Source organism: Triticum aestivum, chromosome 5A (assembly GCF_018294505.1).
Source record: "Triticum aestivum cultivar Chinese Spring chromosome 5A, IWGSC CS RefSeq v2.1, whole genome shotgun sequence".
NCBI classification, from domain to species: domain Eukaryota; kingdom Viridiplantae; phylum Streptophyta; class Magnoliopsida; order Poales; family Poaceae; genus Triticum; species Triticum aestivum.
This window is the reverse complement of record NC_057806.1, coordinates 320630574-320702662: the sequence shown is the minus strand read 5'-3', so window position 1 is coordinate 320702662 and position 72089 is coordinate 320630574.

Here is a 72089-nt window from a genome sequence, read left to right as displayed (position 1 = left end):
TTCAGGTGGAGGCGGCTTTCACGGTCAGGGTCATACGGGTAACCAGGGAGGTTATAATCCACAACCCGGCCAAGGTAATCAGCAGCAACAGTCCGGATATTAGAGCAATCCAAAAGAATTGAATAGTGGGCAATATCATGTATTTACCACTAGCTTGTGCAAGAGGGACCAGAAGCTTCACAAGAGGGATGTCAATACCGTTGAGCCGGCGATTCCACGTTACTTGCGGTGGTCAGAACAGCCTATTGTGTGGAGCAGAGAGGATCATCCTCCCCGGGTTGATAATCCGGGTCACTTGGCCTTGGTAGTAGCGCCTCAGGTTGGTGGATATAAATTCACTAAAATGCTCATGGATGGAGGTAGTAGCATCAACATCCTCTACTATGAGACGTTTCATCAGATGGGGTTGGTTGATAAGAGTCTTAATCAATCTAATACTGTTTTTCACGGTGTGGTACCTGGCAAGTCGGCATACCCAGTTGGTAAGGTTGAACTGAAAGTAGCCTTTGGGGATGAATATGATTCCAAAGCGGAGAAATTAACCTTTGAGGTGGTTAAGATCAAAAGCCCATATTATGCTCTGTTCGGACGGCCGGCTTATGCCAAGTTCATGGCTCGGCCGTGTTATGTGTACTTGCAGCTCAAGATGCCGGGTTATAAGGGCACCATTACAGTACATGGAAGCTGGAAAATAGCCCTGGAGTGTGAAGAAGGAGATGCTGCATATTTTGAGTCGGTTTGTGCAACATAGGAGTTAAAGTTTTATAAGGATAATGTTGACCCAGCAGACATGATGTCTTTAACAACAGGGCATGAACCGGTGTTGAAGTTCAAGTCAGCTGATGACACCAAGATGGTTGATTTTGTGCCCGGCGACTCATCCAAGCAATTCATCATCAGTGCCAACTTGGATCCAAAATAGGAAAGCGCGCTCATCGAGTTCATCCGTGAGAACCGAGACATCTTTGCATGGAAACCTTCTGACATGCTGGGTGTCCCGAGAGAACTCGCTGAGCACACTCTCAATATTGATCCAAAGTTTAAGCCGGTCAGGCAATTTCTCTGACGGTTCAACAAGGAAAGGCGCAAGGCCATTGGAGAAGAGGTGGCCCAGCTCTTGGCGGCCGGGTTCATTGTGGAAGTCTTTCACCCAGAGTGGTTGGCCAACCCGGTGCTTGTACTCAAAAAGAACGACACCTGGCGTATGTGTGTGGATTACACCGATTTAAACAAAGCTTGTCCAGCTGACCCTTTTTCTCTCCCCCATATTGATCAGATCATTGATGCTACGGCGGGTTGCGCGCGTTTGAGTTTTCTGGATGCTTATTCAGGTTATCATCAGATCAAGATGGTAGTCAAGGACCAGGAGAAGACATCTTTCATCACTCCGTTTGGAGCCTTCTGCTATGTGTCTATGCCCTTCGGGCTCAAGAGTGCCCAGGCAACTTATCAACGGTGTATGCAGAATTGCCTTCATAATCAGATTGGGCATAATGTTCATGCATATGTGGATGATATAGTGGTAAAGTCCAAGAAAGAGGAAACATTGGTCACAGATCTGAAAGAGACCTTTGATAATCTCCGGGTCTACAAAATGATGCTTAACCCGGCCAAGTGTGTTTTTGGAGTTCCAGCTGGCAAGCTCTTGGGTTTTTTGGTGTCCAACGAAGGTATTGAAGCTAACCCGGAGAAAATTAAGGCAATCACATCCCTGGCCAAACCAACATGCATCAATGACGTTCAATGCCTGGCGGGTCATGTTGCAGCTTTGAGCCGGTTCATAAGCCGGTTAGGGGAGAAGGTGATGCCTTTGTATCAGATGATGAAGAAAACGGATGATTTCGTTTGGAGCGATGCTGCAAACTTTGATTTTGAGGATCTGAAGAAACAGCTTGCTGAGACGCTGGTCCTTGCTGCTCCAGTTGAGAAAGAGCCGCTATTGTTATATGTAGCCGCCAACTCACGGGCTGTTAGTGTGGCAATTGTGGTGGAGCGCAAGGAGGTTGGCAAGGAACATCCGGTTCAACGACCAGTTTACTACGTCAGTGAGGTGTTGATTGAATCTAAACAAAGATATCCACATTGGCAGAAGCTCGTGTATGGGGTGTTCATGGCAAGCCGGAAGCTTAAACATTACTTTTAGGGTCACCCAATCACCGTGGTTTGCTCTGCTCCTTTGGGAGACATCATTCAAAATAGAGAAGCCACTGGACGAGTCGCCAAGTGGGCCATTGAACTTGGGTCTCAAGGATTGAAGTATGTACCACACACTGCGATCAAATCTCAAGCGCTGGTTGACTTTACTAATGACTGGACAGAGATGCAGATGCCGGAGGAGAAACCAGACAACACATATTGGACGATTCATTTTGATGGGTCTAGACAGTTGGAGGGCTCAGGGGCTGGAGTTGTGTTAACTTCCCCTCGAGGTGATAATTTTTGTTATGTGTTGCGACTGATGTTTCCTTATACTAACAGCGCAGCAGAATATGAAGCCTTGCTCCATGGTCTTCGAATGGCTAAAGAGATGAGCCTGAGCCGGGTCCGGTGTCTTGGCGATTTAGATTTGGTGGCCCAACAGGTATCAGGCAAGTGGGATTCCAAGGACCCTCTTATGGCGACTTATCGCCGTGAAGTTGATACTGTTGCAGGACATTTTAAGGGTTATCAGGTGGAACACATTGACCATAGGAAGAACGAAGCGGCGGATGCTTTAAGCCGGTTGGGATCTCAGCGTAAGCCGGTGCCACCTAAAACCTTTTTGGATGTTTTGCATAACCCGTCTGTTAAGTTACCTACAGAAGAAGATCTAGTCGTTCCTGACCCGGAGGCACAGTTGGTGGCGGCTCTTCACGTCATCCCAGATTGGACAGTGCCGTTCTTGGCTTACATGACCCGGGGCGAGTTGCCAGCGGATGAGACCCTGATCCGATAGATAACCCGGCGGTCTAAGTCAATGACGATTTCAGACGGATAATTGTACCATCGCATCGTCTCCGGAGCGTTTCAGCGGTGCGTTTCTCCTGAAGAAGGCCAAGAAATACTTCGTGAAATCCATGAAGGCGATTGTGGTCATCACGCCAGGTCAAAATCCCTTGTGGCCAAGGCTTTTCGTCATGGTTTTTACTGGTTAACGGCTCATGCCGATGCAGAAGATCTGGTCAGTAGGTGTGATAGATGTCAAAAATTCGCACGACGAGCACATGTGCCGGCTCAAGAGTTGCAGATGATTCCAATCACCTGGCCGTTTGTGGTCTGGGGGCTTGACATGGTTGGACCTTTCAAAAGGTCTAAGGATAAAAAGACACATCTTTTAGTGGCCGTTGATAAATTCACAAAGTGGGTTGAGGCAGAGCCAGTGAGTAAGTGTGATGCAGCCACGACGGTCCAGTTCATGAAAAAGGTGATTTTTTGTTTTGTTTTTTCACACAACATTATCACTGATAATGGCACTAATCTATCCCAAGGGGCTATGGAGGAGTTTTGTCAATGTGAGCATATCAGGCTTGATGTTTCTTATGTAGCCAATCCTCAATCCAATGGTCAAGCTGAGAGAGCAAATCAGGAAATCTTAAAAGGTCTCAAACCCCGGCTTATGGTTCCTTTGCAGCGAACGCCGGGTTGTTGGGTAGAGGAGTTACCCTCAGTGCTGTGGAGTATCAACACCACTCCTAACAGGTCTACAGGTTATACACCTTTCTTCATGGTTTATGGAGCGGAAGCAGTGTTGCCTAGTGACATCCGTCATGACTCGTCCCGTGTGGCGGCTTATGTTGAAGCTAATAATGAGCAAGCTAGACAGGATGCACTTGATTTGTTGGATGAGGAAAGAGACTTAGCAGCGGCTCGATCAGCAATTTATCAACAGGACCTGCGCCATTATCACAGCCGCCGGGTTAAGTCCAGGACTTTTCAAGAAGGTGACCTGGTGCTCCGGCTCATCCAGGATCTGTCAGATGCACATAAACTATCCCCGCCTTGGGAAGTACCCTTTGTGGTTAGCAAGAACTTAAACAACGGGTCATATTACCTCATTGACGTTCGAGAGCACAAGGACTCACGTAAGTCGGAGGAGGAGACCCGCCGGCCGTGGAACATTGCTCAACTTCGGCCATACTACACCTGAGCTACCGGCTCTCATCATGTACATACTTTGACGTTGTATATACTATGATAAGTAATAAAGCAGGACCTCGGTCTTTTTCCTTTTCAAAGATTACATATCTTTACTATCTTTATTTAATATGACTATTAAGGAGCTGATCATATCTGAATCAAGTCTAACCTTTTTTGGCCCGGCTTATGATCATATTCGAATCTAGCTGTAAACTATCATGGTCACTTGGGGGCTTTCTGTTCAAACATAGGTCGTATTCGAACCAACGAGAACATAACTGTCGTAACCCTCTTGATCGGCTCAAAAGCCAAACTCACTAGGGGGCTTCTTGATCATATTCAAATCATAGCTTAACCCCTTTTGGGCCCGACTTGGGTCGTATTCGAATCAGGGTCGTTAAAAACCTCTCAAGGTCATTTGGGGGCTTCCTGTTCAAACATAGGTCGTATTCAAACCAAAGAGAACATAGCTGTCGGTACCCTTTTGATCGGCGCAACGCCAAAGCCACTGGGGGCTATATGGTCGTATTCGAATCTTAGCTTAACCCCTTTGCTTCGGTTTACCGATCGTATTCGAATCAGAGACCCCCAGCCTTTAACTGCAAGGTTAATTTATATTGGTTACCAACTGTTATTTGTTTTATTTGTCTTACTGGTCTTTTATTATCTCAATGTTAAACAAGTCAGCATGGTCTTTTCGCCGGCTTGACTATTTGACAATAAGCCGGCAAGGCATTCAGAAGCATTGACTTCTCAAAAAAGGACTGGATCGTCAGCCTCATCACCCGGGTCATATAAACCAGTGGTCCAGAGGTCAAAGATACACGTATGACTATTGTTTATGAACAATTTCTTTATGTGTTACTCCAAGGTTATTTCAAACATGTTTTGTTTTTACGTTTAGTTCTGTTTATCTACTATGATAAAACTTTTGGTCATGAATCGGGTTCTTCTGACCCGTTTGGTGTTAAACCGCCAAGCAAGTATTTCCTTTTGTTACAGGAACAGAGCGGAAACATTACAAGGATAACCATGACTGTGATGCATATATTGAAATAAGGAAGCAAAGAGTCACACACGGCGTTTTATGCACGATGGCATAGGCAAAATATGTAGTGTTTCAAAGCTAATTCTATTACAAGGCTTCTTAAAGCCCATAAAGATGGTTCTCACTCTTCCCTCGCCGGTTCACCTCCTTCTATCAATTGAAAGCTGGGATTAGACCAATCAAAGCCGTTCACAGCAATGAACTCTGATTCATTGTCAATCAATCCAGCCGGATCAACCTCTGGAGCGAACGTGTGTTGACGAACTGGGGGGATCAGGTCTGTCACTTTGTAGGAAGGAGTCGCCATCTTCTTATTTTCCAAATCAAAACCCAGCTGGTATTTGTCAATATTAGTTTCATCTCCGAGGATGGTAGCTTGAGGTCGAACTCCTCGTACGCAAGCCATGAAGTCATCTTGCTCAAAGAGAGACCCGTCTTCCTTTACAGTCGGGTACCCCCTAGCTACATCCACCGGGTCTAGATCTGGCACCCAAGCCTTGGAACGGCTCAGGGCAGTCAAAGCTGCGGCTCTAGCGCAGGATCGTTTGACCTCTTGGAACTTGGCGGGTAAGATTGACAATTTCTTCAAGACGTCACTGAGCCGGTTGGGTCCTTGATTGGCAGGAGAGATAGCAGTGAGTGCTCGTTGGGCACCAATGTACAACTGCTCCACTAAAGTATAGACGGCCTTCAGTTTCGTCACGTTATCCTGGCTCAGGTTTTTGCTTCGCGGGCCTACACATAATTTTTCAATTGAAGGGTCAACAGATGGTTTATCTTCCGAGTCACAAGAAGGTGAAACAGATCAGTATAGGCGGCTTACCAAAGATAGCGAAAACCATTTGAGACACCCGGTTCTTTAAACCGGTCAGCTCTGTAGTAACCTCCTCAAGAGCTGTTTCCGCTTTTTCGGTGCGTTGTGTCAGTAGTGTTTTCTCTTCAGCCCAGGTTTTCTTCTTGGCAGTCAAGCTGTTTTTCAGTTTTTCCGTCTCAGCAAGACTTAATTGAAGCTTGGAGTCAGCAGCCTTGATTTCTTCCTCCTAATCCGCCAGCCGGGTCTTGGTGTCAGTCAATTGCGAACCCAATTCAGATAGGGCGTTCTGCAAAACATATACAGGTGTGTCAAAACTCAAGATTCAAGTCTCAAGTGCCTTTGCACTGCAAAACCACTTGACACTTGGGGGCTAATGTATGCCAAAACAAATTCTCATGACTCTACTATACTTCAAGTCCCAAGTACTTTACAAAGTAACAACACTTGGCACTTGGGGGGCTAATGTATGATATTCATCAAGTATTTCAAGGTTAAGCCGGAGTACGATATTTGTTGAGTTCGGCACAAGATAGTTATGAAATTCAAAGTACCGGCTCATTTATGGTCAAGTGAACCGGCCCTTGGGGACTACCAGTGAAGTTTATTCTATGTTATTGGACTCCAGAAATATCTAAAGGTAAAGCTTTTAGCCTATATCATAAGTCTACAGATCATTCAAGTTTTATTATAATCTATAGACTTGGGGGCTGGCAGAATATAAGTAAGCTGGAAAAACATACCTCATACTTCAGCTGCAACTACTTGACCATTTCAATTTCCGACTAACGGCTGGAGTGCACATGGCTGAGATAGCCGGACAATATGTCATTGGCGTTCAGATGGCTGTAATGAGAAATATCAAAACACACTTTCTGTCTCTCCAGTGCCTCTTGTTTAGCAGTATGACGGGCCAACACGGTGGGATTCCCTGGCTCAACAAAGCAGCTTCCAATGATCAGAACGTCCTGGACACATGATGATGGCAGGTTGGCCGAGCTGGATGGTCCGATAGCAGAAGGGTTAACTATGGTCTCGTCAGCTGACGGCTCAGGAGGATCTGATTGAGTATTGGCCGGTTCTTCTGGTGCTTCAGTATGAGGGGGAGAAGATGGCATGGCCGGTTCAGATGCAAGGACTGACGGGTCTTCCACCGGCCTAGTCACCTTGGCCTTCTTGGACTTGGCTTGGCCACTAAGAAAGATGTTATGGAAAAGTTAGTACAAAAAAGCAGTTTGAAAGACACGGAGGAAAGATGATTTCTTCCTTACCCAGGGGCAGTCTTAAAAGCCGGGAATTGAGTTTGAGACGAGTCGCCAGAAGAGCGAGACACCTCCTGCGAAGACAAAAATAAAGTTAGTAATGCAAGGGAGAAGATCCATTAAGGAAGAGTAAAAGATGAAGAAATAAACCTCATTCAGGTGTTTTGAGGAGTTTGTTGAAGAACGGGAGGCGGTTCATCATCGTTCCGGGCTTGACGGCGGCTCTCATGCTGCTGCTTTTTCAAAAGAAAATGAGGGTCCAGATAAGCCAAAGGGTGTGAAAACCTTACTTTTCGGGTTACGACTCGAAGTTTCTGTCTTGGCAAATGGGCTGAGTCGGAGGAAATAGGTACCTCTTCTTCCACGGCCTGACTGGCCCCTGTGTCGTCCTGGCAATGATCAGTGTTAATAAGATTATTAAAAGTTGGCCAAGGGAGTCAAGGGCTACCTCCGACTCAGAAGTATCATCAAGCTTCAACAGATCCTCGACGGTGCTTTTCTTCTTCTTCTTAGATCTCCGGGTTGTCTTCTTGGCGGTTATGGCGGCGGCTCTAGCTTTCTTGGCGGCTTCGTGGTTGTACTTGGCTTTCCAGAAATAAGATTTAGCCTATAAACAAATAAGCAATATGAAAGGTCATGCAGGTATTCAAAGCGATTGAGAAAAATACAAAGAGGAAGAGATCAGAGTTTCTTTAACTCTGGCATCGGGTTAAGCTTGCAGAAGGGGTTTAACCTGACTTTACTGCAGTCTTCGTATTTTCCGTTCACCAGAAGGGTTGACATTGAAACAATATCTTCTTCAGTTAATTGAACGAAGCTGTGATGAAGAGAGTCATCTGGGCCTCCACCATATTCATACATCAACTTTGATCGGCGGCTTAGAGGGATGACCCGCCACGCAATCGAGCAACGGGTCAAGTCAACTCCAGTTAAGCCGTTCCCCAATAAAGCAGTAGTCCTTTTAATGGATGGTATCAGCTTCTTGTGTTCAGCGGCAGTGAGTTTGTCAGGGAGTGCAAATTTGGAGTCAAGACGCTCTGAGCGATAACCCAACAGTGGATGCTCATTTGCTGGTGAAGTGTCTTGACAATAGAACCAAGTCTGATTCCAGTCCTTGGGATGACTTGGCAAGACTATTAGGGGGAAGATGGCGCCTTGTCGACGCTGAATTGAGATACCTCCAAGTTCCAAACTAGGGCCATTGGTGCACTCATTCTGTCGGTTCAGATAAAAATACTCTCTAAAGAGTTCTACAGTCGGTTCTTCTTGAAGGTACACCTCACAGAGAACTTGGAAGTTGCAGATATTGGATATGGAATTAGGCCCGAGGTCTTGAGGGTGGAGTTTGAAAAAAATGGAGGACATCTCTGAAGAACTTTGAGCCGGGTGGGGAAAAGCCACGGTTCATGTGATCAGAAAAGACGATAACTTCACCATGTTTTGGATTGGGCCATTCCTCCTTCGGTCCAGGCGCACGGTAGGACATAACATTCTTCCCTGGCAAAAAACCTATGGTAAAGAATTCCTTCAGATTGTCCTCAGTGACTGTTGAGGGAACCCAGTTGCAGACAGTCGGCGCTTTGGACGGCATGATGTTCAAAAACGAACTGAAAGGAAAGCAGCATGCCGGTTCAATTCAATGATAATGGTTAAATTAAGTGATAATGGTACACGGGAGTAATGGCAGCTTAAGTAAGGGCTAATGTCATATAAGGAAAAGTAAGCCGGCGCCGCAAGCCGCCATGACTACAGACATTTGAGAAATACCAGCAACAGAATTGATTAAGTGTTGAGACAAACATGTTTCTTAACTTCTGGATATTATTATGGATCAAATGGCCATTCAAAATGAAAAAAAAATCTAGACCTAAAAATATAGCACGGATGAATGCATCAGTCCTAATGCGGCCTTTGTACCAGAAAAAGGGATCTACTAATGTCAAGAGTAGGCACCAAATAGCTACCGCACAAGCGTGTATCTCTTTTTGGATCAAGAAGAGGTGGCAGTGGAAGAACTGCGAAGAACCGCGAAGAACTACGAAGAACATGCGGAAAACCTAGAAGCCCTAAATGCGGACCTGAGGAATAGGAGGGCGAATACTTACGGCCACGAATCCTCCAAGGAAGGTCGCCGCCGTTCTCTCAACCGATTCTGGTTGATGCAGTGGCCAAGGTCGACGACGACGAGATGCTCTGCGACGGCAGTGGGGCTCGAGCAGCAGGGGTTGCGAGAGGAAGAAGATGAAGAAGAGAGAAGAATGAGAAGACCGGGGCGTGCTTATTTATAAGGAGAGAAGTGAACAGGCGGGCGCGAAAAACGAGGAAGACCCATATAATGATTATCCAACCAAACGGGTGCGTCGATTCTCGGAAAGCATTTAAGATGAAGATCCATTGAAAATATGACATCATGATAGTTTTTTGTGTTTTCAAGAGATGACGTCATGGCGGGTTACAAAATTTCTGCGAATTGAAGAAGACGGATTTTTTTTCTAAGTATTGAAGATTGACAAAGAACAAAGTTCAAAGTCAACCTGGGGCCTAATGTTGGGAATATAACTATCAATTATGACCCGCCCAGGAGGGGCCGGGTCAGTCCCAATGACGGGTTACAAAGGAAGCCCAGAAAATAGTCAAGACGATAGTTTATTAAAGCTAATAGAAGGCCTAATCCCAGAGGTGGCTTACGGCCCAATATTGTAAATTGCTGTATGTAAGGAAAGACTTGTAAGAAAAGACATGTAAAAGAAGTCACCGAGCCGGACACGCTTTATGAGCCGGCCGGGACTCTGTAGGTCGCGAGGCGTCAACCCGTGTATATAAGGGGACGACCCGGTGGCGGCTTAGGGCAAGAAACAGAGATCGTTAACCAAGCCGGTGAACTATCCTCTTGGTGATCGAAACCCCAGCAATATCAACACAACTAGACGTAGGCTTTTACCTTCATCGTAAGGGGCCGAACTAGTATAAAACCTCTCATGTCCTTTGTCCCGATTAACCCCCTTAAGCTTCCTAGTTGCGATGGCCCTACGACTAAGTCCTTTTGCTAGGACATCTGCCGTGACAATTCCACGACAGATGGTATAATAAGAGATAATGATAGATGATAAAATGGCCAGGAGGCTCTTGCTACTGTCGGAGGTGACAGTGTCGTCGATTGAATCCAAGGAGGGGCTAAATTTCCTGTTTGGACCATTTTTCGAAACTTGTTCAAGATCTGACCCTACTTTGTAAAATATTCAGGATCTGACCCTTTTCTTACCGCCAAGGCCCCTGATGGTAGGGTATAACAGCCTACCTCTAAGGCCCCTCACGGTAGGGTTGCATTTTTTCCTAATAATGAAACATAGTGCATGCTCGCACCTACCGCCGGGCACCTTGACGGTAGGGTTGTACAGGCTACCGCCAGCCTGTTTGGCGATAGAGGTGTTTCCTACCGCCAGGGGCCTTGAAGGTAGGCTGTTATACCCTATCGCCAGGGGCCTTGGTGGCAAGAAAGGGTCAGATTCCGAATTTTTTGCAAAACAGGGTCAGATCTCGAATAAGTTTCGCAAAAGGGTCAAAACATGTAATTTTGCCCCAAGAAGGTGAATGAGACTTGAGCTCACCCATAAGGCGATGTGCGGCGCTGATGCCTACGGCGGTGTATGTATTGGTGTTAGGTCTAGGTTTTTTAGGTTTTAAATTATTTTTAGTTTGCAGTAAATGTGGTCAATGATACTGTAGGTATGCATCCTGCAGATAATCCCTTGGCATTTTGGGCAATATCAAGGTTTGACTAAGAAATAATCTACCGATGTGTTTGGTTACCTACATCGATTTTGGACACTTTACATCTGTGACCCAGTTGAGCCTGGTTGAGATAATGCAGGCTGAAAACCATATTCTACATATTGTTTGGTTGGCTGCATTAGGGAATGAACTTTTGTTTGACGTTTGTTGGTCTTCATAGGCTGGGCTGATGCATAGGCACAGTGTTTGGTTCCATACACTGCACATGATTAAGAGTTAACAACCATACAGAGTTATACTAGAGTGCTTCGGCGCCTGCGGTGGACGGTGGTCGCGGCACCGCATCCGACGCGACTAACATGGAGTCGCGGACGAGCGATCCCGTCGGCAGCGTAGCGAACCAAGGGCTCGCATCGTTGCCATAGTGAAGTCCGCGAGGAGGGACAAAGAGAATGGCACTGAGGCAGAGGACGATGAGGAGAAATGCGGTGTGCACCCATGGCGGCGTGAGAGTAGTAGGACGCGTGAGAGGAGGCCGAAAGAACGACACCGACGATGGCATCTGTGTAGTAGGACGTGGGAGAGCATGTCGAAGGAACGACATCGGCCACGACATCATCGTAGTAGGATACGGGAGAGCAGGCCGATAGAATTGACGCCTGCCATGGGGATAAGTCTGGGAGTAGAGAGTAGTGGTAGGAATAAGGCTGAATCTAGCTATGGTATAGGTGTGACACAAGAGTTTTACGAGTTCAGACCCCTCTATGGAGAGCTAAAGACTCTTTCTTGCGTCTGGATGATTACAAAGGGATTGCGAACCCCATCTACGAGCTATGGGGTGGCTTATATAGAGTGCACCAAGTCCCTTTGCCTGCTGTGTTACAGGGGGTTGAGAAGATACATTGATGGGTGCCACTATAGATGATAACTAATGTACTAAATGCTAGTAATGTATGAAGTTGTGTGTCTTCTAACGTTCCGGGTTCCCCCGCTGACTGTTTTCCTCCTCTCGTCCGAGTACCTTGCATGGCTGAATGACTTTCGCGCGCCCTAGTGGATGAGGTCTTGAGTGTCGTCTGAGTGGTCAAGGCTTTGAGTGTCCTCCGAGTAAATCACACATGGTTTGAGATTATGGATGGACTGGCATGTCTTGTGGGCCCTCATGTGTTGAATAATAGGCTATTCATGGGCCGAATTGTTATGGGTATCCCCAACATTAGCCCCCGAATAGGTTAAGATTTTGTAGAACAAGTTTGTTTGAAGTCGAGATTTGGTCCGAGTGATTACGGAAATACTCGTCAAAAGTCGTCAAGCTTCCAAACAACCAAGATCTGATCACAACCTTTACGGTTTCTAGAACTGGTTCTTTCTGATTGGTCGGAGATAAAGATGACCGTGAGGAGAATCTTGGTGGCACTCTTTCATCTCCCGGGGGAGGCTGACTAGTGATTCGAGGATGTACCATTAAACCTGAGCAACAAGATTGACACATGGACTAGCTCTCCCAGAGAGATGCCATTCTTTATCCCGGAGGAACGTCAATACGACCCGATTTCACGTCCAAACTTATTAGTTTTACACTTTGGATCCTAGAAGAAAGTCCAAGCGTGCTAGTAGAGGGACGTTAAACTCACCCAAATGCAGTCTGGCGGAATGACTCTTTTTTCGAGAGACAAGGGATCGTCCGAGTGGATGTCTTCTTCCTTGTGCACCCCCGATTAGCCAAGGTACGAGATCAATGGATCTTTGAATTTTGATATCTGCAGCGAAAATTTCGTGCACATGTCCTCGCTTTATTGCAGCGGTTATTGCAATGGAGATCGCGGGCTCCTGGATTCCCGGTCCAGCATCATAACATGTCCCATTTACTTCGAAACCTAGAGTCGATGGATGCCGTTGGATGGAAAGATCGATGGCTGCAAATCCTGCCCACAGATGCATTTGAGATTATAAATAAGAAAGACAATGGTAAATTATAGATCCCCTTTTCCTCTTCGCTCTGGAGGTCGCCGCCACCTTCTTGTCCTCTCCCCCTCGCCCTCTACGTCCTCGCTCGCCATGGTTCAAGACAAGACCTTGGTGCTGGAGAAGCAGAAGAAGAAACAGGCGTGGAAGGGCTCATCTGCCAGCTTCATGCCAGCGCCTAGCTGGAATCAAGGGGATTGGCTCCCCTTTAGTGTGACGTAGAAGGAGGTGCTCAATTTGGTCACCGACGACCTTGTTCTAGAGCATGGTTGGCGGCTGTCGGACTCCAGCGAGCTCGAACCAGTACTGGTACAACGAGGTGCTATACAAACAGTTTTAACCCCTTTCCATGACGGTGTTCTGAACCGTCACCTAGTGAGTGACTGCAATAGGAGGTTCTTCCCACATGACCCAAAAACCATCAGGGATAGGCTCTCCTGGCACATATGCTCGGCAAAATGAGGTCGCGTGTGATGGGCGAGTGATCAAATACGATTATACAGGCCCAATCGATTCTGGCCGTAAGTACATCCCACATAGTCAGTCCCAAACAAACGTTTCCGTTTGTTATGTACATTCCACACAGTCAATCCAAGGAATACGTTTCTGTTCTTATGTACATCCCACACAGTCAATCAAGGGAAAACGTTTCCATTTGTATGTACATCCCACACAGTCAATTCAGGGAAAATGTTTCTGTTCGTATGTACACCCCACACAGTTTTATGTATAGGCTCGTGTGTCATAGGTGTAACTATCACACACACTCTGCCTTGGTTAACCATTTGCTTTTATTCAACTACATCACACACGATTTGATGAAGAAAATTGTGTGGCATTGGGCTATCCATCACACACGCTTTTACTGCTAGAACCGTTTGCAAAGTTTCATGTCCCATTTAGCAGGTTTATTAGTTTACAATTAATAATTCAAGTATTACACAAATTCACATTTCATATCGAACAGTTGTTTGCCAGTTTCATATCAAGCACATAAATATATTTTAACATCACAGTATGATAGCTACCTGAAAACATCACAGTACAACATATAGCTAGTTCAGCTTCATAAGAACAATATTAGAATAATATATTTATTTCCCTAATCGAGATCATCTAGGCTCGTCTTATCCACCTCTGCTTTCAGTTCAGTAAGAACTTGTTTTGCACTTGCCAACTGATAAAGTGCCTCCTCCTTCGCCAACACCATCTTAGCAAAGTCTAATTTAAAAAATCTGAGCTCATCCTTCACCTTCCTCTTTTTATCCCTTATCTTCAAATATTTTTCAGCGTTGACAATACTTTCTCTAATCCTACCTCTGTTATCTTCCTCATACATGCTCCAGAGGTTTGCTAGGCACATATTCAAAGATTGTGGCCACTCTTGATCAACCCACTCTAAGTAAGAACACTTCCGTTCAGCCTATAATATTTAAAACTAGAGACCAGTAACAATTGTAGGGGAAATGGGTTTATAGCAACATAGAAAATCACCGATACTTATTTTGAAAAATTGATGAAACATGTTAATTATGACATATCTTCTCAAAAAGATCAATGTGCATAGAATTAATTGCTACTAAGACAACAACCAAATTCCGAAACATCAGAAGCTATAATTAACTACATCAATGCTACAAGTTCTTACTCATGTACTATAAATAACAAATTGAACATTTTATGAGGAAGCTAAATATAATTGCAACAACATAGAGACAATGTTTGGATGACAACAAATTGATACTAACAGGTGTGTACATGCACAAATTTAGTAACATAGAACTAATAGCACTAAGGCCGTCCACTATGTATGCCAAACACGGTGTAAAGACAACTGTCGGTGTCAAAACTGGCGGTTCTCGGGTAGGGGGACCCGAACTGTGCGTCTAAGGCGGATGGTAACAGGAGGAGGGGGACACGATGTTTACCCAGGTCCGGGCCCTCTCGATGGAACTAATACCCTACTTCCTGCTTGATTGATCTTGATGATATGAGTATTACAAGAGTTGATCTACCACGAGATCGTAGAGGCTAAACCATAGAAGCTAGCCTATGGTATGATTGTATGTTGCCATACGGACTAAACCCTCCGGTTTATATAGACACCGGAGAGGGCTAGGGTTACATAGAGTCGGTTACAAGGAAGGAGATCTACATATCCGTATTGCCAAGCTTGCCTTCCACGCCAAGGAGAGTCCCATCCAAATACGGGACGAAGTCTTCAATCTTGTATCTTCATAGTCCAACAGTCCGGCCAAAGGATATAATCCGGCTGTCCGGAGACCCCCTAATCCAGGACTCCCTCAGTAGCCCCCGAACCAGGCTTCAATGACGATGAGTCCGGCGCGCAAATTGTCTTCGGCATTGCAAGGCGGGTTCTTCTCCAAATTCTGAATATCTGCTGAGTAGTGTCCGGCTCCCCATAAATGTTGCACTTATTGGCTTCCGCGCCCAATAAGGGCTATCTTCCACGTGTCGAGCGAATGCGAGGAGCCAGGGCATTTTTACATTCGCCACCCTAGCCATATAAGTAAACTGTCTATTAAAGAGACAGGGATTCTTAGATCCAGATCACACCATCCTCCCACGACGAGTATCCATCGGAGCGCGCTCGGAAAAATCCATTCCAACATGGCCGGCCATCGCATCTCCTCCTCCCGCTCCCGCAACCCTAAGACCGGTGATTGGGAGAAGTGTTCCGTCCCGCACAGCCAATTAGTGGAGTTACAGACCCAGGGATTTCTCCCTCCAGCGTATATGGTCCCCGTTCGAGCTGGGCTCGCCACCTATAATGGCCGGGAGCAAGCAGAGAGCTTCACCAATCCCTTCAAGGGGGAGCGGGCATGCCTTGTCCCTTATTTACTAAGGGGACTTAGATTTCCAATCCATCCGTTCCTCCGCGGGCTCCTGGAGTTTAATGGCCTCCAGTTGTATAATTTCACCCCCGCTTCCATATTACACATCGCTGGTTATGTTGCCCTTTGTGAGCTGTTTCTGGGCTGCGAAGCTCATTTCGAGCTGTGGAAGAGGCTATTCTACCTTGTGCCCCGTACACAGAAGGGGTCAATATATCAGGTGGGTGAAGCCGAAATATGGTGCATCGCCGAGACCGGATACCTGTCTGGTACCCCGAAGAAGACGTCCGAAGACTGGCCTTCGCAGTGGTTTTACATGGAGGACGTCCCTCTTCCAGATCCTATTCGGATGGGTCTTCCCGAGTTCGACAATGCCCCTTTGAAGAAACGTCGAAGCTCGCGCCCACGGAGCCCTCGGGAGGAAGATAACGGAGAAGTCCTTTACCTGATGGGCCGGATAAAAGTGCTGGCTCAATCAAGACTGACAATAATCGAGGTTATGTCAATATGTATAATGCGGGGGGTGCAGCCACTTCAATATCGAGGGCACCCCATGTGGCGCTTTAATGGGGAAGATGATGCCACCCGCTGCGGGCGTAAGGGACCGGACTCAGTTGCTGCTCTAGCAAAAATTCTGTCTGATTTGTTCAAGGGAGAGGAAGAGGAGTTCATCCGTATTAAGCCACGGGATGGATTCTCCATGTACAACCCTCCAAGCTGGGTGAGCTGTCACTTTTTACTCCCAACCTTCCCGCATTCTTCATCATAAATACTCACCTTGCTGTTTCATGGCAGGAACTGTGAAAAACTGTAAGGGAGGTCAACAACCCACCTCCACAACCGGAGGACCCTGACCGGGCCCTCGATCCCCGACTCGAAGAGGATCCGTACATATTTGTGGAGCTGATCGACAAGACAATCTATCAATTGAGCTGCGATGATGCCATGGTGGCCATCATAGCCGACTATCCTGGGCTACTCCCTGCATCGCATGTAAGAAAAACCGGAGTCCCAACTTCCGAGAAGGATCCCTTTTATGCACTTCACCTATCGTACACATATGATGTTTTACAGGGAAGACCCTCAGGACGCGATGCTGAACCCATAGTGACTCACCAACAAGGGACACCGAAGCCGGGTAGGCTAAAAAGGAAGGCGGTCAGGACTGAGACGCCGACACAAAGGTATGATACAGAACCTCGCTCCGTGGTTGTTATCTTTCTTAAAATATAATGACGTCCATGTTTCCTAGTAGGAAAAACGCTCACCGGACTATATCCGGAGAGGTTGCCGATCGCGCCTCCACCAGTCGGGCTCCAGGGCCGGACATAGAGGTGGAAGCTAACACGGGGAGAACGCCGGATGCTCCTCCTACAGAGGATGCGGATAGACTATCGACTACAAATTCCAAAGTGGAGAGCTCCATGAATCACAGGCGTCGCCGGGCCGTACTTCGTGATGCTTGTTTCTCCCAAGAGGCATTCGATGCCTTCAACTCAGGAGACGCGTACATCCGTGCTGCTCAGAACGATCTTGCTAGAGCCACGGACTAGTATGTAAAGGATATATGGGTAGGAAAATCTGACAATTATATATATATCAGTAGCCCCTGAGACTTGAAACAGTTGACAGAACTGATTTAAGGATCATTATTTGTGCAGGTTCTTACAGAGAAGAATACCCAATTGTCTCAAGAGCTGGAAGAGTGCAAAGCCCAGCTACGAGCCGCGGTTGCCGCGTTGAAGGAGTCCGAGAAGGCCCCCTCTGGTAACACTTGTTTCCATTGCAAAGAATGACAGGTACCAGATAGTATGCGGCATGCATGCAAATCTAACAATAGATGTTGCAGATGACTCCAGAGTGAATCTGGAGGCCGTGCCGAAGAATGCGCAACGTGCTAATCGACAGCTAAATGCTGGCGAGCGCGTGCTTACGCGGGTCAGGCAGGAGAAAAATAATCTCCAGGACGCCAATATCCAGCTGGGCGTGGAACTGAAAGATGTCCGAGCCCAGCTTACGGACTCCGTGAAGGAGAATAAGTGGCTTCGATGCGACATTTTTAGTAAGTGCTTGAACGAACTTTTGAAAGAGTTCGGTGAAGAAGCCGGCTAACAGAGTTATGTCTGCAGGTATGCTGACGGGTCGTCCCGCGGAGGAGATGCCCGGGTCTGCGGGTGATCTTCTACCAGAGCTCTCACAACTGCACGAACAAGTTCGGCAGGTGATGCAGGGTATTGCCCAAGCCTTGTGGACATCCGCCTCCCCGCCAGGAGGCATGGGGGAGCTTATAGAGAAGCTCAGGGGAGCGCGGCGGCGCTTCCGATTATGGAAGATATCAGCCTGCCGACAAGGTGCAAGGGAAGCCTGGGCCATGGTGAAGACGCGATATACCAAAGCTGACCCAAACCACATGGCCGATGTCGGACCTGTGGGGCCTGATGGGAAAGAGATCCCCGTCAGTTTGGTGTATGACCAAGTAGAATTAGCCGCAAAGTATTCCCAACACGATTGAGGCTAGACAGCCTGTTGGATGGTATAGAAGAAGAATTTAGTTAGTCTTAGTGACTGTGTACTTTAAGTGACATATATAATGTCCCTAGCCGGATTATAAATCATTTGTCATGGCGGACCTTTTCACTTCAACCTCTGGACCCGATAGTCCGGAGTGCATCCGAATACCCGCTCGGTTATGTAAAAACCAGGGTATGCGTGGAAACCAGGCGTAGGGGTCATAAGTGCTTGAACAGACAAGTACCCAACTAGCTATGTTATATTACATGGATAGTAAGAAACATCTTCCAGGGAGAATAGTTCCATTAAGGGTTCCTTTCCCTGGGTACGCATGCCCTAATGTGCATGTCCAAACTGTGAAAAGAGACGCAGGCTGTAAAGATCTGGGGGCATGTATCAAAATAAATAAAAGTCATCTTTTGTTCACCGACCGAATATTCCCTTAAGAACGCTAGCTTCCGGCTTCACCCAGTCTGAGGTACACATCCGGCTGACCCGGCAGTAACAATCGCAGAGGTGCTCCCCTTATGCCCTAGCCGAATTAACGGGAACGTAGGGCATAAATACAAGAGCCAGGCAACCCAGCTTGGCCAAAACATAAGTCATATCAATGCATATAATGGCGAAAAAGGTACACGTGGAAGAATAACACATGTGTTGGGCATAAAGCCCAGAAAAATAGTTATATTAAGCTTCTGTATAAGAAGCCCCCAGGTATAATGAGCGCGGTTAGCGTGTCAAGATTGGGTAGTCAAGACACAAGTTAGCCTTTTAAGGCCTTGAGGAGAAGAAAAAAGAAGAGAGAAAGAGAGAAAAGAGAGATAACAGATATGCAAAAAATTGACGGGGGTAAGGAGACGAACATAGAGTCCGACACTAGGCGTAGAATCTTCGGAGTCTGGCTGCGTTCCATGGGTTTGGCTCAAGTCGATTGTCCGATGCATCCCGCAGACGGTATGCTCCACCGGTCAGAACCTGGTCAATGATGAAGGGGCCTTCCCATTTGGGCTTGAGCTTGTTCTTTTTCTTCTCCGGCAGGCGTAGAACTGTTGCGGAACGTAGCAGAAATTCAAAATTTTCTACGCATCACCAAGATCAATCTATGGAGTAATCTAGCAACGAGGGGAAGGAGAGTGCATCTACATACCCTTGTAGATTTCTAAGCGGAAGCGTTCAAGTGAACGGGATTGATGGAGTCGTACTCGTCATGATTCAAATCACCGATGATCCTAGTGCCGAACGGATGGCACCTCCGTGTTCAACACACGTACAACCTGGTGACATCTCCTACGCCTTGATCCGGCAAGGGGAGAAGGAGAGGTTGGGAAGACTCCATCCAGCAGCAGCACGACGGCGTGGTGGTGGTGGAGGAGCGCGGGACTCCAGCAGGGCTTCGCCAAGCACTATGAGAGACGGGGAGGAAGAGGGGTAGGGCTGCGCCAACAGGGAGATTGAATCGTGTGTTGGGCTGCCCCTTTGCTCAAGTATATATAGGGGAAGGGGAGGGGCTGCGCCCCCACCTAGGGTTCCCTCCCTAGGGGTGGCGGCAGCCCCCAGATCCCATCTGGGAGGCGGCCAAGGGGGAGAGAGAGGGGGGCGCACCTAGGGTGGGCCTTAGGGCCCATCTGTGCCTAGGGTTTGCCCCCTCTCCTCTTGAGGACGCCTTGGGCCTTGGTGGGAGGCGCCCCAGCCCACCTAGGGGCTGGTCCCTTCCCACTATTGGCCCATGTAAGCCTCCGGGGCTGGTGGCCCCACCTGGAGGACCCCCGGACCCCTCCGGTGGTCCCGGTACACTACCGGTGATGCCCGAAACACTTCCGGTGGCCAAAACCATACTTCCTATATATTAATCTTTACCTCCGGACCATTCCGGAACTCCTCGTGACGTCCAGGATATCATCCGGGACTCCGAACAACACTCGGTAACCGCGTACATACTTTCCCTATAACCCTAGCGTCATCGAACCTTAAGTGTGTAGACCCTACGGGTTCGGGAACCATACAGACATGACCGAGACAACTCTCCGGCCAATAACCAACAGCAGGATCTGGATACCCATGTTGGCTCCCACATGTTCCACGATGATCTCATCGGATGAACCACGATGTCAAGGACTTAATCAATCCCGTATACAATTCCCTTTGTCTAGCAGTACGATACTTGCCCGAGATTCGATCGTCGGTATCCCGATACCTTGTTCAATCTCGTTACCGGCAAGTATCTTTACTTGTTCCGTAACACATCATCCCATGATCAACTCCTTGGTCACATTGTGCACATTATGATGATGTCCTACCGAGTGGGCCCAGAGATACCTCTCCGTTACACGGAGTGACAAATCCCAGTCTCGATTCGTGCCAACCCAATAGATACTTTCGGAGATACCTGTAGTGTACCTTTATAGCCACCCAGTTACGTTGTGACGTTTGGCACACCCAAAGCACTCCTACGATATCCGGGAGTTGCACAATCTCATGGTCTAAGGAAATGATACTTGACATTAGAAAAGCTTTAGCATACGAACTACACGATCTTTGAGCTAGGCTTAGGATTGGGTCTTGTCCATCACATCATTCTCCTAATGATGTGATCCCGTTATCAACGACATCCAATGTCCATGGTCAGGAAACCGTAACCATCTATTGATCAACGAGCTAGTCAACTAGAGGCTTACTAGGGACATGGTGTTGTCTATGTATCCACACATGTATCTGAGTTTCCATCAATACAATTCTAGCATGGATAATAAAGATTATCATGAACAATGAAATATATAATAATAACTAATTTATTATTGCCTCTAGAGCATATTTCCAACAGTCTCCCACTTGCATTAGAGTCAATAATCTAGTTCACATCGCCATGTGATTAACACTCACAGGTCACATCGCCATGTGACCAACATCCAAAGAGTTTACTAGAGTCACTAATCTAGTTCACATCACTATGTGATTAATACTCCATGAGTTCTGGGTTTGATCATGTTATGCTTGTGAGAGAGGTTGTAGTCAACGGATCTTGCCATATTCAGATCCCTATGTATTTCGCAAAACTTTATATCGTAGATGCTGCTACCACGTTCCACTTGGAGCTATTCCAAATTGTTGCTCCATGATACGTATCCGGTATCTCTACTCAGAGCTATCCGGATAGGTGTTAAGCTTGCATCGACGTAACTCTTTATGTCAAACTCTTTATCACCTCCATAACCGAGAAACATTTCCTTATTCCTCTAAGGATAATTTTGACCGCTATCTGGTGATCTACTCCTAGATCACCTTTGTACCCTCCTGCCAGACAAGTGGCAAGGCACACATCAGGTGCGGTACTTCAGCATGGCATACCGTGTAGAGCCTATGACAAGAGCATAGGGGACGACCTTCGTCCTTCCTCTTTCTTCTGCCGTGGTCAATCTTCGAGTCTTACTCAACTTCACACCTTACAAGTTAGGTAAGAACCCCTTCTTTGACTGATCTATTTTGAACTCCTTCAAAAACATGTCAAGGTGTGCGTTCTTTGAAAGTATCATCAGGCGTCTTGATCTATCTCTATAGATCTTGATGCCCAATACGTAAGCAACTTTATCCAGGTCTTCCTTTGAAAAACACTCTTCAAACAACCATTTATGTTTTCCAGAAATTCTACGTTATTTCGGATCAACAATATGTCATCCACATATACTTATCAGAAATGTTGTAGTGCTCCCACTCACTTTCTTGTAAATACAAGTTTCTAGCAAACATTGTATAAACCTAAAAGCTTTGATCACTCCATCAAAACATATATTCCGCCTCCGAGATGCTTGCTCTAATCCATAGAAGGATCGCTGGAGCCAGCATACCTTTTAGCATCCTTAGGATCGACAAAACCTTTTATTGTATCACATACAACTTTTCTTATGAAAACTGGTAAGAAAACTTGTTTTGACATCCATCTGTAAGATTTCATAATCGAAAAATACAGCTAATGCTATCATGATTCCGACGGACTTAAGCATCGCTATGGGTGAGAAATTCTCATCGTAGTCAACTCCTTGAACTTGTGAAAAGACTCTTTCCCACAAGTCGAGCTTCATAGATGGTAACATTACCGCCCACGTTCGTCTTCTTCTTAAAGATCCATTTATCTCAATGGCTTGCCGATCATCGGGCAAGTCCACCAAAGTCCATACTTTGTTCTGATATATGGATCCTATCTCGGATTTCATGGCTTCTAACCATTTGTCGGAATACGGGCCCACCATCGCTTCTCCATAGATCGTAGGTTCATTGTTGTCTAACAACATGATATCTAAGACAGGATTACCGCACCACTTAGGAGTAGTACATATCCTTGTGGACCTACGAGGTTCGATAGTAACTTGATCCAAAGCTTCATGATCACTGTCATTAACTTCCTATTCAACAGATGTAGGCACCACGGAAGACATCCTTCTGTGTTGCGTCACTCTGGTTGAAGTGATGGTTCGACAACCTCATCAAGTTCTATCTTCCTCCCACTCAATTCTTTCGAGAGAAACTCCTTCTGGAGAAAGGACCCGTTCTTAGCGACAAACAATTTGCCCTCGGATCTGAGATAGAAGGTATACCCTACTGTCACCTTTGGGTATCCTATGAAGATGTGTTTGTCCGCTTTGGGTTCGAGCTTCTCCGGCTGAAGCCTTCAGCATCACATCCCCAAACGTTAAGACACGACAACTTTGGTTTCTTGCCAAACCAATGTTCTTATGACGTCGTCTCAACGGACTTAGATGGTGTCCTATCTAAAGTGAATGCAGCTGTCTCTAACGCATAACCTCAAAATGAAAATGGTAGATTGATAAGAGACATCATAGATTGCACCATATCTCATAAGGTTCGATTCCGATGTCCGGACACACCATAACCCAGTGGTGTTCCAGGTGGCTTCAACCGTGAAACAATTCCATAATGTCTTAAGTGTTTGCCAAACTCATAACTCAGATATTCTCATTGATCAGATCGTAGGAATTTGATCTTCTTGTTATGATGATTCTTAACTTCACTCTGAAATCGCTTGAACTTTTCAAACGTTTCAGACTTGTGCTTTATTAAGTAAATATACCTATATCTACTCAAATCGTTAGTGAAGATGAGAAAACAACGATATCCAGCGCACGCTTCAATTCTCATTGGATCACACGCATCAACATGTATGATTTCCAACAAGTCACTTGCCCGTTTCATTGTACCTGAAAGCGGGGTCTTAGTCATCCTGCCCATGAGGCATGGCTCGCATGTGTCAAGCGATTCAAAATCAAGTGACTCCAAATATCCATCGACATGGAGTTTCTTCATGCATCTTACGCCAATATGACCTAAGCGGTAGTGCCACGAGAAAGTGGTACTATCATTATTAACTCTACATCTTTTGGCGTGAACATGTGTATTACCACGACCGAGATTCAATGAACCATTCATATAGGGTGCATGACCATGAAAGGTATCATTCATGTAAACAGAATAACCATTATTCTCTAACTTAAATGAATGACCGTATTGCAATGAACATGATCTAATCATATTCATGCTCAAGGTAGACACCTGATAACATTTATCTAGGTTCAATACTAATCCCGAAGGTAGATGGAGCGTGCGATGGTGATCTCATCAACTTTGGAAACACTTCCAACACACATCGTCACCTCGCCCTTAGCTAGTCTCTGTTTAATCCGTAGCTTTTGCTTCAAGTCACCAATAATAGTAACTGAACCGGTATCCAATACCCAGGTGCTACCAGGAGTACTAGTGAGGTACACATTAATAACACGTATAAATTTTGTTGAAGTTGCCAGCCTTCTTATCTACCATGCATTTGGGGTAATTCCGCTACCAGTGACCGTTCCCTTTACAATAGAAGCACTTAGTCTCGGGTTTGGGTTCAACCTTGGGTTCCTTCACTGGAGCGGCAACTGGTTTGCCATTCTTGAAGTTTCCCTTCTAGCCCTTTCCCTTCTTGAAACCAGTGGTCTTGTTAAACCATCAACACTTGATGCTCCTTCTTGATTTCTACCTTTTGAGGTCTTAAGCACCACGAACAGCTCCGGGATCAACTCCATCCCTTGCATGCCATAGTTCATCACGAAGATCTAGTAGCTTAGTGATAGTTGCTAGAGAACTCTATCAATCACTATCTTATCTGGAAGTTTAACTCCCACTTGATTTAAGTGATTGTAGCACCCAGACATTCTGAGCACATGCTCACTAGCTGAGCTATTCTCCTCCATCTTGTTGGCTAAAGAACTTGTCAGATGTCTCACACCTCTCAACACGGGCATGAGCCTGAAATCCCAATTTCAGCTCTTGGAACACATCATATGTCTTATGGCGTTCAAAACATCATTGGAATCCCGATTCTAAGCCGTAAAGTATGGTGCACTAAACTATCAAGTAGTCATCAGGATGTGTCTGTCAGGTGTTCACAACATCCACAGACAACGTTGTAGGGGTTTGCACATCGAGCGGTGCATCAAAGACGTAAGCCTTCTGTGTAGCAGTGAGGACACTCCTCAGACTACGGACCCAGTCCGCATCATTGCTTACAATATCTTTCAACTTAATCTTTCTCTAGGAACATATTGAAACAGGGAGCTACAACGTGAGATATTTATCTACAACATATTTGCAAAGACAATTTAGACTATGTTCATGATAATTGAGTTCATTTAATGAACTCCCACTCAGATAGACATCCCTCTAGTCATATAAGTGAAACATGATCCGAGTCAACTAGGCCGTGTCCGATCATCACGTGAGATGGACTAGTCAACATCGATGAACATCTTCATGTTGATCGTATCTTCTATACAACTCATGCTCGACCTTTCGGTCTTCCGTGTTCCGAGGCCATGTCTGTACATGCTAGGCTCGTCAAGTCAACCTAAGTGTTTTTGCTGTGTAAATCTGGCTTACACCCATTGTATTCGAACGTTAGAATCTATCACACCCGATCATCATGTGGTGCTTCGAAACAACGAACCTTCGCAACGGTGCACAGTTAGGGGGAACACCTTTCTTGAAATTTTAGTGAGGGATCATCTTATTTAAGCTACCGTCATTCTAAGCAAATAAGATGTAAAACATGATAAACATCACATGCAATCAAATAGTGACATGATATGGCCGATATCATTTTGCTCCTTTTGATCTCCATCTTCGGGGCTCCATGATCATCGTTGTCACTGGCATGACACCATGATCTCCATCATCATGATCTCCATCATCGTGTCTTCTTGAAGTTGTCTCATCATCTATTACTTCTACTACTATGGCTAACGCTTTAGAAATAAAGTAAAGTAATTACATGACGTTTATGTTGACACGCAGGTCATAAATAAATTAAGACAACTCCTATGGCTCCTGCCGGTTGTCATACTCATCGACATGCAAGTCGTGATTCCTATGACAAGAACTTGATCAATCTCATACATCACATATATCATTCATCACATCCTTTTGGCCATATCACATCACAAGGCATATGCTGCAAAAACAAGTTAGACGTCCTCTAATTGTTGTTGCAAGTTTTTCCGTGGCTGCTATAGGTTTCTAGCAAGAACGTTTCTTACCTACGCCAAAACCACAACGTGATATGCCAATTTCTATTTACCCTTCATAAGGACCCTTTTCATCGAATCCGATCCGACTAAAGTGGGAGAGACAGACACCCGCTAGCCACCTTATGCAACTAGTGCATGTCAGTCGGTGGAACCAGTCTCACGTAAGAGTACGTGTAAGGTCGGTCCGGGCCGCCTCATCCCACGATGCCGCCGAATCAAGAGAAGACTAATAACGGCAAGCAAATTGACAAAATCGACGCCCACAACAACTTGTGTTCTACTCGTGCATAGAAACTACGCATAGACCTAGCTCATGATGCCACTGTTGCGGAACGTAGCAGAAATTCAAAATTTTCTACGCATCACCAAGATCAATCTATGGAGTAATATAGCAACGAGGGGAAGGAGAGTGCATCTACATACCCTTGTAAATTTCTAAGCGGAAGCGTTCAAGTGAACGGGATTGATGGAGTCGTACTCGTCATGATTGAAATCACCGATGATCCTAGTGTTGAACGGATGGCACCTCCGTGTTCAACACACGTACAACCCGGTGACATCTCCTACGCCTTGATCCGGCAAGGGGAGAAGGAGAGGTTGGGAAGACTCCATCCAGCAGCAGCACGACGGCGTGGTGGTGGTGGAGGAGCGCGGGACTCCAGCAGGGCTTCGCCAAGCACTATGAGAGACGAGGAGGAAGAGGGGTAGGGCTGCGCCAACAGGGAGATTGAATCGTGTGTTGGGCTGCCCCTTTGCTCAAGTATATATAGGGGAAGGGGAGGGGCTGCGCCCTCGCCTAGGGTTTCCTCCCTAGGGGTGGCGGCAGCCCCCAGATCCCATCTGGGAGGCGGCCAAGGGGGAGAGAGAGGGGGGCGCACCTAGGGTGGGCCTTAGGGCCCATCTGTGCCTAGGGTTTGCCCCCTCTCCTCTTGAGGACGCCTTGGGCCTTGGTGGGAGGCGCCCCAGCCCACCTAGGGGCTGGTCCCTTCCCACTATTGGCCCATGTAAGCCTCCGGGGCTGGTGGCCCCACCTGGTGGACCCCCGGACCCCTCCGGTGGTCCCGGTACACTACCGGTGATGCCCGGAACACTTCCGGTGGCCAAAACCATACTTCCTATATATTAATCTTTACCTCCGGCCATTCCGGAACTCCTCGTGACGTCCGGGATCTCATCCGGGACTGCGAACAACATTCGGTAACCGCGTACATACTTTCCCTATAACCCTAGCGTCATCGAACCTTAAGTGTGTAGACCCTACGGGTTCGGGAACCATGCAGACATGACCGAGACAACTCTCCGGCCAATAACCAACAGCGGGATCCGGATACCCATGTTGGCTCCCACATGTTCCACGATGATCTCATCGGATGAACCACGATGTCAAGGACTTAATCAATCCCGTATACAATTCCCTTTGTCTAGCGGTACGATACTTGCCCGAGATTCGATCGTCGGTATCCCGATACCTTGTTCAATCTTGTTACCGGAAAGTCTCTTTACTCGTTCCGTAACACATCATCCCGTGATCAACTCCTTGGTCACATTGTGCACATTATGATGATGTCCTACCTAGTGGGCCCAGAGATACCTCTCCGTTACACGGAGTGACAAATCACAGTCTCGATTCGTGCCAACCCAACAGATACTTTCGGAGATACCTGTAGTGTACCTTTATAGCCACCCAGTTACGTTGTGACGTTTGGCACACCCAAAGCACTCCTACGATATCCGGGAGTTGCACAATCTCATGGTCTAAGGAAATGATACTTGACATTAGAAAAGCTTTAGGATACGAACTACACGATCTTTGAGCTAGGCTTAGGATTGGGTCTTGTCCATCACATCATTCTCCTAATGATGTGATCCCGTTATCAACGACATCCAATGTCCATGGTCAGGAAACCGTAACCATCTATTGATCAACGAGCTAGTCAACTAGAGGCTTACTAGGGACATGGTGTTGTCTATGTATCCACACATGTATCTGAGTTTCCTATCAATACAATTCTAGCATGGATAATAAAGATTATCATGAACAATGAAATATATAATAATAACTAATTTATTATTGCCTCTAGAGCATATTTCCAACAGTCTCCCACTTGCACTAGAGTCAATAATCTAGTTCACATCGCCATGTGATTAACACTCACAGGTCACATCACCATGTGACCAACATCCAAAGAGTTTACTAGAGTCACTAATCTAGTTCACATCACTATGTGATTAATACTCCATGAGTTCTGGGTTTGATCATGTTATGCTTGTGAGAGAGGTTGTAGTCAACGGGTCTTGCCATATTCAGATCCCTATGTATTTCGCAAAACTTTATATCGTAGATGCTGCTACCACGTTCCACTTGGAGCTATTCCAAATTGTTGCTCCATGATACGTATCCGGTATCTCTACTCAGAGCTATCCGGATAGGTGTTAAGCTTGCATCGACGTAACTCTTTATGTCGAGCTCTTTATCACCTCCAGAACCGAGAAACATTTCCTTATTCCTCTAAGGATAATTTTGACCGCTATCTGGTGATCTACTCCTAGATCACCTTTGTACCCTCCTGCCAGACATGTGGCAAGGCACACATCAGGTGCGGTACTTCAGCATGGCATACCGTATAGAGCCTATGACAAGAGCATAGGGGACGACCTTCGTCCTTCCTCTTTCTTCTGCCGTGGTCAATCTTCGAGTCTTACTAGACTTCACACCTTACAACTCAGGTAAGAACCCCTTCTTTGACTGATCTATTTTGAACTCCTTCAAAAACATGTCAAGGTGTGCGTTCTTTGAAAGTATCATCAGGCGTCTTGATCTATCTCTATAGATCTTGATGCCCAATATGTAAGCAGCTTTATCCAGGTCTTCCTTTGAAAAACACTCTTCAAACAACCATTTATATTTTCCAGAAATTCTACATTATTTCGGATCAACAATATGTCATCCACATATACTTATCAGAAATGTTGTAGTGCTCCCACTCACTTTCTTGTAAATACAAGTTTCTAGCAAACATTGTATAAACCTAAAAGCTTTGATCACTCCATCAAAACATATATTCCGCCTCCGAGATGCTTGCTCTAATCCATAGAAGGATCGCTGGAGCCAGCATACCTTTTAGCATCCTTAGGATCGACAAAACCTTTTATTGTATCACATACAACTTTTCTTACGAAAACTGGTAAGAAAACTTGTTTTGACATCCATCTGTAAGATTTCATAATCGAAAAATACAGCTAATGCTATCATGATTCCGACGGACTTAAGCATCGCTATGGGTGAGAAATTCTCATCGTAGTCAACTCCTTGAACTTGTGAAAAGACTCTTTCCCACAAGTCGAGCTTCATAGATGGTAACATTACCGCCCACATCCGTCTTCTTCTTAAAGATCCATTTATCTCAATGGCTTGCCGATCATCGGGCAAGTCCACCAAAGTCCATACTTTGTTCTGATATATGGATCCTATCTCGGATTTCATGGCTTCTAACCATTTGTCGGAATACGGGCCCACCATCGCTTCTCCATAGATCGTAGGTTCATTGTTGTCTAACAACATGATATCTAAGACAGGATTACCGTACCACTTTGGAGTAGTACATATCGTTGTCGACCTACGTGGTTCGATAGTAACTTGATCCGAAGCTTCATGATCACTATCATTAACTTCCTATTCAACAGACGTAGGCACCACAGAAGACATCTTTCTGTGTTGCGTCACTCTCTGGTTAAAGTGAAGGTTCGACAACCTCATCAAGTTCTATCTTCCTCCCACTCAATTCTTTCGAGAGAAACTCCTTCTCGAGAAAGAACCCGTTCTTAGCGACAAACAATTTGCCCTCGGATATGAGATAGAAGGTATACCCTACTGTCACCTTTGGGTATCCTATGAAGATGTGTTTGTCCGCTTTGGGTTCGAGCTTCTCCGGCTGAAGCCTTAAGCATCACATCCCCAAACGTTAAGAAACGACAACTTTGGTTTCTTGCAAAACCAATGTTCTTATGACGTCGTCTCAACGGACTTAGATGGTGTCCTATCTAAAGTGAATGTAGCTGTCTCTAACGCATAACCTCAAAATGAAAACGGTAGATTGATAAGAGACATCATAGATCACACCATATCTCATAAGGTTCGATTACGATGTCCGGACACACCATAACCCAGTGGTGTTCCAGGTGGCTTCAACTATGAAACAATTCCACAATGTCTTAAGTGTTTGCCAAACTAATAACTCAGATATTCTCCTTGATCAGATCGTAGGAATTTGATCTTCTTGTTATGATGATTCTTAACTTCACTCTGAAATCGCTTGAACTTTTCAAACATTTCAGACTTGTGCTTCATTAAGTAAATATACCTATATCTACTCAAATCGTCAGTGAAGATGAGAAAACAGCGATATCCAGCGCACGCTTCAATTCTCATTGGATCACATGCATCAGCATGTATGATTTCCAACAAGTCAGTTGCCCGTTTCATTGTACCTGAAAGCGGGGTCTTAGTCATCGTGCCCATGAGGCATGGCTCGCATGTGTCAAGTGATTCAAAATCAAGTGACTCCAAACATCCATCGACATGGAGTTTCTTCATGCATCTTACGCCAATATGACCTAAGCGGCAGTGCCACGAGAAAGTGGTACTATCATTATTAACTCTACATCTTTTGGCGTGAACATGTGTATTACCACGATCGAGATTCAATGAATCATTCACATAGGGTGCATGACCATGAAAGGTATCATTCTTGGAAACAGAATAACCATTATTCTCTAACTTAAATGAATGACCGTATTGCAATGAACATGATCTAATCATATTCACGCTCAACGTAGACACCTGATAACATTTATCTAGGTTCAATACTAATCCCGAAGGCAGATGGAGCATGCGATGGTGATCTCATCAACTTTGGAAACACTTCCAACACACATCGTCACCTTGCCCTTAGCCAGTCTCCGTTTAGTCCGTAGCTTTTGCTTCAAGTCACCAATAATAGTAACTGAACCGGTATCCAATACCTAGGTGCTACCAGGAGTACTAGTGAGGTACACATTAATAACCAGCATGGATTTCTGCCAAAAGCTTCCGCCCTTCCTCTTCGGAGATGCACCTTTGAAGGACTTCGGTAGTGCTTTTCTTATAAAGCTCTCCCTCGTGGACCTTGTAGGCTTTAGATCGCCGCACTATGCAGCGTGCCTCATTTTTGTCCTCGGGTAGTTCCTGCCTGGTTAGGTAGGCCAGGAATGGTTCTGTCCACGGGGCGATGACGACCATTATCACATGGGCTGAAGGTGTTATTTCGATGGCAGAGCCTCCGCTTGTGTCAGAGTGTTCGGTATTTGTTGTTGTGGCTGGGTCCGGACTATTGTTACCGGTGTCCCCTTCCCATACCACGGATGGCTTAAACAGCCTTTCCAAGAAGATGTTAGGTGGGACAGGATCGTGCTTAGCGCCGATACGGGCGAGGATATCCGCCGCCTGATTGTTTTCCTGAGCCACATGGTGGAATTCAAGGCCCTCGAACCGAGCTGACATTTTGAGGACGGCGTTGCGATATGCCGCCATTTTCGGATCCTTGGCATCGAAGTCTCCATTTATTTGAGATATTGCGAGGTTCGAGTCCCCACGCACCTCCAGGCGTTGAATGCCCATGGAAACTGCCATCCGGAGACCATGTAATAGGGCTTCGTATTCGGCTGCGTTGTTGGAGTCTGTGTATAGTATTTGGAGTACGTATTGGACTGTATCTCCGATGGGGGACGTCAGGACGACGCCAACCCCCAGACCAGCTAACATTTTAGAGCCGTCAAAGTGCATGATCCAATTGGAGTACGCGCCGTACTCTTTAGGGAGTTCGGCTTTTGTCCACTCGGTGACGAAATCGGCCAGTACTTGCGACTTAATGGCTCGCCGTGGTCTATATGTTATGTCAGACGGGATGAGCTCGATAGCCCATTTGGCAATCCGGCCCGTGGCATCACGGTTGTTTATTATGTCGTTGAGTGGTACTTCTGAGGCCACCGTAATTGAACACTCTTGAAAGTAGTGTCGTAATTTCCAGGATGCCATGAATACCGTATGCTATCTTTTGATAATGTGGGTACCGTGATTTGCATGGAGTGAGGACAGTGGATACATAATATACCGACTTTTGAAGTGGGAATTTATGTCCGTCCGTCTCTCGTTCGACGACGAGAATTGCGCTTACAACTTGGTGAGTTGCCGCTATATATAACAGCATTGGTTAGCCGACATTTGGCGCGACCAAGATTGGTTTGGTGGCCAGGGTAGCTTTTATTTCTTCTAATCCGGCCATGGCTGCGTCCATCCACTCGAAGTGTTCGGTGCACCGAAGAAGGCGATAAAGGGGGAGTGCCTTTTCTCCTAATCGAGAGATAAAGCGGCTTAAGGCCGCCACACATCCAGTGAACTTCTGGATTTGCTTGAGGTCAGTTGGGATAGCCAACTGCGACAGAGCTCGGATTTTAGCTGGATTTGCTTCAATTCCTCTACTAGAGACGATGAAGCCCAGGAGCTTTCCCACGGGTACGCCAAAAACACATTTTTCCGGATTGAGCTTAATGTCGTATGTTCGGAGATTGTCGAACGTGAGCCTCAAGTCGTCTATTAAGGAGTCGACGTGTCTGGTTTTAATGACCACATCGTCTACGTATGCCTCCACTGTTTTGCCAATCTGCTTTTCCAGACATGTTTGAATCATGCGTTGATACATTGCGCCGACGTTTTTGAGCCCGAAGGGCATTATGTTAAAACAGAAGGGGTCGTATGGAGTGATAAATGCCGTTGCGGCTTGATTGGACTCCGCCATCTTAATTTGGTGGTAACCGTAGTATGCATCGAGGAAGCACAATGAGTCGTGTCCTGCGGTGGCGTCGATAATTTGATCAATGCGAGGGAGGGGGAAGGGATCCTTTGGGCAAGCCTTATTAAGGTCCTTGAAGTCAACGCATAGGCGCCAGGATTTGTCCTTCTTTGGTACCATTACCAGGTTTGCTAGCCAGTCCGGATGTTTTATTTCTCTAATGAATCCGGCCTCCAGTAACTTGGCTAGCTCCTCTTCCATGGCTTGTCGCTTAGGTTCGGAGAAACACCGAAGAGTCTGCTTGACCGGCTTGAATCCCTTTAGAATGTTAAGGCTATGCTCGGCCAGCCTGCGTGGGATTCCTAGCATGTCTGAAGGATGCCAGGCGAATATGTCCCAATTCTCGTGCAGGAACTCCCGTAGTGTGGCGTCTACATCGGGGTTTAACTGTGCCCCGATGGATGCTGTTTTTGTGGGGTCCGTTGGATGGACTTGGAATTTGACTATTTCATCCGCTGGTTTAAAAGAGGTGGACTTGGATCTTTTGTCGAGTATCACGTCGTTCCTGTCCACTGTCAAGCGTAGCGCAGTTAATTCCTCCGCCGCAAGGGCTTCGGATAATGCCTCGAGGGACAGTGCGGCTGTTTTGTTCTCGGCGCGGAGTGTTATGTCCGGATCACTAGCTAGAGTGATGGTTCCATTGGGCCCGGGCATTTTGAGCTTCATGTACCCGTAATGGGGTATGGCTTGGAAGATCGTGAATGCCTCCTGCCCTAGAAGGGCGTGGTATCCGCTACTGAACGGGGCCACTTGGAATGTAATTTCTTCGGACCTGTAATTCTCCGGAGTGCCGAATACCACATCTAGTGGCATTTTCCCAGCGCAACGTGCCTCCTAACTGGGGGTGATTCCTCGGAAGGTCGTGATGCTTTGCTCAATACGGTTTCTATCTATTTCCATTTTTTGAACAATCTCCTCATAAGTGAGGTTTAATCCGCTGTCGCCGTCCATGAGCACTTTAGTAAGCCGAAAGCCGTCCACAATTGGACTGAGGACCAAGGCGGCTGGTGCTCGGGTTTTTTGGTTTATAGATCTGAAAGTAAAAGATTGCAAAATAGTAGATCGGAAACTAATATGATAGGAAATAGACCCGGGGGCCATTGGTTTCACTAGAGGCTTCTCTCTGGAAGGCAAATAATACGGTGGGTGAACTAATTATTGTTGAGCAATTGATAGAAAAGCACGAAGTTATGACGTAATCCAAGGCAATTATTATGTAATATAGGCATCATGTCCGTGTCAAGTAGACCGACTCCTGCCTGCATCTACTACTATTACTCCACACATCGACCGACTCCCGCCTGCATCTAGAGTATTAAGTTCATGAAGAACAGAGTAACGCTTTAAGGAAGATGACATGATGTAGAGGAATAAACTCAAGCAATATGGTGTAAAACCCATCTTTTTATCCTCGATGGCAACAATACAATATGTGCCTCGCTAACCCTACTTTGTCACTGGATGAGGACACCGCAAGATTGAACCCAGAGCTAAGCACTTCTCCCATTGCAAGAAAAACCAATCTAGTTGGCCAAACCAAACCGATAGTTCGAAGAGAATTACAAATATATCAAATCATGCATCAATAATTCAGAGAAGATTCAAATAATATTCATAGATAATCTGATAATAAATCCACAATTCATCGGATCTCGATGAACACACCGCAAAAGAAGATTACATCGGATAGATATCCAAGAACATCGAGGAGAACATGGTATTGAGAATCAAAGAGAGAGAAGAAGCCATCTAGCTACTAGCTATGGACACGTAGGTCTGAGATAAACTACTCACGCTTCATCGAAAGGACAATAGAGTTGATGTAGATGCCCTCCGTGATCGAATGCCCCTCTGGCAGGATGCCGGAAAGGCCCCAGGATGAGATCTCACGGGAACAGAAGGTTGCGGCGGTGGAAAAGTGTTTTCGTGGATGCTTCTAGTGTTTCTGGAATATATGTGAATATATAGGTCCAAGCGCTAGGTCAAAGGAGTCCCGAGGGGGTGGAAAGGTAGGCCCCCCTAGGGCGCGCCCTCCACCCTTGCCACCACCTCGCGGCTCTTCTCACTTGGACTCCAAGTCCCCTGGGTGTCTTTTGGTCCAAGAAAAATCATCGCAAAATTTTTATTATGTTTGGACTCCGTTTGATATTCCTTTTCTGTGAAGCAAAAAAACAAGGAAAAACAGAAACTGGCACTGGGATCTAGGTTAATAGGTTAGTCCCAAAAATAATATAAATATCATATTAATGCGTATAAACATCCAAAACAGATAATATAATAGCATAGAACAATCAAAAATTATAGATACGTTGGAGACGTATCAAGCATGCCCAAGCTTAATTCCTGCTCGTCCTCAAGTAGGTAACTGATAAAAAAAGATTTTTTGATGTGGAATGCTACCTAACATATTTATCCATGTAATTATCTTTATTGTGGCATGAATACTCAGATCCATAAGATTCAAAACAAAAGTTTAATATTGACATAAAAATAATAATACTTCAAGCATACTAACAAGCAAATTATGTCTTCTCAAAATAACATGGCCAAAGAAAGCTATCCCTACAAAATCACATAGTCTGGCTGAGCTCCATCTTTATCACACGAAATACTCAGATCATGCACAACCCTGATGACAAGCCAAGCAATTGTTTCATACTTTTGTTGTTGCTCAAACCTTTTCAACTTTCACGCAATACATGAGCGTGAGCCATGGACATAGCACTATAGGTGGGATAGAATATGGTGGTTGTGGAGAAGACAAAAAATAAGGAGATAGTCTCACATCAACTACGCGTATCAACGGGCTATGGAGATGCCCATCAATAGATATCAACATGAGTGCGTAGGGATTGCCATGCAACAGATGCACTAGAGCTATATGTGTATGAAAGCTCAAAAAGAAACTAAGTGGGTGCGCATCCAACTTGCTTGCTCACGAAGACCTAGGGCAATTTGAGGAAGCCCATCATTGGAATATAAAAGTCAAGTTCTATAATGAAAAAATCCCACTAGTATATGAAAGTGACAACATAGGAGACTCTCTATCATGAAGATCATGGTGCTACTTTGAAGCACAAGTGTGGAAAAGGGATAGTAACATTTTCCCTTCTCTCTTTTCTCTCATTTTTTGTTTGGCTTCTTTGGCCTCTTTTTTCTGTTGGTTTCTTTGGCCTATTTTATTTTTCCTCACATGGGGCAATGCTCTAATAATGAAGATCATCACACTTTTATTTACTTACAACTCTCGATACTTACAACAAAATATGATTCTATATGAATGCCTCCGGCGGTGTGCCGGGATGTGCAATGACTCAAGAGCGACATGTATAAAAAATTATGGATGGTGGCTTTTCCACAGATACGATGTCAAACACATGATCATGCAAAGCAATATGACAATGATGAAGTTTTTTATAAAACGGAATGGTGGAAGTTGCATGGCAATATCTCGGAATGGCTATGGAAATGCCATAATAGGTAAGTATGGTGGCTTTTTTGAGGAAGGTATATGGTGGGTGTAAGGTACCGGCGAAAGTTGCGTGATACCAGCTAGAGAGGCTAGCAATGGTGGAAGGGTGAGAGTGCGTATAATCCATGGACTCAACATTAGTCATAAAGAACTCACATACTTATTGCAGAAATTTATTAGTCATCAAAACAAAGTACTACACGCATGCTCCTAGGGGGATAGATTGGTAGGAAAATACCATCACTCGTCCCTGACCACCACTCATAAGGAAGACAATCATTAAATACCTCATGCTCCAACTTCGTTACATAACGGTTCACCATACGTGCATGCTACAGGAATCACAAACTTTAACACAAGTATTTCTCCAATTCACAACTACTCACTAGCATGACTCTAATATCACCATCCTCATATCTCAAAACAATCATAAGGAATCAAACTTCTCGTAGTATTCAATGCACTTTATACAAAAGTGTTTATTATAGCCCTCATGGATATCTATCATATTAGGACTAAATTCATAACCAACGCAAATAATCATGTTGTTTAAAGAGACTCTCAAAATAATATAAGTGAAGCATGAGAGTTCAAAGATTTCTATTAAATAAAGCCACCACCGTGCTCTAAAAAGATATAAATGAAGCACTAGAGCAAAATTGCCTAGCTCAAAAGATATAAGTGAAGCACATAGAGTATTCTAATAAATCACGATTCGTGCGTGTCCCTCTAAAAAGGTGTGTACAGCAAGGATGATTGTGGCAAACTAAAAAGCAAAGACTCATATCATACAAGACACTCCAAGCAAAACACAGATCATGTGGTGAATTAAAAATATAGTCTCAAGTAAAGTTACCGATAGACAAGATGAAAGAGGGGATGCCTTCCGGGGCATCCCCAAGATTAGGCTATTGGTTGTCCTTGAATATTAGCTTGGGGTTCCTTGGGCATCCCCAAGCTTAGGCTCTTGCCACTCCTTATACCATAGTCCATAAAATCCTTACCCAAAACTTGAAAACTTCACAACACAAAACTCAACAGAAAATCTCATAAGCTTCGTTAGTATAAGAAAGTAAATAACCACTTTTGGTACTGTTGTGAACTCATTCTTTATTTATATTGGTGTAATATCTACTGTATTCCAACTTTTCCATGGTTCATACCCCCCAATGCTAGCCATAGGTTCATCAAAATAAGCAAACAACACAAAGAAAAACAGAATCTATCAAAAATAGAACGGTCTGTAGCAATCTGTAACTCCAAAAATTCTGGAAAATTAGGACAACAGAGACAATTTGTATCTTAATCTTCTGCAAATAGAATCAGTATTTTATCACGCTTCTGTTAAAAATTATAATTGTTTTCCTAAGCACAAAAGTTTCTGTTTTTCAGCAAGATCAAATCAACTATCACCGTAAGCCATCCCAAAGGTCTTGCTTGGCACAAACACTAATTAAAACACAAAAACACATCTAACCAGAGGCTAGATGAATTATTTATTGCAAAACAGGTCCAAAAAAACAAGAGCAAAAATAAAATTGGGTTGCCTGCCAACAAGCGCTATTGTTTAACGCCCTTAGCTAGGCACAAAAACATAGATCTAGGTATTGTCATCTTTGGTCTTTATCTTTTTAATGGAGTTATGCTCAAATCGAGGAGGTTCTTTGTGTTTCTCCTCATATCCAGAAATCTTCATATATAGGGCCTCCAACCTCTTATTGCAAAGGGTGATCAACATATTCATGCGGTGGAGGTTTCCACTAACATTTTTGAGGGGTTCAAGAGATTTTTGCAAATTTTTCTGTACTTCACATAGTTTATCAAAAACTTGTGTTTCCTCTTGAGTGTGATGTAATCCCTTTTGTGGGGGTAATATGCCTACTACTCCTTCTATTATCTCATACAAAATGTTGGGATCAATTTCAATAAAATTCCCTTTAGCAGCGAAATCCAAAAGTTGCCTATGGGACACAGTTAGCCCAACATAAAAATTACGAAGTAAAATCTTAAAATCCCCCTCTATAGTACAATTGTGATAAGACTCTATCATCCTATACCAAGCATCCTTTAAATTTTCTCCTTGTTTCTGTTTGAAGAGAAGAACTTCAAAGTCAGGAGACAAAGGAGGGGTAAAAGCTCTAGTCATAGTGAAAAAGGTAAAGATGAGGCAAGCAATTTAACACACGAGCAAGCAAAACACAAACGAAAAGACGAACAGAAGAAGGGCGAAGAAAAGGGCAAATATTTTCGAAAATCATTTTAAAAGTGGGGGAGAGTAAATGAGAGGCAAATGGAAAATAAATTAATGCAAGAGATGAGAGTTTATGATGGGTACTTGGTAGGCTTGACTTGGCGTAGATCTCCCCGGCAACGGCGCCAGAAATTCTTCCTGCTACTTCTTGAGCTTGCGTTGCTTTCTCCCTTGAAGAGGAATGGGTGATGCAGCACAATAGAGATAAGTATGTCCCTCAGTTAAGAATTAAGGTATCAATCCAGTAGGAGAGGAACGTACAAATCACCAATGCCTGCACAAACAATCAAACACTTGCACCCAACGCGATAAAGGGGTTGTCAATCCCTTCATGGTCACTTGCAAAGGTGAGATCTGATAGAGATAGATAAATAAAACTAAATGAAATATAAAATATTTTTGGGTTTTTTGGTTTATAGATCTGAAAATGAAAGATTGCAAAATAGTAGATCAGAAACTAATATGATGGAAAATAGACCCGAGGGCCATAGGTTTCACTAGAGGCTTCTCTCTTGAAGGCAAATAATATGATGGGTGAACAAATTACTGTCGAGCAATTGATAGAAAATAGCAAAGTTATGACGATATCCAAGGCAATGATTATGTAATATAGGCATCATATCCGTGTCATGTAGACCGACTCCTGCCTGCATCTAGTACTATTTGTCCACACATCGATCGACTCCTGTCTGCATCTAGAGTATTAAGTTGATGAAGAACAGAGTAACGCTTTAAGTAAGATGACATGATGTAGAGGAATAAACTCAAGCAATATGATGTAAACCCCATCTTTTTATCCCCGATGGCAACAATACAATACGTGCCTCGCTACCCCTACTTTGTCACTGGGTGAGGACACCGCAAGATTGAACCCAAAGCTAAGCACTTCTCCCATTGCAAGAAAAACCAATCTAGTTGGACAAACCAAACCGATAGTTCGAAGAGAATTACAAAGATATCAAATCATGCATATAAGAATTCTGAGAAGATTCAAATAATATTCGTAGATAATTTGATCATAAATCCACAATTCATCATATCTCGACAACCACACCGCAAAAAAAGATTACATCCGATAGATCTCCAAGAACATCGAGGAGAACATGGTATTGAGAATCAAAGAGAGAGAAGAATCCATCTAGCTACTAGCTATGGACTCGTAGGTCTGAGGTAAACTACTCACGCTTCATTGGAAGGACAATAGAGTTGATGTAGATGCCCTCCATGATCGAATCCCCCTCCGGTAGGATGCCAAAAATTGCCCCAAGATGGGATCTCATGGGAACAGAAGGTTTCGGCGGTGGAAAAGTGTTTTTGTGGATGCTTCTGGTATTTGTGGAATATATGTGAATATATAGGGCCAAGGGCTAGGTTAGAGGAGTCCCGAGGGGGTGGCAAGGTAGGGGGGCGCGCCCTCCACCCTTGTTGCCGCCTCGCGACTCTTCTCACTTGGACTCCAAGTCCCCTAGGTGTCTTCTAGTCCAAGAAAAATCATCGCGAAAGTTTTATTCCGTTCGAACTCCGTTTGATATTCTTTATCTGCGAAGCTAAAAAACAAGGAAAAAATAGAAACTGGCACTGGGCTCTATGTCGGAGTAAATGACCACGGGTAGCCACATCAGCCCCCTTTGGTATTTCGAGACGTCGGGGCTAGCTGGGCCCCCAAAGCTTCAAAAATAAGCATGCGCCTTCTGGGGGCCGGCTGGTCCAAGCGGCCGGCTGCTGGAAGGCGGCGGAGCCCAGAAGACGGCCGCGAGATGGGCCGACTCCTAGTAGGCGTCCTCCTGGGAGGCCGACTCCTAGCAGGCGACCCCTCCTTTCCTTGAAATTAGCACCTCATAACGACAACGAGATGGGGCGTGGCTATAGTGCGGCTTGCCGCCCCCGAATCCAGGGCAGAGCGAGGCCATAGTGCATCGTACGGGGCGGACGTCCCTCGCCCGGCGGGGCACTGTTGCCACGCAGCCCATGACGTCACCTATGGCCTAGGGGACGACACTCCCACGACGGGCTATCGGTATGGCCCGCAGGCGGCAGGTCGTACCTGTCCGTGAGAAGCCAGCATACGGCAGGTGAGGGAGTCCTAGATTAGGGGGTATCCAGACAGCCGGACTATATCCTTTGGCCGGACTGTTGGACTATGAAGATACAAGATTGAAGACTTCGTCCCATGTGCGGATGGGACTCTCCTTGGCGTGGAAGGCAAGCTTGGCAATACGGATATGTAGATCTCCTTCCTTGTAACCGACTCTGTGTAACCCTAGCCCCCTCCGGTGTCTATATAAACCGGAGGGTTTAGTCCGTAGGACCAACAACAACAATCATACCATAGGCTAGCTTCTAGGGTTTAGCCTCTCTGTTCTCGTGGTAGATCAACTCTTGTACTACTCATATTATCAAGAACAATCAAGCAGGACGTAGGGTATTACCTCCATCAAGAGGGCCCGAACCTGGGTAAACATCGTGTCCCCTGCCTCCTGTTACCATCCGCCTTAGACGCACAGTTCGGGACCCCCTATCCGAGATCCGCCGGTTTTGACACCGACATTGGTGCTTTCATTGAGAGTTCCTCTGTGTCGTCGTCATTAGGCTGGATGGCTCCTTCAATCATCGATAGCGATGCAGTCCAGCGTGAGACTTTTCTCCCCGGACAGATCTTTGTATTCGGTGGCTCCGCACTGCGGGCCAACTCGCTTGGCCATCTGGAGCAGATCGGGAGTTACGCCCCTGGCCACCAGGTCAGGTTTGGAAGCATAAACGACACGGCCGACATCCACGGAGACTTGATCTTCAACGGATTCGAGCGCTTGCCGAGTGCACCGCACGGTCACGATGAGCATGATTTAGCCCTACCATCGGACAGTGTTCGGGAGATCGCACCGGCGACCGCTCCGACCCTCAATTCGGAGCCAGTTGCGCCATCCAAGGACGGGTGGATAGACCCCACCACGGAGGCTGCAGCTTCAGCGGCGATCAAGCCAAATACCGACCTTAACCTTCACGGGAGTCGTGACGCCGAACTGTCGGATTCTTCCCCGGCCACGGACTCCGAACCACCTGCGCCCGTGCCTATCGAATCCAACTGGGCGCCGATCATGGAGTTCACCTCCGCCGATATCTTTCAGCACTCGCCCTTTGGCGACATACTGAACTCATTAAGGTCTCTCTCCTTGTCAGGAGAGTCCTGGCCGAACTATGGCCGGCCAGATCGGGATGCGGACGACGAAGAAATTCGCCGCCCACCCACCACCCACTTAGTAGCCACTGTCGACGATTTGACCGACATGCTCGCCTTCGACTCCGAAGACATCGACGGTATGGACGACGATGCAGGAGACGAATAGGAGCCACTGCCCACAGGGCACTGGACGCCCACTTCATCATATGATGTATACATGGTGGACACACCCAAAGAAAACGACGATGAGGAACAGAAGGACACAGCGAAGGATCGTTCCCTCGAGAAGCAGTCAAAGCGGCGGCGTAAGCGACGCTCCAAATCCTGCCTTGGCAGTAACAGCGATCATACAGACCCAGCGATAGAGCAGGGTGAGCCAGTGGGCGACGAACACGGCATTGAACCACCGTCTGTCCACGGCAACAGGGAGAATCAAACCGAACAACCCGTCTTCGGCGAAGATAACAGTCCGGATGACATCACACCGGACAACAGAATACCCATCAAAGGCTTGTCGCCACTGCGAGGAGTCGGAAAAAGCAGAAGCAAAGGCTCAGGGCTGCACAAGACACACACAGAATTAGATGGAGTAAAGTAGTCAACACTGCAGCAAAGTACGGCGGCAGTCGCCACACAAAGAGCTACCCGAAGCGAAAGATGCTACCTGAATTCGATGATGAGGCCCTAGAGCCACCGCAATCAAAAAACAAAACAGCCATCCGGTCGGATAGACGACCTCGTGGCCAACATAGAGCGGCAAACGAATCCGCACACAAGCTAGTACGCGATCCGCATGAGGGCTTGCATCAAAAGGACGCCGCAACAAGATCCATCTACGGGCCAAGCAAGCGCGCTCCAGCACGCAATGCAACACAACAAAAACCCGAACACCACAGTACACCCAAATACAGGGGTGCCGCACACCCCCTATGTTTCACCGATGAGGTGCTGGACCATGGATTTCTAGAGGGATTCAAACCCGTAAACATAGAGGCGTACGACGGAACGACAGACCCTGGGGTCTGGATTGAGGACTACATCCTCCATATCCACATGGCTCGAGGAGATGATCTCCATGCCATCAAGTACTTACCCCTCAAGCTCAAAGGGCCAGCTCGACACTGGCTTAAAAGCCTCCCTGAAAACTCCATTGGAAGCTGGGAAGAGCTCGAAGACGCTTTTCGGGAAAATTTTCAAGGGACCTATGTCCGACCACCGGATGCAGACGATTTAAGTCATATAACTCAACAACCCGGAGAGTCAGCCCGAAAGCTTTGGAATTGGTTTCTCACTAAAAAGAACCAAATAGTCGACTGTCCGGATGCCGAAGCCCTAGCAGCTTTCAAACACAGCGTTCGAGACGAATGGCTTGCCAGGCACCTCGGCCAAGAAAAGCCGAGAACAATGGCAGCATTAACAAGCCTCATGACCCGCTTTTGCGTGGGCGAGGACAGCTGGTTAGCCCAATGTAGCACCAGCGACCCAAGTACATCCGAAGTCAGGGACGGAAACGGGAAGCCACGACGCAGCAAAAACAAGCGCCGGAATAAAGAAGACAGCCCGAAGAGCACGGCGGTAAACACCGGATTCAGAAGCTCTCGGCCAGGTCAGCAAAAGCTGCCCTCCAAAGGCAATAGAGACGAACTGTCCAGCCTAAACAAGATTCTGGACAAAATATGTCAGATCCACAGCACCCACGATAAACCTGCAAATCATACCCATAGAGAATGTTGGGTCTTCAAGCAGTCCGGCAAGCTCAACGCCGAACACAAGGGGCAGGATACACCAAGCGAAGATGAGGATGAGCCTCGCAGGCAAAGCATTGGGGAACAGAAGAAATTCCGACCAGAAGTCAAAACAGTAAACGTGTTACACGTAATGAAGGGGAGAAACAAAGCGGCACTCCTAGAGACACATGCCCCAGGGCCTATCACCGCGGAGTTCTGCCACTGGTCGTCCCAACCGATCACCTTTGACCATCGGGATTACTCAGCAAGTATCCGGCATGCAGGATGGGCTGCCTTGGTGTTGAACCCGATAATTCACGGATACCAATTCACACGAGTCCTGATGGACGGCGGCAGTAGTTTAAACCTGATATATCAGGACACAGTCCACAAAATGGGGATAGACCCAACAAAAATCAGCCATAGCAATACTACCTTTAAAGGAGTAACGCCAGGCCCAGAAGCCCATTGCACGGCTTCCCTGCTACTAGAGGTTATATTCGCCTTTCCTGATAACTTCCGTAGCGAAAAGTTAACCTTCCACATCACTCCATTCCAAAGTGGCTATCAAGCACTACTAGGACGCGAAGCTTTTGCTCACTTTAATGCAATACCACATTACGCTTCTCTCATGCTTAAGATGCCCGGTCCACGTGGCATCATTACAGTAAATGGAAATATTGAGCGCTCCTTGCGCGCGGAAGACCATGCGGCTGCCTTGGCAGCCACACACTAGACGGCCTCACCAACTAGAGCATCTGACAGGTCGTTAAGACCACAGACACGGTTGGACGAGTCCGGTGTAGCTATATACAATTCATACAGGTTTGATGGCTATACCCCTATAACAATACAAGGGGCTCAACGCGTGTAAACAAGTGACAATTAGGCTCAACTTTACTCATCTTGAACTGTACACAGTTTATTTAGTATAACCTACCTTTTGCACGACAACTTTTCAACCAAGTTCCTCTCTTTTATAGATGACCATCGTGCTACACCTGTCCAGGATACGGCACAACGGAGATACAGGCGCAGATGTGCAGCAGGGACCCGTTCCAAGGATTCTTTTTAGATTAAGACCCTGCGTAAACCTTTTTTACTGTCTCTTGTTGATACACATCCCCCGGATTCTCAGTACAACTGAGAAGGATGCTAAAGTATTGGCATGTGGCCACGTCAGAATATTGCACATACCTGGACACCAGGGGCTTATTACAAAAGGGCACTGTTTAGCCCGGTTTACATGATAAAGACCGAATACCTTAGGGAGTGTTCGGAATCGCGAGTTTGGCCTTATATGCATCAGCTCCGAATCATGTCTTTGGTCAAATGTTGGGTTTGCCTGGCTCCTGTGTTTTGCTGCCTTACGTTCCGCTCTATCGTCTAGGGCGTCACCAGGAGAACTACTGCGATTGTGCCCTGGTTCATCCGGACGAGCACCTCAGTAGAGAAAGCCGAAAACTGACTGTCATGCTATATCGTGAGACTGGTCAACCACTCGATGACCTAGCGGAATCTTCGGGATTCCTCCGCCTTAATGAAGGGCCGTTTCCCGGCCAGGCATGTACGCGCCCCGAATTCAGATGAGTGCGGAGCCACCAGGGGCTATATAGTAGCCCCACTGTCAAACTCCTCTGGCTAAGTGAAAGTGTTAAAGCATTATAGTATGGTTGCCTAGTTCGCTGCGCTAACACCTCCTTAATGGACCAAGACGTTGGATCAAGTGTGAGCATGCATCTTCTACGAGCACCCCCGCATTGTATGCGTGGGGGCTGAAGCCGACGACTACCATCTTTCAGGTTATATACATATATACATAAACGGCCGCACAGAAGGCATCATAGTACTTTCGGGCAAAAGTATAAATACAGCCTTGATAATTCAATAAAACATTGTTTTTACAATGGGAATACATGTCACTCAAACATAATATTCTTCGAGCACTGAGCCTCTATCAAACGAGCGCCTTCAAGAACTTCTTCAAAGTAGTGCTCGACAGCCACTCGGCCTATGGCCGAACCTTGTGCCGCAACAGTGGTGGCATCCATCTCTGCCCAGTTTGTTTTGACACGGGCAAGGGCCATCCGCGAGCCTTCTACACACGCCGACCTATTCACAACATCGATGCATGGCACGACACCAAGGAATTGTTGCACTAAGCTAAAGTAGCTATTCGGCCTTGGCCCTCCCGGCCACAGATGATCCACAACGGACCTCATGGCAAGTCCGGATAATCTATGGAGCTCGGCCCACTCGGCCATTTGCTCATTCAACAGCAACGGACGGGCTAGAGCATGAAACTATGACCAAAGTTTTTCCACTCCGTGGTCTTTCCGATTCTTGAAGTACTCGGCCGTATCAGCGGCACTTGCAGCCAAATCCACGTAGGCGTCCGCAAAACTCCATAGCCGGTCCATAGGTGCATACTTCGGATCCCCGAATTTAGTCCGCAACAAGAAGGGCTTCCCAGATACAATATCCGCAGCTTGATGCAGCTCCTCCTTCGTCGCTCTAATTTTGGAGCGGGCTTCCTTGGCAGCCACCCGGGCCTTTTCCAGGTCCGTCGCCTTCGCCCGGTTTTCTTCTTCAAGAAGCTGGTAACGGTCAGCAGCATCTTTTAACTCTACAACCATCTTGGCTATTTTCTCTTTGCTCTCGCAATGCACGGCCTGTTCGGCCCTTAACTCTTCGGCCGCCTTTAAAGCAGCCGCATTGCTACTCCTTGCTTGCTCCTTGGCTCGGGCAAGCTCCGCCCGAAGGGTCTCCACGGTGGCAGCTCCATCTGCAGTCACAACATATTAAAGATACTGGCATCATGCTGCTCTTATTATGTGACAATCACCAGAAAAATCACTTACCCTGTGCCTCGTCAAGCCGCTTGTTAACAAGCACGATGTCGGCATCTGCCGCATCCAGTTGCCGCCTTAGTTCGGCAAACCCATCAGTCCGGCTAGCCACCGGAGCTTCAACCACCTACACATAAAGGTGGTCTGGTTGTTACCTGGGACTATGATCCTCTGTTTGCCGCCGTTTTTGACGACAACCAGAGTCTCAGGGGCTACTATATACACCGGGCACATCTAAAAATGTGCGGTACTGTCAAAAATGTACATCATTTCGCGTACCTCAAAACCCGTCAGTAGACTCATAAAGGCTTCATGCAACCTGCTTTCGGCAGACGAAATCCTTTCAATCACCGTACCCATCAACGTGCGGTGCTCTTCTGAGATAGCCGCTTGCTCTAGCAGATCCCTCAGTACGTCCGACCGCACACTAGACAGTGCCGGACTCTTTCGATTGCTCTCTTCAAGAGCCGGATACTGAGGACTTCGGGTGGCCATAGGATTACCTTCTAGCCTTGCCGGATCAGGAGAAACCCTCTGCGACGACACCTCGGGGTCGCCCGCCTCGTGAGGCGGTATGGCAGGGGGAGGCGTTTTGCTCTCCATCATCTCTGGAAGAAGATCCCCTGAAGACGAGCTCTGCTGAGAAGGTCTAAGAACCGAACTGCAAGATGAATGCTTCAATTATTTTCCTCAGAAGTAAAGCGAGATATTTTCATTATTAAGTACCCTTTCACTTATAGCTCGGTGGAGGGCTGATCCCCTTGAGGGCATAGTATGGCCGGGGTATCCCCCAGGGCAGGACCCTCCGGTGAAGATTTCTTCCCCCGTATGGAGATCATGGTCTCCGGGTCCTTAGAGGCGGTCCTCTTCCTTCCCTGGGGAGAGGAAGTTTCAGTTCCTCCTCCCTGGTTAACCTCCTTCACGGAGGCGCTAGCCTCCTTGTCCCCCCCTTTATCTTCTCCTAAGGGCGCTTGATAAGGCGCGATCTCCAGCATCCTGGTTAGCATGGGCTTTGGTGAGGTCTCAGGGAGGGGGGCCACACACCTGATAAACTTTGCCTTCGCTATCCAATCCTGGTTAAAGAGCGACTTTTTTAGGGCAACATTGCGATAAATAAACGGACAGTGTGTTCGGATGTGGGGCTATTTACTTGGGTATCCGGGCGATTGCAGCTCAGACCTGCATCCTCAGTGGTGTCCGGACACATTATTTGTGGTCCGAAAAACAATTTGTACATCTCTTCGTGCGTCATGCCGAGGAAATGTTGAATAGCTCGCGATCCTTCTGGGTTGAATTCCCACATGCGAAGGGGCCGGCGTTTGCAAGGCTAGACTCTACGAACTAGCATAACTTGCACTACCATAACCAGACTGAAATCTCTCTCAAAGAGATCTCGGATACGGCTTTGCAGTATTGGCACGTCCTTGGCTGGACCCCAGCTCAGCCCCCTGCTGATCCATGACATCAGTTGTGGTGGGGGGCCTGAGCGAAAGGTGGGGGCAGCTACCCACTTGGCACTTCGGGGAGCTGTGATATAGAACCACTCCCGCTGCCACAATCCGGACACCTCTGGGAAACAACCCACAGGCCATGGAGCATCAGTGATTTTGCTTATTAAAGCGCCTCCGCACGCTGCGTGCTACCCCTCGATCATCTTCGGCTTCACATCGAAGGTCTTGAGCCATAGGCCGAAGTGAGGGGTAATGCGGAGGAAGGCCTCACATATGACAATAAATGACGAGATGTGAAGAAGGCAATCCGGGGCCAGATCTTGAAAATCTAGCCCATAATAGAACATAAGACCCCTAACAAAGGGATCCAGAGCGAGGCCTAGTCCTCGGAGGAAGTGGGAGACGAACACGACGCTCTCGTTGGGTTCGGGAGTAGGGATGACCTGCCCTCGGGCAGGCGGCCGATGCAAAATTTCGGCGGTCAGATATCTGGCCTCTCTCAACTTCTTGATGTCCTCCTCCGTGACGGAGGAAGGAATCCACCGACCTTGAAGGTTGGATCCGGACATAGTTGAAGGTCCGAAGCACCTAACCTGAGTTTTGGGTGTTAGAACTCGAGGCGGGGGAAGGATTTGATTGAGCACGAGAGGGAAAAAAGAAAAAAGCCTTGTCCCCTTTATAGAGAGGGTGAATATCAAGCGCCCTCCTCATGGCCGTTTGGGACTTGCCTAAGATCTAGGAGTCCTACCAATAGGCACGGTTGGGTTACCCATGTCTGTATTGATGAGAATCCCGTGATAAGGGGGACACGATCTTTGCTTTGACAAGGTGTGCCAAGGAAACCGCCTCGCGAAACACGCTGAGATTGGTTATGAAAAACGATTCGAATAAAGACCTGGCTGTGGTGTGATGTCACACTACGGGGTACGTCAGCAGATTGGATTTGTGAAAATATTATTCTCTCTATGGTGGTATGTGGAACTTGTTTTGCAGAGCCGGACACGATCCTCGTGTTCAAAATCTTCTATGGAGTATTCAGAGGAGGAACCCGCCTTGCAATGCCGAAGACAATCTGCGCGCCGGACTCATCGTCATTGAAGCCTGGTTCAGGGGCTACCGAGGGAGTCCTGGATTAGGGGGTATCCAGACAGTCGGACTATATCCTTTGGCCGGACTGTTGGACTATGAAGATACAAGATTGAAGACTTTGTCCCGTGTACGGATGGGACTCTCCTTGGCGTGGAAGGCAAGCTTGGCAATACGGATATGTAGATCTCCTTCCTTATAACCGACTCTGTGTAACCCTAGCCCCCTCCGGTGTCTATATAAACCGGAGGGTTTAGTCCGTAGGACCAACAACAACAATCCTACCATAGGCTAGCTTCTAGGGTTTAGCCTCTATGATCTCGTGGTAGATCAACTCTTGTACTACTCATATTATCAAGAACAATCAAGCAGGACGTAGGGTATTACCTCCATCAAGAGGGCCTGAACCTGGGTAAACATCGTGTCCCCTGCCTCCTGTTACCATTCGCCTTAGACGCACAGTTCGGGACCCCTTACCCGAGATCCGCCGGTTTTGACACCGACAGCAGACCCTGACCAGTCGGCGCGGGGGAGGCCGACTCCTAGTAGGGGGCCCACCCCTTCCCTCAAAGTCTGTGCGCCATTAAGCAAAAGAGATGAGGAATGGCTACAGTGAATGCCCGCCAGGCGGCGGCGCTGTAGCCATGCTCCCCCCGACAAAGCACGCATCATCAGTGGCGCTGCCACAGTACTAAGCAGCCGGTAGGACCCGCAAGCGGCGGGCACGGCCTGTCAGCTAAGTACGAGACAGCCAGCGGGACACATTAGACGGCGGGCCTCAGCAGACGGCGGAGAAGCCGGCCACCAGAGACACTGACGGCTGGGTCCTACACCCAGCCGGATTACCATTGTACCCCTGGGGGTAGGCCTATATAACCCCCCGGGCACCCATGCAAAGGGTTCAGCTTCTTAGATAACGCACACACATAGAGTAGTAGAGCTAGCCTTGCCCTTCTTCCTCCTCTAGCCAAACAGCTCAAGGAGCAAGCTTGTAGCTACTTGTTGAGATAGTGATCATGCGGAGACCCCGCAGAGCAAGACTAGGGGTGTTATCTCCTAGGAGAGCCCCGAACCTGGGTAAGATGCATTGGCGTACCTATCTACGCCTTATCCCATTTCCAGGCACATGCGGCGTATTACTCTCCCCCACCATGATAAGCCATCCTTTGGCATATGTCGCATGACATCCCCGACATTTGGTGCCACTGTGGGGCTAGGTGCACCGTTGTCCGGAGATCTGTTCTGGACAGGAACCTTTTTCTCCCCAACGAGCAAAGCGAGCCCGGCACGGGGTTGCGTTTGCGTTGACGCGCTGCATGGTGTAGAAGTCGCTTGCGCAGTGGCTTGCCTCATTGATCTCGTCGGCGAGATCCGCCTCTCCGACGAGCCCGCACGCGACGCGGGAGAAGCCAGCTCCGACTGCTGCTTCGTTGACCCCCTTGGCGAGCTCTACATCGCCGACGAGCCAGCTACTGACCTAGGGTCAGTTGGCTCCACCGACCCGATGCTTGTTGACTCCGACACGGCGTCCCTCGACTCCTTCCCCGCCAACGTGGTGGTCATCGACGACCCGCTCCCTCGCGCGGAGAGCGGCGGCAGCACCATCACGGAGGTGCTTGTCATCAGCCACGATGGAGCCTCCGGCGGAGCCACCCAGGACCCGCTGCAGGCGACAATGTGGGACCTGTCTACACCCATCGCGACAGATGCCAACGCTGAGATGCTAGAAGCCTGCCGCGTCTCGCTCGTCGAGAACGCCAAGAAGGTGGCCACCATGAGGCGCCTCTCCGAGGCCTACTAGCGCGAGATCGACCGTGCCGTCTGTGGCATGCCGGCTGCTGGCGGGCCCAGCCGCATAGGCACAGTCCGTCAGCGCGGCGCTGCTGTTGCCAACATGTTTGGGGTGGACCGTCCTGTCTACGCCACGCCCATGGAGAACATACGCGCTGCCCAGGCAGCAACAGACGAGCTGGACCACCTGGAGGGTGACGAGCGTCGTTGCATGACGAAGCGCGTTCGACAACTCATTGACGCGGCCACCGCGCAGCAAGAGGCCGACCGCCGCATGGAAGAACTTGGCAAGCATACCGAAAACCTTCCACCTCGCCGAGAGCATGGCGCAACCTCCTGGTCACCGACAGGCGGCCTCCACGACCAGTGAGATAGAGAGCCGGCTGCTAGCCGCAGTCGGACGCACATCACCATCGAGCGCGACCAAGATGGCCGCCCATGAGTAGTGGAACGACGGGACGATCATATGCCTCCTCCCCCTCCTCGCCGGGAGAGGCGCGCCTCCCCGCCGCCTGTTGACCACCCGACTCTCGGTGACCGGCTAGGCCACTGTGAAGGAGTCGGAGAGAACGACGCCCGCCACCGGATGGACCGTCTGGCATGATCCCTGGCGTTGGAAGAAGAAGATGCAATCGGCCCGCCATGTTTTGGCCCCCGCATTTGCGACGATCCCTTTCCCAAAGGGTTCTTGCTCCCAAGAGAGACGCCCAAGTACAACGGCTCCGTGAAGCTGGAGGATTGGCTGGTGGATTATTCCACAGCCATCAACATAGCAAATGACAACAAGCACGTTGCCGTGAAGTACATTCCGCTCATGCTCCAGGGCACGGCTCGGACATGGCTGAACAACCTGAAGCCCCGTAGCGCCAACAGCTAGGTAGATTTCACCGAAGTCTTCATCCGCAACTTCACCGGCACCTACAAGCGGCCGCCTAAGCCTCGCCAGCTTTCTCTGTGCATCCAAGGCCCCATTGAGTCGACGCGCGACTACTTGACGCGGTGGGCCGAACTGGGAAACTCCTGCGAAGGGGTGCACGAGGTACAAGCCATTGAATACTTCACTGTCGGATGCTGAGAGGGCACCTTACTCAAGCACCGACTCCTTTGCAATGAGCCGGCTACCCTCGACGAGCTGCTGATCATAGTAGACAAGGATGCCATGGCCGACTCCTCCATGAAGTCGGAGCTCCAAGTGGACGCGACCGGAAAGGTGCTCCCTCTGGCTCCCCGGACGCGGGCTGGTGACAACTGTCGGCGCCAGCAGCAGAATAACAACAAGCGCAAGGCCCCGTAGTTGGCTCCCACCAGCCGGCAGTTGGCGACAGTTGAGGACTAGCAGCCGGAGGGACAACCCCGCCCCAAGTGTCAGAAGGGCGAAAAGCCTGCTTGGCTACCCGCCTTCTCCTATGAGCTATCCCTTGATGCTCCCTGCAAATTCCAAAGTGGCGCGAAGCCGTCCAACCACACCACCCGGAAGTGCCACTGGCTCACTTGAATCTCCAAGGGCGAAGGACTGCTACCTCCTCCGCCTACTGGCCAGCCGCCGCCTCCTCCCCAGCAGCCGGCGGCCCGTCCAACAGTCGGCGATATCCAAGATGAATACCCCGAGGAGCACGGAGCTTACATCTTCTTCACCAGTGTGGCCAGTAACCGGCACAGTCGACGTCAGCAGCGCCATGAAGTAAACGCTGTTGCCTCAGCTGCCCCAGAGTTCATGCATTGGTCTAAGAAGTCTATCAGCTGGAGCTATGCGGACCACCCAGAAGTGATGCCTTCTCCGGGTTCCTATGCCCTGGTGTTGGATGCTACCCTTGCAATAGAGAGGCGAGCTGCTCGTTTCTCCCAGATTCTGATAGATGGCAGTAGCAGCATCAATATCCTCTACCGCGACACCATGGAGAAGTTGTGCATCAAAGAGAGACACCTCCAGCCTAGTCGGACTGTGTTTCATGGCATTGTGCCCGGCCTTTCCTGCTCACCAATCGGCAAGATCAAGATATACGTCCTCTTCGGAGACAAAGATCACTTCCACCGCGAAGCAATTTGGTTCGAGGTGGTTGACCTGGAGAGTCCTTATCATGTGCTCCTAGGCTGGCAAGCTCTAGCCAAGTTCATGGCAGTACCTCATTATGCCTACCTCAAGATGAAGATGCCGGGAACCAAGGGCATTATCACGTTAGCCGGGGACTACGAGAAGTCGGCCGCCTGTGCTGCGGCTAGCAGTCGGCTGGCCCAGTCCCTTGTGATTGCTGCTGAGAAGAAGCTCCTAGACCGAGGGGTGGCCATGGCTAGCAAGCAGCCGGACCTGTCGCCAAATACCAAAGAGTCAGAGGCCAATGGCTCCTTCCAGCCGGCCAAAGAAAGAAAGAAGATCCCCTTGGACCCCGAGCACCCGGAGAGGCACGCTGTCATAGGGGCCAACCTTGACAGCAAATAGGAAAGCGAGCTCATCAATTTCCTCCGTGAGAATCAGATATCTTTGCATGGTCTCCCAAAGACATGCCGGGTGTTCCGACGGATTTTGCCAAGCACAAGCTACATGTCAGGTCAGATGCCAAACTAGTCAAACAACCCCTCTGCAGGCTGTCGGAAGAGAAGAGAAGAATTGTTGGTGAAGATATAGCTCGGCTTCTGTCAGTCGGCTTCATCATGGAAGTATTTTTTCTAGAGTGGCTTGCCAACCCGGTCCTTGTACTGAAGAAGAACAACAAGTGGCGCATGTGTATTGACTATACCAGCCTCAACAAAGTCTGCCCCAAAGATTCGTTTGCTTTGCCTCAGATTGACTAAGTGATAGACTCCACAGCCGGATGCGAGCTGCTGAGTTTTTTGGATGCCTACTCAGGGTACCACCAGATCAAGTTGGACCTGGCCGACCACCTTCATCACACCATTCGGAGCCTTCTGCTACCTGACTATGACATTCGGCTTGAGAAATGCCGGTGCCACGTTTCAGCATTGCATGCAGAAGTGCCTCCTCAAGCAACTCGGCAGAAATGCCCACGTCTATGTAGACGATATTGTGGTGAAGACGGAGAAGCGTGGTACCCTCTTGGAAGATCTCAAGGAAACTTTTGATAATCTGCACCGATTTCAAATCATGCTCAACCCAGAGAAGTGCATTTTTGGGGTACCAGCCAGCCAACTCCTTGGCTTCCTGGTCTCAGAGCGCGGCATTAAGTTCAACCCTATGAAGATCAAAGCCATTGAGAGGATGGAGAGACCCACCCAACTGCGAGATGTCCAGAAGTTCACCGGCTGCTTGGTATCCAGCAGCCGCTTCATCAGTCGGCTAGGTGAGAAGGCTCTTCCCCTGTACCAACTCATGAAGAAAACCACTCACTTCGAGTGGAAAGACGAGGCGGACGAGGCCTTTCTCCAACTAAAGAAGATGTTGACTACACCGCCTGTCCTGGCGGCCCCGGCTGCTAAAGAACCCATGTACCTCTACATCGCTGCCACCAGCCGGGTGGTCACCACTGTCATTGTGGCGGAACACCCAGAAGATGGCAGAGCACAGCCAGTCCAGAGGCCTGTATACTATTTGAGTGAGATACTGTCAACCTCAAAGCAGAACTATCCCCACTACCAGATGATGTGTTACAGCGTGCACTTTGCCGCCAAGAAGCTGAAGCCATACTTTCAGTAGCATCCAATCACAGTTGTCTGCACTGCCCCGCTTGCTGAGATCATGGGCAACAGAGATGCATCAGGCCGGGTGGCCAAATGGGCCATCGAGTTGGCCCCTTACACCATCTTCTATCAGCCACGCACCGCCATCAAGTCCCAAGCACTGGCCGACTTCCTTGTTGACTGGGCTGAGACCCAGTACCTACCTCCAGGTCCGGACTCCACTCATTGGCGGATGCACTTTGATGGCTCGAAGATGCGCACTGGCTTGGGAGCCGGCGTTGACCTCACCTCTCCCAAGGGCGACAAGCTCAGATACACATTGCAAATTCATTTTGCCGCCTCCAACAATGTGGCCGAGTATGAAGCGCTAGTACACGGACTCCGACTGCCCAAAGAAATCGGCATCCGCCGCATCCTGTGCTATGACGACTCGGACTTGGTGGTCCAACAGTCGTCTGGCGACTGGGATGCCAAGGATGCAAACCTGGCAAGTTACCGCTTCCACATCCAGCAGATCAGCGGATACTTTGAAGGGTACGAGTTCCTTCATGTGCCACGGAACGACAATGAGCAAGGTGATGCCCTGGCACGGATCGGCTCCACCCGTCAGGCAATACCAGCCGGCGTTTCCCTTCAGTGCCTCCGCAAGCCGTCTATCAAGCCTTCTCCAGAATTAGAGTCCATCTTTGTGCCGGCTGGTCCCAAAGTAGTCAGATCTGACTCAGGGGCCGCATCAACCGGCTCAGGGACTTCGGCAGGCGGCATGAGGACTGCAGCAGTTGCACCTGGCCCTGGGACTTCACAACCCGGCCCGGGGGCTGCAGCAGTCGGCCCGGGGACTCCAACAACGTAGCAAGCGGTGGCCGACTCCACCCTACCGCCTCCCAACCCAACCGCCCTAACACTAGTGGCTGTGATGACAGTGGACGAAGTCCAAGCACCATCCTAGGCACAGCCTATCCTCAATTTCCTGGTGAACAAAGAGCTACCGGCTGATGAGATCTTGGCCTGGCAGGTGCAGCGCCAAGAAGGAGCCTACACAATAGTCAATAGAGAGCTTGTTAAGCGTAGTGTGACTGGGGTCTTCCAGCGCTGTGTTGAACCAGAGAAGGGCCAAGCAATCCTCAAAGATATCCACCAAGGCGAGTGTGGCCACCACGCGGCCTCCAGATCCCTTGTCACCAAAGCTTTCCGCCATGGTTTCTTTTGGCCGACTGCTTTGGAGGACACCAAGGATTTGTTCAAGTATTGCAAGGGATGCCAGAAATTCAGCTCCAAACAACATCTGCCTGCTTCTGCACTCAAGACCATCCCCCTTACCTAGCCTTTTGCCGTCTGGGGGCTAGACATGGTGGGACCATTCAAGACAGCACGCGGCGGCATGACCCATCTACTTGTCGCCGTGGACAAATTGACGAAGTGGATTGAAGCAAAGCCAATCAAGAAGTTGAATGGTCCAACTACTGTGGCTTTCATCGAAGATATCACCGTCCGATACGGTGTACCGCACAACATCATCACCGACAATGGCACAAACTTTGCCAAAGGCGCCTTGGCTCATTTTTGCGCGACGCACGGCATCCGACTAGACTTAGTGTATGTTGCCCATCCGCAGTCAAACGGCCAGGTCGAGCGTGCAAACGGCCTCATCCTCTCCGGCATCAAACCCCGACTCGTCGAGCCACTGGAGCGCTCGGCCGCCTGCTGGACCGACGAGCTGTCGGCCGTCCTCTAGAGCCTCCGCACCATCCCGAACAAGTTAACCGACTTCACTCCATTCTTTCTCGTGTACGGTGCCGAGGCCGTCATTTCGACTGACATTGAGTTCGACTCACCTTGCATCACCATGTACACACCTCGCTACAATGAGCTACTCCGCTGATGGCCAGGCCATCCCTCCACCCCTCCCGTTATTCTCTACCGACTATAGCCTGAGGCTGCACTAAACCAGTCAACCCTCGTACGTCATACTCCTCTCCGGTTGCGACTCCACTGTCGCATATTCCCCATCTCTGGGCCATTCCCGTCCAGGGCATCGCCGTCGTCCACCGCCTTGCTGTGCTCAGCACAACATGGTCAATAAACGAGATTCATCGGAAGAGGACTGTACATGGAGAGGCTGCATGAGGTCCATGGCCGCATGCAAGGAAAATCCCTCCTTATTAAGCAAAAAAATGTTTCCTCCCTCTGACAGTTGGGACCCACCAGCTACATCCTCAGACACGAGGAAGTGCCTCCTTATTACGTGAAAAAATATGATTTCTCCCCATGACAGCTGGGACCCACCATCTATATCTTCGCAGACAAGGATGTGCGTCCTTATCGCCCTGACAGTTGGGACCTACCAGGTCAAAGCGTATGTACGGCTATCTGTCTGGACGCAAACATGTATGTACATACTAGTCGATCGGTCTCTTTGTAACAATGAACCATGGCCGAGTAAGTAGCGGCACATGTCGTAGTAGATCCCCCGACATAGTAGCTCAAGCAGCCCCGTCTAAATCGTCTACACATGCGTACATCCATAGGGCAAAAAATACAGCCGTGTACATGCATACGGGCGGGGTCTCGAACGCGTGCTCGCGCATACGGACGGCATCAACAGTGTCCTGTTCATCCGGAGCCAACTGGCTGGGTCAGAACGAAGAAAACATCATTGTGTTCATCGGGAGGCAACCGACTGGGTCAGAATGCATCCTGTTCATCGGGAGCCAACCGGCTTGGACGGAATAGTCGAAACAGGGTCGTGTTCATTGACTCGGGGTCTGGCATACGCAAAACAAAGAAACGAAGTTCTCTTCGACCGCCTACGATCGAGACGGGGTGTTGTTCTATTCGCACATGAACACGTCATCGTGTACCCTCGACATCGAGGGTGATGCACTGCAGCTCACGTCGAAGGAGACCCGGCCAGAAGCGCGGTACACAGGCAATCCGGCGGGCATTTTTGTAGAGTCGAAACCCCACACGCCTGGGAGGGACCCCGTCTAGACATGCGACGGCTATGTGTTTCCCTAGGTCGACCCGGTCGCCCCTAAATTTAACCTTGGCTTTAAATTTCTAAAACAAAAATAGTTAGAATATACATGTCTCAATTGAGACCAAGTGCAAGCCAAGTACGAAATAAGCAAAGATACCCAATTAGATATGAACTTTAGATAAAGCAACAGGGAAAGCTTTGGCTGCAACAATAAGTCATTATCGGTCTTTATAAATGGCGTAATGGGTTGACCGATATGTTCTATAACAATTTTATTGCTAACAAGTAAATTGACCTTCTTCATTGGTCTTTCAAAATTACTTTTGAGGATTTTTCTAATAGATGCATCAACAACAAAGTTCTGACCAAAATATGAAAATAGGTAAATTACTTGCTGAACATACCTCTTCAAATATATTGGGAGAGCATAATGGTTGTATCACTTCAATAATACTTTTCTCCGTCTTTGGATGGCTCCCCAAAGCCTTTTCATCACCTTTTTCTTGATTCCGTGCACCATTACATTCCGGTCGAACTTTGTTCGACTACTTGTTCTTGTCCTTGAAGTTCATCAATTTTTATGGCACGAAACTCATAGGGAAGGAAGTAGGTTCCATTAACTTTAGAAAAATCAAGTATGGTCGCTTCGCTATGCTTGCCATGCCCTTCCGCAATAATGCTTGCCTCTTTGGATTTGATGGATTCATAATATATACTACTTGATTCAGCTTTTTCAATCGAAGCACTTTCATGTTTCGAATCATCCTTGTTTACATTGATTCTACCAATTGGCAATGCTTCTTTTACTTGAGCCAATCCTGTTTCTTTTTGTTTCTGGCAGCGAGAGGCAAAATTGGCTTTAACCTTTTCCTCAATTTCATCCCACTTTGGATACGATTGCCCCCAATGCTTTTAGATTCTTTTAGCAATGACACAAGGGTGTTGGCGTAACTTTGCAATTGTGTAGGCGGTGTATAATATGATGTAGTACTAGGTGAAGGCATACGCATTGTTGTAAACCATATTTTTGCTCGCCAATTTTATCAATTGGCAAAGATTCATCTTCTTGCAAAACTCTAGCTTTTATTGCAGCATAATCAGGAAATAGCACTAATCCTCTTATTCTGGGCTAAACTCTTCAATGCAGCCACTACTAACTCATCTTCTACAATATTGGTCACAACCGCTCTTGTAAAATTTACATTTATCTGGCTAGACCAGAAAGGTGTGAAGCCAAATTATGAACATCTACAGTTGTGTATAGTGCCGAAAAATTAGTAGCATGAGGTGTAGCATATGATGTTTGAGGGTAATTGGCCGAATAACTAGTAGTAACATGGCCAATTCCCCTATCCACTGGCATGTTTGGATTAACATGTTGCAAGTTGTTTGTCGACGAATAAAAAGGTGAAACATTGTGTTGCATGCTATTGGAAGTTCCTACACGAGGTGTTTCAATTTGATTGACCAAATTCATCATGTTGTTCATCGGCATAATGATTTGTGGGGTTGTCGATGGATGAGAGTTGGAGTTTATATCGTACATGTTACTAGTATCATAAGAAGTTGAAGCATGTAAATTACTTTGAATCAGCCTTTGCACGTAATTAGATGCATAATTGAAAAAACTAGGGTTGTCTGATAGAGTATACTCATTGAACGATCTAGTAACAACATATGAATTATTTGCGTCTACATTAGTGAATTGGGTATTCATATTACCTTTGCAGATTGCAAACCGTAGATGATGATCTCTTCGTAGGAAGAACGGGCTAGAGGCCGTTCGAAGCTTCATCCCCAGGGGAGTCGCCAAAAAAGTGTGTTCGCACACGAACACACCAGCGTTTACCTCCAACACCGAGGGTGATGCACCGAAGCTCACGTCGAAGGAGACCTGACCGGAAGCGCGATACGCAGACAATCTGGCGAGCGCTTTTGTAGACCCGAAACCCCACATGCCCGGGAGGGACCCTGTCTAGACGCGCGGCAGCAATGGGTTGCCCTAGGTTGACCTGATCGCTCCTAGGGCCTCGAGGTTCGCCGCCCTGCAACAAGAAGAACGAACGAAGAATGAGGAAGAAGAAGAACAAGGGAGAGAGATAAAAGTAATGGTAAAAGTGGTAGATGATTTGTTCGATTGTGTGTTGTTCAATTGGCCGTCACCTCTGATCAATATAAGAGGCGGATGGACTTCCCGTACAAGAAAAGGACTCGAAATCACGTCCAAATCTTTCCAAAATTAACCGAACTCGGATTTAGGTAAGTCTGGGACAACATTTCAGTTTTTGGGTCCCACAGGCCATAAACGACCTCAGATGAAGATGAGCTCAAAAGCAAATTTGACAGTTTAGACGAGGCGAGCAACTTTCGTCTTGAGCATTTTTCGATTCGAGGCCATCTTCAGGGCCGAATCCCTCGGGCAAAACAGACTGTTACTCGCGCTACCCACCAGACATCATGTTTGATGGGGCGGGCCAATTTTGGCTCGTGACAGAGTCATATTCAGATGGCTCTAACTTTTACATATGTTTTCGGATTGAAGCAATATTTGCATAAAAATCAACCATTTCGACGAGATGAAGACAAGTCGTGTACAAATTTTTCTCATTTGGGGCCGTCCTTGAGGCGCAATAGGCAGAACAGTGCTCTGGATACAAAATCTCAATATTTCGAACATAACTTCGGCCTTCGAAATGATATCGGATGGCGATGGCCCAAATTTCAAAGAGTTTTATGTTAAAAATATGAAAATTTTCATGTAGATCACGTCTTCATTTGAGGACATCCTAGTTAAGTTCTTGACTGTGCCAAAATCTGGTGTCAACATGTTCATCGGGAAGGGTATGGCATACGACAAAACGAAGGAAACGATATTCTCTCCAACCTCCTACGGTCGAAATGGGGTCCTGTTCATTGGGAGGGGTGTGGCGTACCGCAAAACGGGACTCCACAGGCCATGATATGTATCCAATGTATCTATAATTTATGAAGTACTAGTAAATGTGCACGTGCAATGCACGTGCATATTTAGGCAATATATTAATTGCACGCGGATATTAGGTATGATATTATTTATGTGTTAACCATGTGATTAGTGCAATATTTGGTATGATATTAATTGCATGTTAAACACGTTTAATGCTCACCATTGGAGTAGTCTAGGTCGTTGGATTGAGTTAGTTCAATGGCCGAGATTAGTTGGATCTGCCCCTTTGGGTCTTTTTATATTGGTATAGATTCATGCAGTTATATTATCATTCTTGGATGTTTTACAATCATTTTATAGTAACTTTATATCATTTTTTGGGACTAATCTATTGACATAGTGCCCAGTGCCAGTTTTTGTTTTTTTTTGCTTGTTTTTTACTTTGCGTAAAATCAATACCAAATGAAGTCCAAATGCAGCGAAACTTTTTGGAGATTTGGTTTTGGACCAGAAGACATCATGTGGGCCAAAGAACTGCCAGAGGGGAGCCCTGAGGGGGCACAACCCACCTGGGCGCGCCTGGGCAGGCACACCCAGGTGGGTTGTGCCCACCTCGGTGGCCTCCCGCACCGCCTCATTGCCCTATAAATTCCCAAATATCCCAAAAACCCTAGGGGAGTTGATAGATCAGAAGTTCCGCCGCCGCAAGCCTCTGTAGCCACGAAAAAACAATATAGACCCCGTTCCGGCACTCTGCTTGGACCGTTATTTTTTGTTATTATTTTCTTGCTGTTATTTAGAGTAATGTTTTATATCTTTTATTTCAATAAAAGTGGCAAGGATGGCCTTTACCATGCTTATTCTGCAAGTATATGAGTTGCTATTTCAAATTAGAAAGTTTGTCACTGTTGAAAACTCCCGAAAAAAGTCAGAATGTGATAAAATGTTGAATTTTTTTGCACAATAAGCTATGATAAATTTTCTACAGTGTGGTAATTTGTTTTGAGTTAAATAATTATGGATACTTCTTCATCCATTACAGACTGTCCTGTTTTGGCAGATTGTGTTATGTTTGCATTGTTCGCGTATGTTTGCTTGTTTAATGATTCTATTTGAGGATAGGAGTATTAAATATGCCGAGACATTTATTATGCAATGTTAAATAATAATTTTAGTGATTTGCTACTATAGAGAATGATAAGGTTTTGCATTGGTTTTACTAACTTATCTCATGAGTTCTTGTTGAGTTTTGTGTGGATGAAGTTTTTAAGATTTAGGAAAACCGTGATATAAAGGAATTAAGGAGACACAAAAACTCAAGCGTGGAGATGCCCAAGGCATCCCAAGATAATATTTCAAGAAATCTCAATCGTCTAAGCTTGGGTATGCCCCACTAGGCATCCCACCTTTCTTCTTCAACAATTATCGGTTAGTATCGGTTGAGCCTAAGTTTTTGCTTCTTCACATGAGTTGTGATATTCTTGGAGTGTCATTTTATTTTGTTTTCTTGCTCTTTTAATGAAATACTTAGGTCTGAAAGTTTTAAATAAAATAGAGTCCTCAAATTGCTACCTATTTACTTAACTACTCGCTTGATCTTCACTTATATCTTTTTGGAGTTGTTTGTCTTTTACTCTTGTGCTTCACTTATATCCTTTGAGTAAATTGTTGAATAACTTGAATATCATGAAACTGAAATTATATGTTCATATCATGACTAGCAGTAGCTTCACTTTGGGTTTAGAAAGTGAAATCTCTTGAAGCTTGACAATCATGATATTGGTCATACAAGCAATTCGTGAATGATTAGTATAAGGAAGAGAACTTTCACATGCAAATATATTATCTTGGACATATTCTATGATTTTGAATATCCATTAATTATTTTCAAACTTGAGCAAATTAGTTGAAATTGGAAAAGGAAGATAACGTAATGAGCTATGTTTGGGTATGTTTGCATAGAAGTTATATTGTTATGGATCCTCCAACATGTGGTGTTTGCCTACGATCTTTTGCTAGCCAAAAATCCGTACTAAGTAGAGCTACTACTTGTGCATCCAAAAACCCTTAAACCCAGTTTCTTGCCATGAGTTCCCACCATACCTACCTATGTATTGAATAAGATAATTCAAGTAAGTTGTCATCGGTGCATAAAGCAATAAAAATTGCTCCTAAATATGTTTGATCTTTTATTGTAAGGGAAAATTGAGCATTGTACGAACTTGTGATGGAAAAGTAATAAAGAAACAGATTGCATAATAAAAGGTCGCTATCATAAGGGGCAATTGCATTAAGAGTTTGGGCATCCAAATAAAATGCGCATGACAACCTCTACTTCCCTCTATGAAGGGCCTATATTTCAGTATTTACTTTTATGCAAGAGTCAATAGTATGAATTCTCATTTCAACCTCAACTATTCTCTAGTTGGCAATGATCATGTGGTGGGGAAAGATCTAGGCACATATGACCAGTCAAATATATTTGATCATGAATTATTATCCTTGACAATTATCTCTATGAGAAATGAGTTGGGAGGCAACATATTAAGCCCCTATCTATCTCTGTGTTCGATGGATGCCATTTGTTCTAACAATATGCTTTGAGTACTAGCAATCATGGAAGACTATATAATGATTGAGTATGTGGAGCTCTTACTTAGACTTTGTTGAGTAAGTTGAATTGCAATTGCTTGGTGACTAAGAACATAGGTTGTTGAGTTTTAAGAGAATTTATTGTTTGAACCTTAACATGTGAATAGGTTGCTACTTTATCATGAGAAGTTTTATGAGAAATAATTGTTGTTGTGATGCTAGAAAATGTGATTCAAATTATCATTGATCAAACTTACACACTTTGATAGCATTCACACTTCATAAATTATTTATTTTATCATTTACCTACTCGAGGACGAGTAGGAATTAAGCTTGGGGATGATGATACGTCTCTAACGTATCTATAATTTACGAAGTATTCATGCTGTTATATTATCATTCTTGGATGTTTTACAATCATTTTATAGCAACTTTATATCATTTTTTGGGACTAACCTATTGACATAGTGCCCAGTGCTAGTTGCTGTTTTTTGCTTGTTTTTTACTTTGGAGAAAATCAATACCAAACGGAGTCCAAACGCAACAAAACTTTTTCAAGATTTTTTTGGTACCAGAAGACATCCAGTGGGCCAAAGAAGTGCCAGAGGGGATCCCCAATGGGGACACAACCCACCGGAGCGCGCCTAGAGGACCTAGCGCGCCCATGTGGGTTGTGCCCACCTCGGTGGCCTCCCGCATAATGCTCATGCTCAATGCTGGCACCAAATAACAATTATTTAGGTCTAAAACTAATCCCGAAGGTAGATGTAGAGGTAGCATGCCGACCGCGATCACATCGACTTTGGAACCATTTCCCACGCGCATCGTCACCTCGTCCTTGGCCAGTGTTCGCTTAATCCGTAGTCCCTGTTTCGAGTTGCAAATATTAGCAACAGAACCAGTATCAAATACACAGGTGCTACTGCGAGCTCTAGTAAGGTACACATCAATAATATGTAAATCACATATACCTTTGTTCACCTTGCCATCCTTCTTATCCGCCAAATACTTGGGGCAGTTCTGTTTCCAGTGACCAGTCTGCTTACAGTAGAAGCACTCAATTTCAGGCTTAGGTCCAGACTTGGGTTTCTTCTCCTGAGCAGCAACTTGCTTGTTGTTCTTCTTGAAGTTTCCCTTCTTCTTCCCTTTGCCCTTTTTCTTGAAACTAGTGGTCTTGTTGACCATCAACACTTGATGCTCCTTCTTGATTTCTACCTCCACAGCCTTTAGCATTGCGAAGAGCTCGGGAATCGTCTTGTCCATCCCTTGCATGTTATAGTTCATGACGAAGCTCTTGTAGCTTGGTGGTAGTGATTGGAGAATTCTTTCAATGACGCTATCATCCGGAAGATTAACTCCCAGTTGAATCAAGTGATTATTATACCCAGACATCTTGAGTATATGCTCACTGACAGAACTATTCTCCTCCATCTTGCAGCTATAGAACTTACTGGAGACTTCATATCTCTCAATCCGGGAATTTGCTTGAAATATTAACTTCAACTCCTGGAACATCTCATATGCTCCATGACGTTCAAAATGTCATTGAAGTCCCGGTTCTAAGCCGTAAAGCATGTCACACTCAACTATTGAGTAGTCATCTGTAACATCCCAAATTTTCAATTTGGAATGTTATACATAGGTCATTCTTGCATATCATATTTTATTGCATTTTCGCTCCGCAATCCTCGAAATCCTAAGCAACTCAAGGACCCTTGGAGAGAGTTGGGGATTTCCCGGTTTTATATTTGATTTTTATCAAATAATGAAACGAGGATTTTGATTTTAATTATTCTCTCTCCGAAAAATATTTCATATTAAAATATATGAGAGGAGATAATATGACATCTCCAAAATAATTGAAATATCAGAGGAAAAATACTAAAATCATTTATTTGATTTTTATTTGGATTTTATTTGCATTAGAAAAAAATTGCACGTTTTCAAAATTGCATTTAGGGGCCAAGAAAATGTTCATCTCGTTCTAAATATTTTATTTAGACGGCGAAAATTTGTTTTGGCATTTTTAATTTTTTATTTTATTTTCTAGGATTTTATTTTGTCGGCGAAATTAGGTTTTTTTAAGAGAGGTTTCGCCGGCTGGGCCGGAACCCAGCCAGGCTGCCGGCCCAGTCGCCCGCGCCAGCCGCCTCCCCGTCATGAGCGTCGCCGCCGCCGCCGACTCGGACAGGAGTCCGAGCCGGACTCCTCTGCCGCGCCTTGCCCCCTCCCCCAAGTCGCCGCCCCCCTCCTTATATACCCCGCCGCTCCGAGCCACCACCACCACCGCAGCCCCGCCGCCGCACCCGAGCCGCCGCAGCCCGCGCCAGCTGCCGCCGCCCGCGCCTGCCGCCGCCCGCGCCTGCTGCCGCCGCCGCCGTGCCCCGCCCAACCCCGCCTCACCGGAGCCCCTCGCCGGAGGTACCGCGCGGGATCCGAGCCGTTCGGTTTTTTTAGAATCCCTAGTTCGTTTTTTAGATCGGCTCGCCGGTTTTTCTCGGTTCTTCTAGTTAGCGGACGTTCGTCCGTACGTTCGTTTTAACGAACAGTTCTCGCCCGTTAGTTACAGCTAACGAACGCTCGTTCGTTAGTCTGTTCGTCAGTTTTCTTTTTATCGGATTTATCTGCGATTATTTCCGGTTGCGATTTCTGATCCGATCTTAGTTTCTGTTTTTCTTTTTGCTCGTTAGTCGGAATCAGGCGATTCAAGCGCCTAGATCTTTGTCTCGAGACCCTCTTTCTGTTTAATCAACTTAAACAAGATTTTGGTACTGTAAAATTTGACCTTAGTTCAGATTAGTAAACGGATTTTGTTTCTTTTGCTGTTTGAGCTTCGTTGCTCCGTTTGATTTGATTCTTTTTGCAAACCGGGGTTCTTAAGTTGAACTTTCTGGTCAACCTCTCTTATTTGAGTTTTACTTATGCATCTTTGCTTGTTGCTTATGTATGTTATTGTTTGTTTGCGATAGAATTCCCGGAGTGTGAAGCGTGTTATTTGGAGTCCCTAGGATTCGTGGATCGTCAGCAAGGCAAGTAACACATTGATCATACTCTTTCCATACCCGGTTTTTATGCATTAGATTCAATCCTCAAACATTGCATGATTAGGATGTCATTAACTTGTGGGTTGGGAAGTAGTTGATGAGGTAGAACCTATTGCCCTGTTACTATCAAACCTTGGGAGTTACTTCTACGTGTTGCTTATATTGCTATGCTATGCTCGTAGACATGGTTTGGGTTTGAGTGAAATCCATGACAGATGTGAGATTGTTACTTAATGGTTCAACTTAAGGTGGCAACTTAAACTAACATCTGGGTGGATTGAGGCACCTGGGGAACCCAGTGTTGTCTATTTTTTTGGAAATCCCGGGGTACCCGTGTGATCTTCCTATGGACCGCCACCCAGGTTCAAAGGGAACTGAGATGATTCATGCTAGAAACTTCCGTGTGCAGCTACAAGCTATTATGGGCTCCAGCATAGTTGAGTAAGTTATGTGAAGCTCTTGGTGGATCAGCAGGTAGTGGGTTTTGTATGTTTGGTATGGTCTACCCGGAGTAGAAATTTAATGTTTCTGAAAGACTGTGTCTCAGTAATCCGTCTCTCGAACACCATGCAGTGCGAGAAAACCAACGGAGGCGACGCAAACCTCTGCAGAGTGTACAATCTAATTAATCATGGTTAGCCGTGTCCCCGGTTATGGACAATCTTGAGTATCTAGTACTTGGGTTATCACATGTATCTCATCACTCTCAATTAATATTGTTGGGTTGTTAATTACTTTAATTGGGATTGAGTTGGGGGTACCTTCTCAATGTTTCAACCACCATGATAGTTAAAATAAAATATATTCCTTTGTTGTAGGGAAAATTGGCTTTTCGCAAAAACTATAAACCATAGAGCTTTCCACCAGCCATATATGCATGTAGTGATAGCATTATTTCTGTTTATGCTCCACTGTGTTATATTGCCAGCATATTCCATGTGCTGACCCGTTTTCGGGCTGCAACGTATTATGTTGTAGACTTTTCAGATCAGGAGTAAGGTTCATTAGGTCGTTGCCGTGCAGCTCAGCTATGCCGTTGGAGTTGATGGACTCACTTTATCTTCCAAGCCTTCCGTTGTTATCGCATTGGAAGGCCTTAAGCCATATTATTGTAATAAGTCCTCTCTTGAGGCATTCGATGTAATAAGTGTGTGATTGCTACTCTGTTATAAATCCTTCGAGTATTGTGTGTGTCAGCATTACCGATCCAGGGATGACACTGAAGCACAGAGACTTGACCATCTGAGGTCGGGTCGCTACATCGTTAGCTTTGCTCTGCCAGACGTTCATAACATCTGGTGTTGCTCCTACAGTAGGCCTGGCACCCAGTGGTGCTTCCAGGACGTAATTCTTCTATGCAGCAATGAGGATAATCCTCAAGTTATGGACCCAGTCTGTGTAATTTGTACCATCATCTTTCAACTTTGCTTTCTCAAGGAACGCATTAAAATTTTAACGGAACAACAACACGGGCCATCTATCTACAGTCAAACATAGACAAGCAAGATACTATCAGGTACTAAGTTCATGATAAATTTAAGTTCCATTAATCATATTACTTAAGAACTCCCACTTCGAAAGACATCCCTCTAATCCTCTTAGTGATTACGTGATCCAAATCAACTAAACCATAACCGATCATCACGTGGAATGGAGTAGCTTTCAATGGTGAACATCAATATGTTGATCATATCTACTATATGATTCATGCTCAACCTTTCGGTCTCAGTGTTCCGAGGCCATATCTGCGTATGCTAGGCTCGTCAAGTTTAACCTGAGTATTCTGCGTGTGCAAAACTGACTTGCACCTGTTGTAGATGGACGTAGAGCTTATGACACCTGATCATCACATGGTGTCTGGGCACGACGAACTTTGGCAATGATGCATACTCAGGGAGAACACTTTTATCTTGAAATTTAGTGAGAGATCATCTTATAATGCTACCGTCAATCAAAGAAAGATAAGATGAATAAAAGATAAACATCACATACAATCAATATAAGTGATATGATATGGCCATCATCATCTTGTGCTTGTGATCTGCATCTCCGAAGCACCTCCATGATCGCCATCATCACCGGCGCGACACCTTGTTCTCCATCATAGCATCGTTGTCGTCTCGCCAATCTTATGCTTCTACGACTATCACTACCGCTTAGTGATAAATTAAAGCATTACAGGGCGATTGCATTGCATACAATAAAGCGACAACCATATGGCTCCTGCCAGTTGCCGATAACTCGGTTACAAAACATGATCATCTCATACAATAAAATTTAGCATCATGTCTTGACCATATCACATCACAACATGCGCTGCAAAAACAAGTTAGACGTCCTCTACTTTGTTGTTGCAAGTTTTATGTGGCTACTACGGGCTTAGCAAGAATCGTTCTTACCTACGCATCAAAACCACAACGATAGTTTGTGAAGTTGGTGCTGTTTTAACCTTCGCAAGGACCGGGCGTAGCCACACTCGGTTCAACTAAAGTTGGAGAAACTAAGACCCGCCAGCCACCTGTGTGCAAAGCACGTCGGTAGAACCAGTCTCGCGTAAGCGTACGCGTAATGTCGGTCTGGGCCGCTTCATCCAACAATACTGCCGAACCAAAGTATGACATGCTGGTAAGCAGTATGACTTATATCACCCACAACTCACTTGTGTTCTACTCGTGCATATAACGTCAACGCATAAAACCTGGCTCGGATGCCACTGTTGGGGAACACTTCTGATATCCAAACATAGGCTTCCAATGTATCAATCTTCATGTCTCGACCATTTCGAGACTCCTCGTCATGTCCGTGATCACATCCGGGACTCCGAACAACCTTTGGTACATCAAAACATATAAACTCATAATATAACTGTTATCGTAACGTTAAGCATGCCGACCCTACGGGTTCGAGAACTATGTAGACATGACCGAGACACGTCTCCGGTCAGTAACCAATGGCGGAACCTGGATGCTCATATTGGCTCCCACATATTCTACAAAATCTTTATCCATTAGACCGCATAACAACATACGTTGTTCCCTTTGTCATCGGTATGTTACTTGCCCGAGATTCGATCGTCGGTATCTCAATACCTAGTTCAATCTCGTTACCGGCAATCTCTTTACTCGTTCTGTAATACATCATCCCGCAACTAACTCATTAGTTGCAATGCTTGCAAGGCTTAAGTGATGTGCATTACCGAGAGGGCCCAGAGATACCTCTCCGACAATCGGAGTGACAAATCCTAATCTCGAAATACGCCAACCCAACAAGTACCTTTGGAGACACCTGTAGAGCACCTTTATAATCACCCAGTTACGTTGTGAGGTTTGGTAGCACACAAAGTGTTCCTCCGGTAAACGGGAGTTGCATAATCTCATAGTCATAGGAACATGTATAAGTCATGAAGAAAGCAATAGCAACCTTCTTAAAGATCGTGTGCTAAGCTAACAGAATGGGTCATGTCAATCACATCATTCTCCTAATGATGTGATCCCGTTAATCAAATGACAACCCATGTCAATGGCTAGGAAACTTAACCATCTTTGATCAACGAGCTAGTCAAGTTGAGGCATACTAGTGACACTCTGTTTGTCTATATATTCACACATGTATTATGTTTCCGGTTAATACAATTCTAGCATGAATAATAAACATTTATCATGATATAAGGAAATAAATAATAACTTTATTATTGCCTCTAGGGCATATTTCCTTCATTTTTGAGGTTCTTTGTGTTGGATTGAGTATTATGAATCTGAAATTATTTGATGCATATCATATAATCAACTCACGGGTACTCGCGGTGACATTGGAGTATCTAGGTGACATTAGAGTTGGTTGATATGTATCATATGGTGTTATTTTAGTACGAACTCTTGGTTAGGTCGATCGAAAAGAATAGCTTGGTGTTATTTTAGTATGAACTCTAGGATATATTGATCGGAAAGAATAGCTTTGAGGTGGTTGCATACCCTACAAACAATTTCTTCTTATGTTCTCCGCTAGATAAGAACTTTGGAGTGATTCTTCATCGCACGTTGAGGGATGGTTATATGATCCCATTATATCAGCACTGTTGAGAGATTGCACTAGCGAAAATATGGACCCGAGGCTTCATTTTAAAGCATTGCAATATTGTTTGTGCTCACTTTTGTTACTTGCTACCTTGTTGTTTTTATTGTTACTATTACAAAAATCAAGATCTACTATCCATATTACACTTGTATCACCATCTCTTCGCCGAACTAGTGCACCTCTACAAATTACCATTGTATTTGGTGTGTTGGCGACACAATAGACTTTCTATTATTTGGTTGCAGGGTTGTTTGAGAGAGACCATCTTCATCCTACGCCTCCCACGGATTGATAAACTTTAGGTCAACCACTTGAGGGAAAATTGCTACTATCCTACAAAACTCAGCGCTTGGAGACCCAACACGAGTCTACAAGGACAAGTTGTGTAGTAGACATCAGGCTACTATTCATCCACCGTCGACTACCTCCAACCTCCACCTACTATTGTTTATCCACCTTAGACTTCCTCCAGCCTCCACCTGCTACTGTTCATCCACCGTCGACTTCCTCCAGCCTCCACCAGCCACTGTTCATCCACGGGCTACTGTTCATCCAACCACCACCGACTACTGTTCAACCAACCTCCACGGGGTCCTATTCATCCAACCCTCCCCCCAACCGGCTGGGGTGTGTGGCAGCCTCCTCGGGGTCCTGTTCATCCAGTGGCAACCGCCTAAACATGGCCGGTGTCGTGTTCATCAAACCCTCACCGGGAACTGTTCATCCACAGCCAACCAACCGGCTGGACTCACCACGTCTCGACACGTTCTACGTATTGCTCGCACGGTAGGAACAGGTACTGTTCATTTAGAGGCAACCCAACCAGCTAGCTACGTCTTGCACGGGGGTTCTATCAGCTTTAGTAAGTAGCAGTAGCGATCAATCGGGATTAGTTAGCAGTGAAGGAGTCGGTCGGGTTCAGTTAGCAGCGAAGGGATCGATCAATCGGCTTCAGTATGTAGGAGTGCGATCACTTGGGTTCAGTAAGCGAATGCCTCTTGCTCGGATTTAGTGACACGGCTCAAACCACGCGTGTAGGAGAGAGAAACGCGCAAATCACACTGCATCGCTCGGCCCCGACCACCCACCGTAACCGGGAACACCGTGAAAATTTCCCAGCCCTCAGTTCTACCATGATTTTTTATGTCATGGACGGCCCAAAGAATGTCATGCAGGTGCGTCCCCAGACTGCCCAGGACGAAAAGCCCATTTTCTGTCATGATTTTTTGTCATAGAAGTAGGAGCCCACCACATGTATGATGATATATGTTTTGTCACAATTATCATCATAGAAGTGTCATAACCATGCAATTTTTTTCCGTTTGGGCCATAATGTCACGAATGTGTCTTTTTTAGTGTAGGACAGTTGATAAGCATGGATAGATGAAAGCATTATTTGGAGAGGAAGAGGAGTTCATCCGTATTAAGCCACGGGATGGATTCTCCATGTACAACCCTCTAAGCTGGGTGAGCTGTCACTTTTTACTCCCAACCTTCCCGCATTCTTCGTCATAAATACTCACCTTGCTGTTTCATGGCAGGAACTACAAAAAGCTGTAAGGGAGGTCAACAGCCCACCTCCACAACAGGAGGACCCTGACTGGGCCCTCGATCCCGGACTCGAAGAGGATCCGGACATATTTGTGGAGCTGATTGACAGGACATTCTATCAATTGAGCTGCGATGATGCCATGGTGGCCATCATAGCCGACTATCCTGGGCTACTCCCTGCATCGCATGTAAGAAAAACCGGAGTCCCAACTTCCGAGAAGGATCCCCTTTTATGCACTTCACCTACCGTACACATATGGTGTTTTACGGGGAAGGCCCTCGGGACGCCATGCCGAACCCGCAGTGACTCGCCTACAAGGGACACCGAAGCCAGGTAGGCTAAAAAGGAAGGCAGCCAGGACTGAGACGCCGACGCAGAGGTATGATACAGAACCTCGCTCCGTGGTTGTCGTTTTTCTTAAAATATAATGACGTCCATGTTTCCTAGTAGGAAAAATGCTCGCGACTATATCCGAAGAGGTTGCCGATCGCTCCTCCACCAGTCGGGCTCCAGGGCCGGACATAGAGGCGGAAGCTAACACGGGGCGAACGCCGGATGCTCCTCCTACAGAGGATGCAGATAGACTATACACTACAAATTCTGAAGTGGAGAGCGCCATGAATCACAGGCGTCGCCGGGCTGTACTTCGTGGCGCTTGTTTCTCCCGAGAGGCGTTTGATGCCTTCAACTCAGGAGATGCGTACATCCGTGCTGCTCAA